This window comes from Lipophrys pholis (assembly GCF_963383615.2).
Source record: "Lipophrys pholis genome assembly, chromosome: 1".
NCBI classification, from domain to species: Eukaryota; Metazoa; Chordata; class Actinopteri; order Blenniiformes; family Blenniidae; genus Lipophrys; species Lipophrys pholis.
In genome coordinates this window covers 5,375,031-5,435,978 of record NC_137635.1, presented here as the reverse complement: position 1 = coordinate 5,435,978, position 60,948 = coordinate 5,375,031, and the positions used below count along the sequence as shown (strand labels likewise).

Here is a 60,948-nt window from a genome sequence, read left to right as displayed (position 1 = left end):
TTGATATACATTCCGGTGGTTTTTTTGATAGTCAAGGGGTCATGAAGTACATAATAATTATGTAAGTGTTTTCATCTTTTTCTTAATTTACATGAGCCATAATTGGCGGCAATTATTGTGGACTGACTTTTCCTTTTGGCATTCGTACTCGTTTTTCCAGCCGTCACACTGCCGTCTTTTTCCTTTTTACCGAGATATAATAGTGTGCCAGCCTGATCAATAGAAGCTTTTAGCCATTAAAGACACTTTAGCATTTGTTTTTAATACTGTTCTTGTTGTTGTTGTTGTTACAGACAGTTTGATAATCAATGAAAGAAAAAACGTTATGCACTTGGTCATCAAAATACAAGCACACAATATTCTGTAACCACATGAGTAAAGAACCGTATCTCATAACATTTCATAAGTCACAGCTAAAGCTGGATGAAGCCGAGCCGGCGTCCGTCTCCACAGCCCAACTCTCATAATGTTACAGACGATATGTTACACAATAACAGCAGCGTACTTTTAATCCAGTGTGCACTCGTGTTTTCTATGTACAAAACGTCTCTTTAGGAGTCCATGTGACGAAGCCGCAAACCACCATGACAGTCAAATCTACAAAACTCTTCTAGAATCAGTACCGAACATGGGGGGGGGGGTTGCTTTCTTCTGCCAGATGAGTTTTATGAATCCACACATTGTTTCTATGACTTTTCCCTTTGTTGGAATCACAGCAACTTTATGGAACTCAAAGTATTTATGCAGGGAATAAACAGTCTGACGCTCCATTCAGTCCATTTGCTCACACAGGCAGTTTTTTTTTTTTTTTTTTTTGCAAACATCCCCCCCACTTCCAAAAAAACTAAAAACAAACCTCAAATATAGTCACATCAAATCACAGAGTTCATCTCCACGCAACCCCCAAAAAACTAAAGTATTTCTAGGTGTGATTTATTTTTTTTTTTTTCACCAAATATCCCCCCGGGAGGCATGGAAGGCAAATGAGCTGATATCTCAGCCGCGGATTCATCAAGTCTGCTTCCAACATGGCAACAGTCAACATGTAATCCCCAGATACAATCCACTGTTACATTACTGTTGCTCTTTTCTTTTTCTTTTTTTCTTTTTTTTCCATTTAGAGAGAAATGTGGGTGCTGCACTTTGGCAAATGTCTAAATCAAAAAGTGGAGGTTCGCTGGAGATAAGAGCGTTGATCCGCAGCCGTCGGATTCCTACAAAAGCTGGAAGCCTCCGAGCTGCGATACCGTTGACGCCGAAGCAAAAGCTACGGCGAGGAGCAGCGTGGAGAGGCGCAGCGAGGCCGGTTCGGCCGGCGAGCTTCGGGCGATGGCGTTGGAGTCGCCGGACTCGTCCAGCGGATGGTTCTGGAGGGAAGGACCATAGTCGGTGTCACAATCGGGGAAAAGTTTGGAGAAAAACAACCAGTTAAGTCTATTTCAGGTGGAAGTGGACCGAAGCCTCTTTTTTTAATACGGCAACGATTTCAAGTGGAAACACAAAACTTTCGTTTGCGTCTTTGGGAATCTGTTCATGCGGCAATGCAATTTTTGGGAAAACTGCTCTCAAGATGGAACTTTTCGAAAATGCTTGGGTCTCCGCAGCTACTGCACATGCGAGAAGGTCGTGGGTTCAAATCCAGCCCGGGGCCTTTCTGTGTGGAGTTTGCATGCTCTCTCCACGTGTGCGCGGCTCTCCTCCCGGTGTTCCCCACAGTCCAAAGAACCCTGCACCAGCTCCCCCAGAGCGCTATGCTATGTGGCCGCCCACCGGTGGTGAAGAAAGTTCCCCAAAGGGGATTAATGAAGTACGATTCTTCTTCTTGTCCGCATGCGCAGGTAGATGACGACAATGGCGGCCTGCAGAGTGTCATGACTCCCAGTCCATATTCCATGTACTGTCATTGTTAATGCTTACAGTGTATTATTCTCTGCATGTGGCTTCACGCCATTTTCAGAACGTGAAAGTGAAACTTTCCTGAAACTAAAATGTGAAAAAAAAGACACTGTAGCGCAGCATTATGTAATAATGTAATAAATGTTCAACTTATGTAATAACGCCGCATTTTGTAATCTGCTGCATTTTGACATTTTTACATTCTTGGACACATTGTCTAAGAAACTTGACCACATTTTGTAATAACTTGTTCCATATGGCAACAGTTATTACAAAATGTGGCGTTCTTACATAATGAGGTGAACATTTATTCCATAATGCAGTGCTATAGATGCGTTTTCACTTCAATCTGGACCTAAAAGCATAAAACCCTCCTGTAAAGACGATGACATGGGGTGACGTGAGAAATACCGGTCGTCCGGGTCCGAGGAGGAATAACCTCCAGATGCCACGTTCACTTTGATGGGGGGGGGTGTTATATAATGTTTAGTACACAGGAGCATTGTTCCCGACACCCTCACTGTGTGAAGAGGCAAACTCTTATCGTTTAGTAAAGGCAAACGTCTGAAGGATCTGTTGTGTCAAAGGTGCAGTGATATTTGGAATAAAACGATGCTTACCACACAGAGAGACGAATCCACTGTTTGATTCGACAACAGTTTTTGAGCCTGAGAGCAAAAAAAAATGAAGACATGAGGCTGGTTTAAAAAAAACAAAAACAGTAATAAATACTCAAATGCTTATACTTTTTATTTAGAAACCCAACTCTTTGTGTGATCAGTCTCATTGAGAGTTTTTGTGTTAAAAGTTTGTCTCCATAACATCTCTTGTTTGTGCTATCTCAAGGTTAAAACTGTTAAATGCATTAAAACGTTTCTCCGACTGCTTCAAAATACTCGCGCGCACACACACACACACACACACACACACACACACACACACACACACACACACACACACACACACACACACACACACACACACACACACACACACACACACACACACACACACACACACACACACACACACACACACACACACAGGTAAAATCACAGATACAGAGCGGGAGTACAGGAAATGATAAAGTGACTCTCCAGTGGTTTGGGAACAGAATAAACACTCCATGTGTTGGTTCTTAAGTAGAGAGAATTCTATGAACCGGGAATCTGGAGAAGAATGATTAATTGCTTTATCGGAGGTCTTTTCTCCTCGAGGATGTTTTACTGGCGATAAATCATATTATCGCTATTAAAAGCCAATATGATAGATTGTCCCTCTTAAGGTATGTGATATCATCTCATTTAAAAAAAAAAAAAAATTAAATATGGCCAAGTTGTATTTATCAGAAGAGTCTAGCAGATATCTGAAGTGTTTGGTGAAGCCAAAGAAAAAGAACGCAAAAAAAAAAAAAAAAAAAAAAAGAAATCCAAAGTAGCAGGAGTGGCTATAAGCACAATTAAGCAAAACATGCAATTTATGATGTTAAATGTCAGAATCAGCACATTGAATTGATTTCCTGCAACTGCATTTGGTATTTGAAATATCCATTTGCATGTCATTATCCCCGATTGCTGCCAGCGATTCTGGAGGAACGTTTTTTCTTCTTTTTTTTAAGTCAGACAGACTTTTTTTTTTTTTTTTTTGCAAATGAGGTATTTTAGATTTGTGTGCACGTGACTGAATACCTACTGACTCTAATGAGCTCGAGCTGTGTGAAATATTGCAACCGCTCCACAAAAACAATGTCATCATGAGATCAATTTGGCAGCTGTTTTGGGATTTTTTATTTTTTTTATTTTGTCGTGTCACACGAGCTTTTGTTTGCAGATGTTGTTTTTTTATATATTTTTTGACATTGGTGAAAAAAACCTGAAAATGTAATGAAATCTTTCATATTCTAAATTATAATTTTCGTACGTACGTCAATTATCCATGAAACCTTTCAAGCGGCATTTTATAGGTAAACATGTTCTGTGACCCCACTTAAGTTTGATTTGGTGAAAAGTGACAAAAATGGCTTTTTTTTGGGTCGTAAAGGTTGCAGACCTGTGATCCAGTCTGTCCCCAAGAAGAAGAAAGTGGTTATTTACCGACTAATAAAACAATATGCCATAATGCAGAATGCAGTTAAAACGAGTTGGACTGAAGAAAACAAACGTTGTGCTTAAGAGTTTGAATAAAGAAAATGCTATATTTTCATCACAGCTCGTAAAACGATCCATCTCACTCTGCTCCTCATCATGTAGTTTGTTGGAGGGGGAAAAAAAAAAAAAAGTGGTTAATCTTCTCTGTGGAGCTTTGTTACCGGCCCACACACACACACACACACACACAGTGACACACACACTACCCCTGTGGGCCATTTCTGATGTTACAGTGGCAACCAATTAGCTTTGACATGACAGCTTAGGAAACTCTGACTCCACTGCGACGTCTCATCTTTCTGCCCAGAAGGGGGGATTCTGCGCATGCCATCATGAAGCCGTCCCCGATTCATCAAGGTGACAGAGCCCAGACGTCTGACTCTCAGACAGAAGCTCGGAATAGATCCCCACCTGATGTTTATGTCTCAATTTAGATGCCGCCGTTTATTTCCGCAAGTTTTGAAAGATTTTCGAAGCCTTCAAGCGCATAAGAAAAAAAAAATAAAAATAAAGAGCCTGAACATTTATCAGCAGATTTGTTATCGTGGAAGGACTTTGGAGTTTGTCCTTTATTTTTCCCTGAAAAAGGAAAAAGGCACAGCCACAGGTTGCAAATACGGTTCTGCATTTATGAAGTAGTAATTGTGAAAATGGAAGATAATAATTACCTTGCTGTGTTTGCAAAGAAATCCTCTGGAAGGCCAATAAACCTTCTCGGTTAATGAGATGAGTGGCGGAATAAACTGGGCTGACAGTCATCCCTCTGAGTCTGGTAGAATTTAATTGTGTCGCTCTATTATGTGCAGATTTATAACACGGAAAGCTTTATACTGGCTGTAAGGTTTAGTTTTTGGTGGCATGAGGTGGAGCAAACCAGTATAATCAGGAGAACACTGAGATAAAAACGATGACACGGTGGTTATTATGAAGCATGTGGCCACCAGGGGGCCCCTCTGTGTGGAGTCTGCATGTTCCCTCTGTGCATGTGTTGGTTTTCTTTCCTCTTGTATTTCAAAGGCATGCCACCCTAATAGGAGACCCTGAAATGGTAATAGTTGTGTACTTGTGTGTTTTTCCGTTTTGCTTTGATTTTTAAAAAATTTTTTATTTCATGTTGCAAACATTATTTTTTGAAAATGTTCTAATGTCCCGACTAAAAACAGCTGGAAATAATAAAAATTTATAAAATATTTTAAACTACAGGAAAAAAGCCAAAATGATAAAAATCGGGAAAAAAACGCTAATATAGCTAAAAGAGTTTGAACACTGAATATTGTAATAATTGTAAATATTACTGCTTCTATGTGTATTCTCACCCATCTGGGTGTCCTGTACCTCCATGGTTTTATATATACATGTATGTATGCATGTTCTCTTGTGTGCCACTGTTCTATCATTAACTAATTGTGCAATATGGAACTGCAGTGACTATTCTATTCTATCTGAACCTGCTCTAACCACAGCGGCTATAAAGAGCTAAAATGGCTAAAATGGCTAAAAAGTCCATGAGAAAAAAAGAAATGTTTTGAAAATTTTATACAGAAGCACAAAAAAATAAAACTATTTCTAAATTGTAACTATTAAATGTAATTTCCTTCATTTCAGATAATTGGCACATTTTGTTGCTTTAGACAAATTTTATTTGGTAGAAAAATCTCAAAGATGGCTCCTTTGGTCATAAAGGTGGCAGACCTCTGGCCTGGATCAATAAAGGGTAAGAATGGATGAAATTGGATTCATTCTTGTTTTTTTTTGTTTAATTACTTATTGAGTCAATCTTCACCTTCAAGTTTATTTTGTTCCCTCAAAAAAACCCAAACCAATGCTGCTCATTCATTCCATTTACTGACGTCTATTCACCCGCCAACTCGTGATTATGCAAAGTTTTTCAAATATTATCATATTATTCAGTCATTTCCATCCCCACATTGTGGGTTTTCCCACCCCCCCCCCACCCAGTAGTTACATGGACGTTGTTGTAGGTGTGAAAACTGCTTCAGTCCATATTGAATCTCACCTGTAAGGTCCCACAGATTTGATAGAGCGAGTTTCCATCGGCGCCCAGTTTGCTCATGTCCGTCAGGGTGTCCAGAGCGTTGCCGCTTCGCTCTTTGCCCTTGCGGGTGACGCTCGACTCCGCCGTCGGCTGAATGGGAGGCTGCGGCTGCCAAACTCCCACATCGGTGCCGTTTCCAAATGCCTGGATGGCGTTGCCTACAAAAGAAGAGCGGAATGATCCTGTGATTTTTTTTTTTCATTTTATTTCATTTTTTTTGGGTGCAGTCAAAGGCAGCACAAAAGTGCTGTGAGAAAATACTCGATGCAGATCTGGCAAAATGTTCACCAGTGATTCAGCTGCAGGATGTTAATTCATGTAATGAGCATCAGTTCACCAGGATGACCTACCGAGCCCCATATTTTCTAAAGTACGGTCTGCACGTCTAATACGCGAGCCGACCGCCTTCTGTCTTTGCCTGGGAAATAAAGTGCAGGTGACCCGGAGCGCTCTGCCAGTGTCCGACTAAAAGCTGCCGATAATTGATACTTCAAATAATTGGGGAGGAAAATAAATGACTCTGGCTTTTCTCTGAGGCCTCTTTTTAAAAGCAGCATCTGCATGAAATATCTATGATTTGCGGAATTGTGCAAAAAAGTTAACTTCGGAAATAATTTCTCACAATGTTTTCATTAGTTTATTTTATACATACGATGTAAAAAGTGTGTTTTTCTTTCTGCTTAGGCTGAACAGTTAACAATGATGAAAACATATTGTCAAAGCAATTGAGGACCTTATCATTGATTGTACTATTATAAAATCCGATAGTGCCTCTGAATTTACATCTTACAGCAGTCCAATTACAGAAAACATGGACATGTCATGCTCATAATAGATGCTGTCTGAAGTCATTATGTCCCAGTGTACAATTTAAAAAAAAAAAAAAAAAAAAAAAAAAAAAAAAGTCAATTTGAAGTCAAGGTAATTCTTCAATCAGACGTTATTTAGAGAAAAAATAATGCAAGGTTGGAAGGGAAATTCATTGTTTGCTCAGTGAAAGAAACACTTTGCTTTGGCGTTTTCCTGTGTGGAGTTTGCATGTTCTTCCTCACACAGTCCAAAAAAACCTTCATGTGAGGCTAAACGGTGTCGGCGAAGCGACCCCGAAGCAGTCAAGATGGTGGATAGACGGAAACTCACGCAGACATCGATTGCTCGTGAAGAACTCCGCGAATTTTTCACAGTCCGTCTTGCTGTTTCCGCTGCTGCCGCAGTCGCACCACGGCGACAGGCTGATACCGAAAGACCGCTCGTAATTCGGCGTCATCACCGTACCTGCGGCGGGTAAAAGAGAAGAGCACCAGGCAGTGTGACCGTCGTTCTTTTAATCTGGTTGAAATCATCTAAGAGATTCAACGCGGTGTTTTAGGAAGCTTTCACCTCACGTCATGGAAATCTGCGCTTTAAATCATTACGATCAATATTCTACAGGAGCAGGATGAATTTTTCTTTTTGGCATAGAAGGCACAAACTCTTTCTTTTTTGCCGTGGCGGCGACACTCGACATTGGCAAACCTGCTGCATCACGATTATAAGCCTCATTGACTAGTTCAGTTTCCCCCTGATCAACATCCACAAGTGCTGAAGTCAACAAAGGTGGAAACGCTCGGCTCAGGAGAAGCCAGGAAACTGCTTTCTGGGCCACTGATGCTGAAAACTCTCAGCAGCCCCGCCGCGATTTGCCCGGCTGGGGCACTTTGCACTGCATGGGCAAAAAAGATCTCAATCCAGTGAGTGAGGACGAGCGCACACGCAGCCATTGTACATTTCTAACATTGTTTAGCAGAAGGCTAAAGATTGGCGATTTATTAAATTTGTGCAGGAAAAATGGCACTGCTTACAGGACAATATAACTCTGAATAAAATACAGTTCCTCCTGTAGCAGCAGTAAATACAATATAATAAATGCAATATGATGTTTGTGGTTTGATATGAAATTAAAGACATACTGCGGTCCTATGTTTCATGCATCATTTCCCAAAGTGTACCTTAAGTTTAATATGACAAAAGTAGTATAAATGTTAATAAATTTAACGTGTTTCTCAACATCTGACCTAAGAAATACATTTAGACATCTCGTGTTATTTCAAAGATGCTTAAACTCTTTACACCTGTTGTTCAGGGGCCACACACACACACGTTGCGTTGGGTCGCACCAGTAAATTAGTGCCCATGATGATCTTTTATTATTCAAACTTTTTTCAGGTTTTTCTTTGTTGATGAGCAGAGTATACGTGATGAATATGTCTATATTAAGAAAAACAAACGATTATTACAGAAAATGACTACAATCTCAACATAAAGCAAATTTTAACATCATCTTCTGATGCAAAATACATCAAAATGTCCAAACAGACTCCTCCATTATGTTGCATTATGGGTGTTTTTACAGACTCACCCTGACAGCATGGCTTTGAGACGAACACTAGTTTGATTTCTTTCATGGCAGATATCTCAGCTGGGCTCTCAGTGTTGTGTCGTGTCGGCTTCTCCTCACAAATGTGTTCAAAAATCTATGATTTCTTTGTCATTTTTAACAATTTGCTTGGTGGTTTTGGTCGGATTAAATCCTCTTGAAGACCCGACTTTGGCCCACGGGCCTTGTGTTTGACGCCCCAGCGGTAACTCACCAACGAGCCCAGAGTAGGAGAGCAAACAGTCGGCGTAGTTCTCCCTCAGACAGCCGGAGATGGAGTGAGCTTCAGGTTGACAGTTGCTGATGAAGTCTGCCAGCCGTGACCTATAAACGAGAAAAAATACACAAGAAGTATGAACCCGCTCATACTTCGTCATATTTAGTTATCCTTCAATAAATTACGCAGAAACTCTCAGCTGTGTGGTTTTGTAAAATACAATATAGATTTTGAATTTGAATTGCGTGTCTGGCTAAACGCCTCGAATGTCCCAGACCTACGTGATAAACCAAACGTAGACCTGCCATACATAGAACACTACACATTTAGTGTACACACTATACTCACAGTGTACCCGACATATGAGAAATGTGAAGTGGATTTCCCTCACAGTACTTTTTCACTGCACATTTATTACAGACTCTTCTGTGCGCATGGAAAAAAACAAACAATAAAGCTTCTTACCTGCAGATGTAGTTGGTCTTGCATGTGTTCTGAAGAGACAGACAGTTAGCTTTGTCCTTGTCCTCGTAGGAGCAGACCGGCACGATGGTTTGCCGCCTGCGTTCGGCACATGCCGGCTGATCCCCCGACCGACAGGAGCAGAACAGCATCCCATAGCTGTACTTAGCTGGAACCTTGGATTTTGGACAGGAAAATAAAAAAAAAAACACTCTGAAGCCGGTGGTGTCGTCAACTGCAAACGCTCACCATCTGTGAGGACGACGTTGACGTTAAGGTTTGTTAAACTCTTTAACTTCATCAACATGTTCATGCACTCTCTGGGAGAAAGCGGATTATATAAGGTGTTTAGATGCACAATGGAGGCTGCCCACTGTGGAAAAATGGCTTTTGATGGCCGCTTACGCAGTCGCCTTTCTTGTGTGAAATTAGGCTGAAAATGCTTTTGATGGCATTCGACACGCAGCATGGATTGATGGTTTTGAATTCGACACCGAAACATTACTTGTTTAATTACCTTGTCAAAGAACTGTCTGAGTGCCTTGTGACATTTGCGCTTGTTGCAGACTTCAGACACGGACACCCTGCTAGTGCAGGGGTTGATGTAAGCCGAGCGATATTTCTTACACGTGTCGTTCAGGTTGCAGGCTTTGGCTGCATTCAGGCAGTTGTTCTCCTTCACGGAAGCAGGTTCGGCTGAGAAAGAGAAAGAGGAGGAAAAAACTGTTTTGTCATTGGGAATATAATTGAAGATAAACTTTCATCAGCTGTTTAGGGAATGTTTTACTCACGGGTCTCATTTCCAAAATACAATTCCACTCTGAACACACGTGTGAAATCTCTATCCCGGCACGTCTCTTAGATACAGAGGAAACTATGCACTTATGTAATTCAGTTACATAAAAGCCTCAGTGTCATTATTGATCGTGCCACCATTATCCAAATGACATGAACTGAGAATCCGTCCGAAAGTCATCGCCGCAACGAAGCAAATCTCTATTCGGTGTTCAAAAATTGGTCCCTGGGTACCTTTTGTGTGCTTAAACACATTTAATCTCAGGATTGCCTCATTTACCAAATAATTGTTTGGCGCTGTGAAATGGCATCGGTATGAGAGCTCAGAGTCCCGTGGAAATCAATCACGCCTGTATTTGCAAACACAATCATTCGTTTAGTCATTCGCTGGGAATGTGTCGTGAAATATGTTCCGATTTGTAGCTGGCTTTTGTTGGAATGGCTTTTTCATGTTTGCTTTCTTGGGATTAATCTTGTAATTGGGGGTTTGGGGGTTTGGTATCAGATTCCTCCAACAGGCTGACCTTTACGATCAGGCCCCGCCCCCTGTCCAGTATCCATAATGAGTCCTCAAGGTGACCGTTTCCCCACAAAATATCTCTAAACAATATCTCAAAGTCAAAAATGTTGACTTTGAATTCCGAAAATGTTTGTTTTTTCTCCCTTATAGTCTCGTAGTGATCAGAAAATCCAGAATTAGAGTGAAATGAGCCTCCGATCTGTCAGGGATGCTTCATCATGCAACTTCTGCACTCTTTGGTTTTGATCTGACGATAATTGATGGACTTGGGGGAGAGATGGTGTGTTTGCATGTGGAAGACGCGTCACTTTCAGTGTGGTTGCCGGAGTGTCGCACACATTCAGTGTAATTCCAGGTAAAAGATTCTCAATAGTTTGCACGTTTTCTTGCATTTGCGTGAAAATAGATTCTAAGTTGTAGTGTCTCAGTGATTCAGGTTATCACTGCTGTCTTCAACTGTACAACTCAAATCCTCCCTGCAGACTGGGAGCATGTTTCCCTTTCGGCTTGAGAAACCAAGTCACCCATGCTGCTTCCTCTCTCGTACGTCATCGCTCCAGTCGCAGCGAGAGCACTCTGTGGGCCACATGATGTGTCTCTCCTCTCGGTTCTTCTCGTTTGTTGGAGTGAAAGCCCTCCCTGCTCCACTGACTCCCGCGCAGTCACACAAACTGAATCCTCGGCCTCGACACGGAAGAGTGAGTTCTGTAATTTTTTTAGCCTTTTGAGGTGGAATCGAAGCTCGGCGGGCTGCACTCCTTTCATGCACCGCAGAACGTGCCGTGATTAAATCTGAATACGTTCCTGAACCTTGGGTTAATCACACATTACAAAACCCATTACTTACATCTGACAAGTGCCCAGAGATGTTGGTTGCGATCCTTCACTGACCGTTTGTCACTTTGGGCCATAGGTGTGACAGTTTTACCTCAATTACTGTTGGTCTGAGGAGAAAAATGCTTACCTAAGTTGTATTATAAACATAGCTTTATAAAAGGGTTAAAATGTGAGTGTGTGTGCGTATAGCTGACAGGCCAAGCAAAGGGTGACTAAGAAGGTCACAGAGTGACTCCAAATGAATAAACACCCCCCCCACAGCAGAAAATAACATTTCCTATCTGGAGCATTGTTGCATGTAAAAATGGTAATTTTAGGATCGCACTGTTTTCCTTGTTTCAGAAGCCAATTTCACTTCGTTAGACTCGAATGTGAGAATCATGAAGACGTTAACAAATGGGCACATAAATATGATCATCACTTCTTACAGCATCATAATATTGTAATTCTGCCACTTATAATATTACAATATTTGTGAAGCTGTTATGTTGAAAACTACATCTTTTTTTTTTTTAAGTGTTTCTGAAGTTGCAGTGTACACGGACGCCGTTTTCAAAACTGTTCTGAAAAGAAAATGCAAAAGCGATGCTTTTTCACTTGAAACATTGCGGCGTAAACGGAGCCTTGGTGTAACGTGACTCAACTCTACAAAGATTTCAATTTCTCAGCAAATATTATTTTAATAGAAAAAACAAGATGATTGATAAATAGACATTTGCTACGTTGGCATACAACCTGTACTAACTCGCACATGAGTGTGTGGCCGTGGTTAAGTCATAAATCGAAGGATTTATTTATGCTGTTTGACATTTACTCTGCTTCAAGTCTTTACAACACATGCAAAAAAAATTTGAAACAAAAACAAAGCATTTTCACTTGAAAAGTCGTGTAAACTGGGCCTCAAACATCTGTAATCACTGCAGAGTGACGATGCACTCCAGTCTGTATCTTCCCCTCTGCTTTCATGCCCTCGTTTTCCCGAAAAAGCCACCGTCACGTCCTGAGTTGTTTCAGAGGCAACATCATATGTGGCACCATATCTTGTTAAAAGGCCAAGTTGTAAGGTGAAACAAATCTTACACGGTCGTCTTAAGTTACCCCCCCCCCCCCCCCCCCCCACCCCCCCATGAGGAAGGCCACCAGGGCAGAAAACACAGGAATCTGACCCTCTGACCTCCCCCCTCCCAAAAAAAAAAGCTGATACAAAAGGCTTTTAGAAAGCTGTCAGCAAAGCAGAGTTAAATCCTAAACCTCACAGAGGAGGTGATGTGGTGTCCTGCAGAAGCTGCATTCACAGATACAGAAATAAAACAACATTTTGGTGTGCACACTATAGAAGTCAAGGACTTGCAGAAGTTATACTGCAAGCTTAGTCTTAAAACTGGGCTTTAATAACATTTATTTTGGCTGTTTATACTGCTGAAGTAAAGCTTTTTGCCCTGAATGTTCTATAATTGTATCAACGACATCGGTTTTGTTTGCGATGCTGTATTGAAAATACACTAAAAAGTGAGAAACATAAATCACAACTCATTTTAGTGTTTAATCCGTGTTGATCATTAATACATTTCAAAATAATAGTTTATAATTATGGTTTCTATTCACATATTGATTAACTGATCAAGGATTTCTACAAAAACCAAGAAAAGCAACGATCGCTGGTCAAATGAATGGTCATGCTGCATGGACATAATTAAAGACCTCGTGGATGTGAGATTGGCAGCATTAAGGTCTCCAGTTAGAAATATCTACTAGAAATTCTACAACTCCCTGAAGTGACGCCGCATTATATAATAATGGTACAATACAGAATAATGTAATACATTTTCACCTCATTATGTAATAACGCCGCATTTTGTAACAGCTAGTTCGATATTACAACAGTGATAACACAATGTGTGTTAAATGATTAAATGCACTTACAATCTGGTTTCATTTCGTCAAGAAAAAAGAAACGGCTGGTGGAAATACTGATTGGTGTGTAACTTTAATTATCTACCAGCCACAATGGCAGGTGACCTAAAAAGTTCAACCTGATTTAGAGCTGCGGAAGGGGAAAATTGGAAGACGCCGTGAAGTCACGCCAAGCACATCTGGCACATAGATGAGCACCAGGGTTGCCAGATGTGAATTACTGTTTTCAGCCCAAACAGGTAAAACCCACACACCTCAATAAAAACCAGCCCAAATCTCAGCCTGTGTAGCAATCATGTTAAATCCGTAACATTATTATATGTGTAATAATAAACAAAGTCAAAAGGTAGAAGAGTTTGGCTCCCCAATTGGGGGAAACCCGCCATATCTGGCAACACTGGTCAGTCCTTGTAGATTTATTTTCAAGTGGTTGTTAAATACGAGCCGACAAAACGTAGACAATATGACGAGGGAAAGAAGGAGAAAGAGAGTACAGCTTTTAATATTTTACCACATGTAGAAAAATATCAGAATTGGTGCCACATATGAACGAGGCCTGGGTCTGCTGTGAAGAAATCGGAATGGCACTTTCACACAGCCACAAAACGGGTCGGATATGAGTCAGATGTGAGTTAAAAAATAAGAATTAGGTTGCATTTCCCTGCAGTGTGAACAAGGCCCAGGTCCGTCCTTTTCACGAGGAGCTGATGCTTCAAACTCCCCTTTTATTGACACAATTTCATTTCAGCGTAGCGGCTCTGAACAACAACTATCTGTCTATCTGCGTGTGACATGAAAAAAGTCCTCCCTCATCCGAGAAACACAAATTATAGTGAGATACATAATATTAGTGTGACCCAAGAGCTGGCGATGTGCCGGAACATCCTCAAGCAAAAAAAATTTAATTCTTAACGTTATGTTTTTAAGGGAGTTGTTTATACTTCATAATGTTTATAAATCATTTAACATGACTATGATTGTGCTTTTTCCTGACAGGCACCTTTCCAATCCCTCATGGTCGCCTTCTATAAAAATATAAAAACATTTGATAGAAAACAATAAATGGCAGAATGTGTATGATTTAGGACATAAATGTTATTGAATGTAATGAAATTACTTTTGGCACTTTTTTAAGAATATTGTCTTCAGCTTCTGCCTCTTATTCATGCAGATGATGCATCACTTTACACGCTGTAATGCTAAGAGCCTTGAAGCTAAATTATGACTTTTCTTGAGTGAATTTTTGTCAAAGTGGAGCCAAAAATGTGTCTCGGGCAATGTTTGATAACCATAATGCAGTCCGATGTCTGTATTTGCCTTTTACTGCAAATGGCCGAGTCCAAACTATCCAAATTGAGAAATCTACCTTTCCAGGAAGATAGTGGGTGTAATCGATGTGCTTCAATATCCATCAATGGGGGACTTATTCTTTCCAAACCGATTCGTCTTTTGCGTGTCCTCTTTTGTCACTTCATACATAAAGAAACAATAGTTGTCTCCTTAATGGCACCCTGTCTCCTGCCGGGCATTCCGCCAGCTTCACTGAATCCACTCCGGTGTCCTCGTATTTATGGCCAGACCCAAGACCCATTTATTAAGTGCACCCATGTAATTAGTAAAATCTCACTTACTCCCCTCCCTCCGTTCCAGTCATTTATCCTGCATTGAGTCAGAAAGCAGAGCGCCGCACGTACGTCCTGCTGAGAATAAGAAGTCCCTTCAGACAAGGTTGTAATATCCGACTACAGTATTTACCGATGGCGGTCTGAAGAAGGCTTTCAAATGGACCATTTTTCAAATGCCATTCACCCACGAGGAGACGACACGTAGGCTCCTTTGGAAGTTAAACCACCCAAGACGTGGTTTGTTCTTTGCCGCTGATCAGCCTCCACGCCGCCCAGAAAACAAACTCCTACTTCGGATTTGACTCATGAGTTGGGGAGATGAAGTTGGCGAAGTCTTGACTTCACTTATGGCGCTCTGTCATTGCAGGAGACGAGAGGGAGGACGGAGTGTGAAGACTGTGAGTCAGGCGCTCTTGCTTTGTGGGTTTTTTCGGAGAGGCCAATAAAACCCAAAAACCCAATATTAAGATCGGTAAAAAAATCTACTTGAGCATCGACTCCTTGACCCAATAAATCTACCTGTATGCTGTCCAGACCTTTTTAAACATGTTTTTCAGTAAGTACATGTCATTGTCATTGCACTGGAATGTGTACACAGTGATTTGCATGCAGATGAGGGTTTTTCTAAGTGATGCAGTAATGCACTCGCTGGTTTTGGGAATAGTGCTTGTGTGTGTGTGCGTCTGAACGAAGGGTGTGGTTCTGCACGCATGGAATAATTACTTGTCTTGTCTGCCAACGTGATCCCGTTTCACCTGCGGCCGAACGCACTTCTTCTTATCTCAAAGCCATGATTAGCCATCGCTCGCATCATTTGCTTGTGCAAATGACTTGTCGTGTCCCAGGCATCAGGTTCACTCATCTCGGTGACGAATATTTGCTTTTAGAGCTATTTTACCGGGCCTTCATCTTCCAGCGACATGCGTGTGTGTCACAGTGACAGACAAGGCAGGAAGTGAGTGAGTCAGCGTGTGAATTACTGTGTGTGTGGGAATATAAATATGTAGTTTGCAGAAAAAAAGTGACATTCTTGATTCACGGCATCAACAGTTGTTTTTTAACAGGCAATAAGGTTGGAATGGCTTTTAGCACGTTCTGCCATGCACCTCATACATTATTTTTTGTATCGTAAATATTGACTGTTTAGTAACTTAGGTTTTGTTGCTTCTTAGCAAAAGCCGGAGATGTCAGCTTAATGTTCTTCAGCCAATAATCATCCAATCCTAAAAATACAAGTTAAGAGCAGAATGAGGTGTTTGGAAGATTTTCCTTGGGGCCACAAATGCTTGTTCCTTCCAAATATGGTACTAATTCAACAGGAAAATAATAATAATAATAATAATAATAATTTGTGTTATCTAATTAGTGTGTAACATCATAAAGATGGTTGATAATTATTCCACATTTGAGAATGTGTTTCATTAGTTGGATCCATGTCTTGTAGGTTCATCAGCGCTGAGATGCGACGATGGTTTTGTTTGTAAAACTTTGTGCCCTAAAACGCCAAACTTCTGCTCTGCGGTCACACGCCATGTAAGTGAATTCAAAACTTATTCTTCTCGGCTTCATTCAGTTAGAAGAAATTGAGTTATTCTGCAGAATAAAAACAAAGCAGCGGCACATGGTTTGCTGATGTGGCGAAAAGCAGCGTTTTGAATAAAAAGGATCAGCAGATTTGAAGTTGCTCTTCCACTATTAGCCACGGCGACGCCCAGCTGGAGAAGTTCATGTGTATACACAACATGCACAGGCACACTGGGCCAACTGAGATAAATACTAGCGGCGATTAATCTGTTGCTTCAGGCAACAGAGCCACTGAATCAATATTGAGATCCAGGCAACAGAGACTCATCATGCCAAATTTCTGGCCTTGTTCACGAACTAGTGGAAAAACGGACATGGTTCCATATTGTTTCAATCAACACAAACTGAGAGCAGCTCGTCCCAAAAAATAATGGAAGATTTAGAATACCAATTAAGAAACGGGTGAGAATTTGACATTTCAAACAGACGTCTGCAAATTTCATGCACGATGTTTCAGGAACAAATCCAGCACATGTTCACATCTTAAATGAAACATCGAGCCTTTGTGCATTTAACCGACTTCGCCAATCCCAGCAGGTGACCGACGAAGGCGGAGAAAATCGTGAACAGGTCACCAGGTCATCAGAGGGCAAACACAGAGAAACACTCACTCACATGGGCAGGAAGCCAGAGAAAACCCACTTATTACACCGAAAGATTCAAACTCATAACGGAGAAGTCGGACTTGAGCCAGACATTTTCCCTGTCAGATGACGGCACTAACCACTGTCCTGAGCCACACCACCGAGGGGACGTTAGGAGGACAAGGGGACGTACTGTTTTCTCTCATACTCACAACTCGGCAATTGTGCAATTGATAAAAGGTAAACAGAAGAAGTAAACGTGATTAGAAATTAAATCTATGCTTATGGCCATGGGTGACGTTCATCTGCATTATTAACTTTTGAAATAAATATCTAATATAAGTTTATGATTCTCTTTTCTGATAATGATGTTTGGATCAGTTCTGATAATTCTTTAATCGGAGAAACGTCTTCATGTCTCTGAATCTTGCAGTCACAAAATTCGATTTACCTTAATTTCCACCATTTGTTTTTCGCACAGTTAAACAATGACCCGAAAAATGTATAGCTTTTTGCAGGTTAATGAGCTTTATACCAGCAACATATGGGTGATGCGTTCAGGTGCATCAAGTAACTCCGACCATTCTTTGTTTTTCTTTGTTTCTCATGTTTCTGTTCGGCTGAATAGTCCAAAAATCACGGTAACCTGGTCTAAATTCATTCCTTTACAGGCTATTACCATACTTAGTGTAAATAGATGTTTTTAAACTTAGTTAATGTGATTCAGATAAACATAAATACAAGACAATCAAAGTATTACGATTTTGCTTTTAAACGCCTCCAACTGCCCCATTTACACAAAAACATTTTCAAGTGAAAGCACAAACTTTTCATTGCGTTTTGGGTGCTTGGAACGACTGAGAATGATTCTTTTTGAGAATGGCTCCCACGGTGGAGCCTTTCGAAAAAGGACGGGTGCGAAAATGACACTTTCTGAAAACGCTGTTACTGGGCATACACACCTCGGCCGTGCTAAATGGCTCTTCTGCACATGTGCAAGTAGATGGGCAATAACAACAATGGCGGCCTCCAGAGTGTCATGACTCCCAGTCCAGATTCTCCAAGGACGAATTTTAAAGTTGACAGTCGCAGAATTAACAATCAAACTTGGTCGTCTGTCCGTGGACTCCCATTGTTAATGTTTACAGTGTATTGTTCTCTTTGTGTGTGTGTGTGTGTGCTTTCATCACAAATACAAACAACAGCGCCCACTAGTGGCCCAACATGAAAACATAATTTTCAGAACATTACAATGGAAACGTGAAAATGTTTCTGAAACAAAAATGTGATATATTATAGGATATGTTTTCACTTGCGACGTTGTCATGGTAAATGGGGCCTGAATCACCTGTTAAATTCTGGAATTCAAACAAAATGTAAAACATGATGTGAGTTTGAGTTTGGAAATGTGCGTGTGAAAGGTGCCAACTCCGATTTTAAGACATTTCTGATGCGTTTCGTCCAACCTGCCGGTGAAGCAGCTTCAATCACTTTACGGGGGAGATTAGTCTTGTTTGGTTCAGACATGCTGATTTACCAGATGATCCCATTATTCATGGTTGTAGAGATTTCAACTCGCTGGTCAAACCCCTCGTGATGAAATATAAGCAGAAAAGTGTGGTGGAAGGAGACCAGATGGGGGGTTTTTCCTCCTCCTCATCCCAATCCCAGAAAATTGCACCCTGGTCTTACATGTTCTTTGGTGCTTAAAAAAAAATAAATTTAAATTTAAAATCCTCTTGGAGAACAATCTGTGCAGCACAGGTGTCAGACTTGTTGAGGAGCTGCAGAAAATCTTGAAGAGGGAAAAAAGGTGACGATACCCCCTCCAAGCATCTTCTTCAGCTGTCGCTAAGAATTGTAAATCTTATAATCAATATGTTGCGGGTACTTCTTGAATGAACGGATGAACGAGTATAACTCTGATGTAAACTTTAGATGTTTGCCGCTCCAAGGCACTCGGATTTATTTTTATAGGCATAAATGCAGTGTGTTAAGGACAGTCCCGTAATCTCGTCGTTCCCTCAGTTGGCATCAGGTTACATCCTTGAAAGGCACTTTCACTGATTGATCACATTCATCGATTTATAAATGGCATAGCATTTCATTTCAGCTGTTCCTGGTGCTCAAGTCGTTATAGTGGCTTGGATGTCGTCGCCTCACGGGTTCAACGGTATTAACACATTGTCACCGAGGATTTCTGCAGAGGCTGTGATGAGAAGTAAGTCTTAAGAAAGATTTATTTTAGAACAGAGAGCAAGCAGGAAGCGTAATATTTCACCAGCACGTTATCTGTTGTTTTTGGTAATGAGGGTATTTTACAAACTAATCACAACTACTCCCAGATAGTTGTCACAACATGTGGTAAACGTGATCTCCAGAGAATGGATTCCTAATTTTTTTTATCAAGCATAAAATCCCAATTCGGAAAAGAATTGCCATATGTGGTAAAGACTTGAAGCAGAGCAAATGTGAATCAACAAATATAAATAACTCCTTAGATTTGTGATTAAACCACTGCCACACTCATGACGACTGGCCTCAACTAATATGTATATCTATATTTGGTCAAACATGTGAAATATGGGAGTTGTGAGTCACGTTACACAACATTTATTCTCAATAGTGGAAATGTATTGTTCTTGCATTTAAGAACAGTTTCGTGTTTACACAGCAGTGTTTTGAAACCGTTGTCCAGTTCCACGGCAACGGTGTAGTTTTCTTCGAAGGCCACTAGTGGGTGCAGTTGCTTAGTTGTGTAATGGAACCACACACACAAACAAATGTACAGAGAAAAATAAGCGAGAAACATTAAGAAAGGCGAGGACACCGATATTCCTATGGATTTACGACCAAATTGGATTGCTATTCTGGGAGACTCGTTTACACGGTGACGGAGCACGATCGTTTTCCTTAAGTTCCACCGGACACATAATGCACGTTTTGCATTTTCACTTGAAATTGTTGTTGTGTGAAATGGGCCCTAAATGGCACCAAAACAGGGTAGAAGTCACAGTTGGGTTTTTTTTTTGTTGTTTGGCTGGTCATGCGATTTTGTATCAGAAAACACTGATGCATACCTTCCAAGACCACTAGGTGTCACTGACTGACAGCAGAGTGTGATGCGTTTACCTGACAACACAAGCACGATGTAACACAGCAGGGGTCATATTATGCAAACTTCACTTTCTAAAAGTTTTCCAACAGTAATAATCGTCCCCATACCTGGAATGACGCCCCAGAAGTGAAGACAGTCTGTCCTCTCTGTCCCCGGCTTGTTTCAGGTTTTAAAAAGTGTGTTGCTCCAACCAGCCAATCAGAAATCAAACCCTATATAGTGTCATCGGGGGTTTAGCCAATCCCAATCAAGGTAGGCCCTCCCTTTGACTCCTCCCACAATTAGGCTCTGGCACATGGAGCCATGAGAGGAAGTACTTCCTCCTTTTCCCAAGACGGGCATGTGTGGGCGGAGCCAGTCCAACTCACACAGACACAGCAGATTCTGAATGCAGCTCCTTTGATCCAATATTCAAATGGGTGGAAAATCAAGGAAAAACTGGATTTGGGGCAAAAAACTTTGAATACAATGTTTTTGGACCGAGACCATGTGAAAGTGTTGAAAAGCTGGATAATATGACCCACGTAAACTACCAATGAAACTTCTGAGGGATATGAAAAATATAAAATAGATGGTTACCATTACGAAGGAAACAAAGAAGGTTAAATGTGGTTTAAAACCAGGATGACCAGATAGTTCTGGAACATCGGCGGCAGGCTGAATCTTATCGACAGTTTTGTGCAGTTTTGTCTGGACATGGATAAAGTAAGTGTGATTTATTTTGACTAACTTTCTTTTCCTCTTCATGACACATTTTTTTGCGATTTGTCCTTGGGTGTGATCCATAATCTGGAAAATATTGTATTTTTCTGTTCATTTGGTTTTGACTAAAATAGGCATCACATACAATGAAAAGAGACGTGTCTGACAAATTTGGCCTAAAAAAGCACTAAGTTCAGGTTTCCAAATGACCAAAAGTTAGCACATGTTTGCTATAGTGTTGGCTACAGCAGCATACTTGAATGTATTTGTTTTAAGTTGAATTTAAGTCTGCGTTTTTCCTCTGAATCATTTCTTCATTTGGATCGTTTAATTGTCTTTATAGAAGTAAAAGGTGAGCGTAACGTCATAGGACGTGCGATATAACATAATTAACAAACTGTTGAACTAATCTACAGTCACACCTTGGACTGCAAGATAACAATCCTAACTGAAAAAAAAAATTGTTTTTCTATTGTCATTTTGTGAAAGCTACAGGGAAGCCGAGGGGCCAAGGAAAGCGGCATGCGGCGTCTTAGTAGCTATTTGCCGACCCCTGCCATTCAAACAATCTTTATAATGACATGAAATCTGCCATCGATTGTTCCTACATCCTGCAAATATTCTGCCTTTTTAGAGCTTTTCTGACCATTTCTGCAATTTAGTTTTTCTGTTTCCATGACAGGCGTCTCTTTTCATACATGCTGAACAGCGAACATTATAATCACGTACTACAGTATGGGTCATTCTATCTCGGATGATACGTGCTATATTTCACGCTGTGGATTGCCCGAGGCCGGGCTTAGTTGCAGACAGGAATGAGGTCACTTATGGCAAATGGATTCTTGATATCTAACCCATTAAGTGATTCTGTCCTTTCCTGCAGGCCCCTGTGGCTGTTTACCGCTCTGCGTTAAGCCGACTACTCGACTTCAGTTCCACCTTTGCATCTCAATTTATCTTTCTCACGTAATTTAGGTAATAGAGGCGATTCTTTTTTTTATAACAACAACCTCTAACAATGACAAATCCTCCTGCCTGGCCGGGGTATATGCATTCAGGGACTTTGATAAAAGAGCATGACAATGATGAATCTGTTCATTCAAGTAATCATGGTTTACATATTCCTAATTTGCTCAAAGAGATTCCTCCGAGTTTTAAGCTCTCTTTGAAACTAAATTAAGCATATGACTTTGCAGTTGGAAAATGGCCCAAAACTCTCAGGCTGCTTTTTCCTGTTGGCTTTTTAATAATCACTATTTAGTTTTTACTGGTGGCTCCATTATTTGGAAGCCTTGTGAATGCTCAATCACTTCTACATTTTAATTTCCTGAAACTCTTTCCAGAGTCTCTCGTGGCTGGACCAAACTCTCTAATCTATCGGCATTACTTCAGCGCGGGAGAGAAATGTGAATTTTAATAATGTTGTTTTTACTCTGCATTTGAAATACAGTTAGCCATTATGTCATCGCATGTGGAGCAGAGCCACGGTGATACGCTAAGTGGATTCAATCATAGAGAGAGCCAGGGAAAGAACGAGGGAGAGGAGAGGAGGAAAGGAGGGAGGAGAAGGAGAATCAAACGACCATTTATTTTTCCCACTGAAATGGTAGCTGGCCAGTGCACCAGACATCCTCCTCCAGCCAGAAAACCCACTGCTGAGGAGTGCCAGAGAGTGTCACCTACACACAGCTCTTGTCCCGTCGGTGCCATTGAAACGCAGACAGATGGTTAATTGCTCCTCTGTGAACGTGTCTGTGTGATCTCAGCAGATCTAAATATGGGGCCCGTCCTGGTGTGTGTGCGCTCCTTCGACATCCCAGGACATGTGAGGCAATTCAAATTCACGTCAGCAAACCTATTTTCTGGTTTTGCTCTTTCCTCTTTTCTAATCTAGAGGTTTTCCTCAAACTCAAACAAAACAGGTTCTCCTCCAACACGGTGATCCAATAAAAAAAATAAAAAAAAGTGACACATTAATGCTTCTTCCAGCATCAGTGCTGCGACTGTGTAAAAAACATGCCGACCTCTCATCATTGCTTTGAGGGTTGAAAGTGAAATATACTGAATTACTCTGCTTTGTGTACGGTGGGTCACTGTGGCAGATAAAAGCTTTTGTGATGGATAATGGGCGTTGAAAGCTGCAGCCCGAAACCAGACAGCAATAGAAAAGAGTGGTTGTCAAACAGTGACAGATTTGTTGCCATGATGTGGTGACTTAAGGTGGGTTTAAAGTACCACTGAGAAATAATGGCTATAGGTACAGTGACTTAACATTTCACAAAGTCTAAAGTTAAACCTTGGAATTAAAAAAAAATAATAATTAAAACCTCTTACCAGCTATGATGGGAGCCAGGTGGAAGATATCTGACAGCCGGTTGTTGGCTGGTTCATATGGAGAGTATTCCAATAAATCATTACCTGCATGGAAAAAAAACACTGTCAGTTTAAGAATCTGTAAGTTACTTAACCATATCACACCTTAGTTGCCCTCATACACTTTCACTGACATGAACTGGACACTTTGATGTAACTACTCTGTAGATTTGACTTCACTGACACATTCAACTCTTCACATGAATAATTAACAGTTTTCATGGACTGGGATGCAGTTTGCTTGAAAACATCCATCAACTTTGTAAAACATGATGTACAATATAATTCAAAGTGATAGTAAGAGTGGGATAATTGCATGTTCAGACATATCCAATGACAGCCGCCTCACTTATGGCCAGATTTAAATTCCACTTTATCCCACTTTAGACTGACATTGCATTACATTTCGAATGTTAATGTCGATCTAGTTTTTCCACGGCATTTATTTGACTCACTAAACATACACATTTATGATACAATGCGTTATTGCATGATAAATTAGCGAGCAGGACAGGAAGTTGATAAATGGCAGCACTTTGTGCCTGAGTGAGAGTGGGGGCAACAAGGGGGCGCATTTCTACAGATGGAAAACTCAAATCTGATTTTTGACACTTCAGTATTAAGTGACACTGGCGAATTGGAGCGTTTCAGGGTATTTTTCACATAAGTTTGAGTTGTTGTTCCCTCTAAACTACAGAATACCTTGCAAGCTCTCAAATATGCTCCAAAAGATCCGGAGGCAGTTCTTCTCCTTCTTCATGCCTCTTCTACACCTGCAGTTGTACAGGGGGCTCTGCTTCATGGCATCTATGGCGTTGCGGCACTCGCCCTGCGCCTCCGGACCGGTGACTGCGGTGAAGTTGCTCTCCCTCCCCGCCACGCACTGCCTCATCGTCCGGTACTTGGTGCTGCATGAGTACTCCTTTAAACACTGCTCGCTGGCCTTCACGCAGTCCAGCCGTGCGGACCGGGAGGCTGAGCTGCCGCCGCTGCTGCTGTCACCCTTCAAGGTGAACACGGAATCTGAGAAGTGAGCGAGAAGGATTTTCTGACTGTGCGTAAAGTCCCCGGTGGACATGCTTTACGCACAACTTTCTCCAGCTTCCTGGAGGGTTTTTGAGCTCGATTTTGACGTAAAATACAAACTATATGCATTAGATACGGTTCATGAGCCTTGCATGGTCTGCAAACACAACACATGAAGCAAAAAATATAGATATTTTGCCGTTTGACAAGTGAAGAGTGTCTGTATGGAACAAGCGATTTAAGCATGTCGATTATAGATTATAGCATGATTGATATAAAAATACGTAAAGTCACTTACCTAGAAAGGTCAATACAATGACAAAAGTTGTTAAAATCATTGTGCCTTCGAGTGGGAGCTTTAACAAAGAGTGTCGGGATTACACGCAAAGGTCAAGGGAACTTGTCAGACAAATCCACTTCCCCTCGGGTCGCACATGATGAGGGCTCAAACGACGATGCATGGTGTAGATCCAACAGTGACAATCCCAGCTCTCCACTTGAGTCCCGCAGCCAAAATCACGCCGTGCGTGACTTTCAGAAAACGCGAGCGAGACCTAAAGCAGAAGCGCGCCGATCGATCATTTTCACTCCGCTCCGCTCTCACCAACTCCCGTTTTTGACCCTCAAACACTGAAAGCAAGCGTTTGATCCGACACAGTCTCAGAGGGATTAATAAAAGAAAAACTTTGGCTGGGCAACAGTCAGTGGGAATCAAAGCAGAAGCCAATGAGTTCAACTTATGAAGGACGCAGTGAACTTCAGCGGCGCGTCACGGAGAATGGATGAACAGAAAGCGGCTTTAAAGGATACATCCCCTCAGGAAAGTAGGAAGAAAAAAAAAAGGAAATACATTCCGTGGCAAGTGTGCAGGGCGAATGTTTGATCCGGACTGTCCTGCTCTCGGTGTGACGAACAAACTGAAGGCGCGCAGGACGCTGCGTGCCGGTCTGTGACGTCATGCGGCTATGCGCACAATATAAAGTCATTAACGCGCGAGATGGCACCACCCGCCAGTAGACAGTCAAAACAAACGAATGGCTGGGGGCGAGCATTACACGTGCGGCAAGAACATCTCGACTTATTAACTCGGCGGAAAATCAACATTTAGAAGAGATCATTACGTATTTACGCAGCCATAACCTGCAGGCCTGCGGAGCACCAGATTTGTAGGAAGTCTCCAGCGATGTGTCCTGAAGTTGAAACATCGTTTTGCTCAACTATTCAGGACGCATATAAACTATTAATAGCTGGCGCACTTTAATTCAAGTAAAATAGTCTCAGGCTGTTGCATTTCTTTTTGTGATGAATCAACAGTGCCGAACGAGTTCATTCAAACCATACAAATGGAGTGAGGAATTTGAAAGAAAAAAAAGAACCCACAGTATTGCTTCTTTATCTGAAATTGCTGCTGACAGAACTTTTTCTATTAAAGTTTTTTTTACTGAATCAGAAAAAATGCAATCACATTTCCAGAATAGGAGAAAAATGAGGCAGTTGTACTCAACCTTACAACTTTGAACTCCTTCTATCCACTTCAATTTCATTGTATTTTCTATTTCATTTTTTATTTTTTATTTTTGTCCTCAATGAGAGGACCTGTTGGCTAAAGTAAAGGGAATTCCAAAAATCATAATGACAAGATTAAGTCCTGAAAAAATGATTCACTTTTACTTTTCGGAGGAGTTTGCATTGCTTGAAGAAAGTTAAGATTTACAACAAGTCAGTGTTTTGCTCATTATCATAACGCGGAAATCAGAGAAATGTAGGGACAGTTGGATGAAAGAGCCTGCAGTCGGCTACAATCTAAAACTCAATTGTTGAAGCGGGTAACAAGGCTGGATGGTCGGATTCATTGTAAGCAATACAAACTACCTTTTTACACTTCAGTATGAATCGGTTGTACCTCAGCACCTGGTGAGCCCCTTCATACGATGCCATATAAATATTTCAGTGTTCCAAATGTGCCTTGAGCGTAGGAACCTCTGCAGGGCTTCATGGAGTAATCCAGACCCGAAGTTTGCAGCCTCACCTCTGAAAGACCATCTCTGCTAACATCAAAGGAAATAAAACATTAATCTTAGGAATTAAAAAGAAATTGATACTTGAGGCGCCCTTGACAGAGCAAACCGTTTATTCTCCAAACTAGACTGATCAAAAGACGAGTCTCATCGAGCCCTAATAAATAGTTGATTCAACAAGTCGTGGTTGTTGTCAGATCTTTTAAGCACCAAACCACTTCTCATTTATTTATTATCGTCTTTATTCTCTTCAAACGGCCTCGGGCCAGTTCGCATCCCCACAACACACTGACTTCATGAGATACTTCATGTGCACAAACCAGCCAAAGAGTCGAAGAAGCAAAGCAGTTAAAACCACAACAGCAACAGGAAGATTTAACTTTTTTCTTTTAACATAAAAGAATAAATAACCTATGAAATATGTACATTAGTCATTATAGAAGATAAACGACAGTGTTTCTACATGGCGATGCTTATCTTGGGGTTCTTTCATAAATTAGATAAAATATGCATATATATGTGACAAATGATTTGCTCGGGTAACTGATATATTGGTCAGATGTTGCCTGCTTGGTAACAATCATGTGTTTGATTTGTTATATATTTGTTTCTGATTAGATGAAAAAAAATATTTCAATGATGCACACTGGGATCTTTATTTGCAATTTAAAAGATGTGGGGGGGGGGGGGGGGGGGGAGTCGATTATTAATTAGCAGGAATGAGAGATTTTTCTTTGTATTGTGGCAAAATTGTGATTTTCCTCAGATAATGCCATAGTTATTCTTCTATTACTTGCCTACATCTAGTAAGTCGTTGAATCCACAGCGGATCACGTGACGTGTTTGATTTGCGGTTTCTACACTGGATTCCCTTCCTGATGCAACCTGAGCAGTTTACTCAGTGGCGACCTGTCGGCTGATTGTTCATAAATGTTTGGCCGAGCAAAAGTAACCACCCCGCCAATACTATTGATATTGACATATTTGATCCATCGCTTCCATATGTCTGAGTAGCCTAAATAGGGACAGTCTAAATGACAAACAGTCCTAATAAATAGAATCGACCATCTCCTGACCAGCTGTAAGCCATGTCACTGTTCCTGGCTTAAATAAAAAGCCCACATTAAATGCATTGATTTGTGTATCGAACGGCTGTAAAGTGATGCAGAGAGGATAAGAGCCTGACGCACACTCCTCATACCATAAAACCTCAAACATCACACCATTTCAACGTAGAGTCTCCATTCAGTCTTGTTGTTGGCCACATGGTAATTTCTCATCCCCTGCAAAGTGTTTGCACATTACTGGATGGATGCTTGTAAATGCGGCAGACTATTAGACCAATAAGTCAATATCTCAGTGCAGAGCTCGAGCTGCTTGAGTGCTTCGCCTCGTAGACGGTGCTAATCATTGAGTATTGTGCGCCTTAAAGTGGATATCAGATGTCTATGAGATCTTTGTTCACATTTTAAAAGACAGAGGATCTATTAGAGTGGAGGGCAAAGCAAAATACAATTATACGATGCAAATCTATTCATTGCCGCTGCTTCATTCAAGTATATTTATTACATATTCGAACAACCGCACAGTGAAGAAGATGTAGTGACGTCACAAAGAGCTCAATCCCTATTCATTAAATCGCCACTGGAGATGAACAAGCCGTCTGTTGCAAAGTTTCACATGACGCCAGCCAATGTCAGATTTCCTGCATACGATACGTCGTACTTAAACAAATGGAAAATCTATAGAGGATCAGCAACAGGAAGGGGCTGCAGGCCACGAGGTGTTTTCCCATCCACTGGAGAACTCTTCATTACTCTGCCAGCATCCTGCATTATCCATCTCCCACACTTTGTGGGGATCGTTCGTTTGATGCGTCCCCCAAGAACACTGGAGCGTTTTGCTGCTTCTTGCAAGGGGTGAGATTTATTAGGGCCTAATCGATGGCATTGTTTCATGTATATCACCGGCTCAACACTAACCAATTACCGGGCCCCGGGGCCAGTCTATACACTTCTGACAGGGTGCAATAACTCACTCCGTGTTAAAAGGATTAATTCCTTGTTAAGGGCTCAGCCACTGATTTTGGACATTTAAATTTCAGTTGAAAATGTTAAAGTTTCACTCATGACAAGGGAAACTGACGGCCCTTGAGCCACATGTGGAATCCACAAGTCAATTTTCAAAAGTTCGTGAACTACTGATTACTTTCAATTAGTTGTTTACCGTAGAAATACCAAATGCACGCATTTTGATCATAACTACAGAAATACATTTGATTAAATAAAATAATTCTTAAAAATCCTTGTGATTGAAGTGCTGAGTCACGATTTCAGCTTGAAATCTCTGTCATATATGAATATTTTTGTGCGTTGTTATTGTGTTGTCCTGATATTATTGTATGCTAGGATTATGTGTAAATGAAACTGAAATGAAATAAATGAAATCAGTCTAAATTCCAAAAGCACAAAACTGTTGTATTTCTTGTAATTTGAATTTCTAGAAGTACTCTACACAGTCTTCAAGCTCGTTGACTAATAAGAACTATCGTATTTGGGACTTTGATTAAATCATATCTCATCTTGTCATCAGTCCTCATCTGGAGTTACAAAATGTTAACAGCTGAGATTTTTGACTCCCACATTATTGTGATGATTTCAAAATGCAGTTTTTCCTTCCTTCCTTCCTTCCTTCCTTCCTTCCTTCCTTCCTTCCTTCCTTCCTTGCACCATATGTTTTAGTTATCTATGAGACAGACGTTCTCATTTCGAGGCTCCGGCGTTCCTCAGTGTAATAAATAGACTACAGTACCATCTAGTGGATTTCACAACTACACACAAGCTCCTGTAAGCTGCTGAATCACTGGCACTGTGGGGGGAAATGACAGAACTACATATTTCTTTTTTCTTTGAGTGTGTGTCTAAAATGGATGGAAGTATATTTTCAAAAATATTGCAAGATAAACCATTCATTAAAAAAATTAAACAAATCGCAGAAACAATTCTAATTCATAATAAAAATTGGTGTTGACCCTAAGTGAAGGGAACCAGAGTTTGAGTCATCTGCATAAAAACTACCCAAATCCATTTATAATATATAACAATATAATTTATAACAATTACTTACTGTGCTGACCCCTGTAAAACTGAACAGACTTTTTATTACACACGTTTAGAATATTAATCAATACAGATGTCAGAAGGTGAACCTTCTTTTTTCTTTTTTTTTTGCATTATTACACTTTATTTTGAATAATTGAAAACGGAAGCCCCATGCTGTTTGACCACAGGTTGCTCTGGTTCAAAAAAACAAAACAAAACTATAACCTGATGATCTGATGAGATTTCAGGACCACCTTGTGCAATAATTTTACATATCAGGGATTCATGTGGAGAAGAATGCATGTCATTAAGCAGCTCAAACCTTCTCCTGCACACATCACAGCCAACGACGGTGCCAGTTTTGCTGTGATTAGCATCGTGGAAAGGTTATTTTGATTAAGCTTGAGTAATGTGAAAAGAAGGAGGTTCAGCATCAGCAAGCGCATCTCTGCGGACAGGACAAGTTGTAACATGTTTTCCCGGAGCTCTAAAACCCATCTTTCTCTCTCTCTCTCTCTCTCTGTCTCTTTCTCTTTTCCTCTGTGACCCAGAAAAGGATGTTTGTGCTGCCATGTTTTCATGCTGTGGTCTTAATGGTGGGGATGGAGGAAGATGCACTTGTCTCACTTATCTGGGAATGAAAAGAGAATATGACATTTGAAATAGTACAAGCAGGCGCCTTGTCAGCGGTGTAAGCGAAAATGTATAACTATAGGCCAGCCTGTTCAGGATAATGGCCGTCTATTCTGAGGGTAGTCGTAACCTACATCTCTGTAGGGCCCTACTGAGGGCTTCTGTCACCTATTAGTCATCTCCTTATGTGAAGATATATACATTTTTGATGAAATGGTAGATATACTGTACTAACTGGAGCGACAGACCTCTTTACCTGAATTGTCTCAGTGAATTTAGCAGAAGAGGAACCATGAAAAACATTTTGTTTTCTTTGATTCATGAGATTTGTCTAACAAACCAGATTCAGTAAATTTCACATTAATTCTGCCTATGGAAACGAAACATGTTTGTTTGTGCCTGATGTTGAGATGTGCAAATATTTATCATTTCACTGCAAGATAATTTAAATGTGTCGACGGCAGAACTGTGTGTATTAATTGTATTAATCCAAATAGCATTAGGCAACCTGTCAAACCGTGCAAGATTGATTACATGATATTTAGCTGCATGTGGTGAAGCTGTTTTTTTTTTTTTCTTTCCAAAACATTTTGAAAAGTGTTGGAAAATGAACACACACACACACACACACACACACACACACACACACACACACACACACACACACACACACACACACACACACACACACACACACACACACACACAGATGGCATTTAGGAAAGCCAACATTATGGGTGGATAGATTTATCGCGCGTCTCTGCTCATCTGCTCATTCAATGCTTTCTCATGACAAAGGGATCCTTTGCCTCTGCGAGCAGCAGACATACATTGTTGATGTGGAGATGGTTTTCGTGCGATCTACTGTGCATGGTGAAACCAGCAGGGGGCAGTGTTGCTACACCAGTCGGAGGAATGCCCAGACTTGGGGGAGAGAGCTTTTTGTATTTCATAACACCACAGTGGAGATAATCTTAAATAGTGCTGAGTATTGCACCGCCATTGTCTCATCGCCTCAAATGCTCTGGGAAAATGTAGCCATCGTGCCACCATCTCCCAAGCTTCCTTTCGAAGATGCGTTTTTCTCTGCGCGCCGATGCAACGGACATATCTGACAAGTGGAGGTGTCACGGCCACTCATGTGGAACATTTGATTGGTTCCCCAACCCTCTAATCTCTGTGTGTGTGTGTGTGTGTGTGTGTGTGTGTGTGTGTGTGTGTGTGTGTGTGTGTGTGTGTGTGTGTGTGTGTGTGTGTGTGTGTGTGTGTGTGTGTGTGTGTGTGTGTGTGTGTGTGTGTGTGTGTGTGTGTGTGTGTGTGTGTGTGTGTGTGTGTGTGTGTGTGTGTGTGTGTGTGTGTGTGTGTGTCCCTTTTAACTCTGCACATCTATGCGTAGCTTGTATGTGGGCAGAGTCCCAGTCCGATTCTTCTGGTTCTTCATGATGGTCCAGTTCCAGAGCACTCCTGCACCGCCGTGCCGACGTTATTGTTTCTTGCACTCCACCATTATCCTGCACTGTTATCCGCTCTCGGTACACGATGCACGGCTTTGGATGGGGACCTCTGACGTTGCTTTTACCTTGCGTTCGGGCTGTTTTGGCCTCCAGTCGGTCTACACTGAGCCAGACAAATTTGGGCTTGTTATAAAATTGCCCCATTCTTGTAGAGCAATTATAACAAGCTGCTAGCAGTTGCTCCCGATTTTGGAAACTTCCGAAGTGGTTGCATAAGGATGGTATTTTCTGGAGATTGCATACAGTTGTACAGAAATGGTGCAATATTTAAGCCTGTTGACATCATTTAAACAATAATCCAAGTATAACCATGCTATAGGGCTACCTGAAGCACAGAGCCGGCACGGAGAGTACATGTGAAAGTGCTCTAATTGTATTCATGGGGATTCACTGAGCATACAGCCTCGAGTAGGAACAACGTGCAGGGCAACTTTTAAATATTAAAACTTGCTGTCAGCACTTTATAAGTTCATCCTGACAATAACCAGAGCCCAGACACACATCATCCTGTCATTTTGACATTCATAATTGTCTAATTCATCACAGGCTTTCCATCTGCTGCAGGTGTCCTGGTGACAACACTAATGCGCTGCATCAAATATAAATGTACAAGGAATACAGTGACACCAAGTCCGCAGATCCTTCACCATTACTGGTTTAGTTTCAGGAGGAAAGCATTGCAGAAAGCCTGGTGATTACTTTAACTATTAAACATTGAAGAAAATGCATCTTTGTGACCGTTTGCAGCACTGTCCATCAATCACAATGAATATACTAATACACTCTGAAGGATTTATAAAGTCCACACATACAGTATTATGCCGGCAATATAAGACACTTTACATTGTGACGGTGCGGTATATCGTATCAGATCTTCACAGGCAGCTTGAATATTGTTCTTGGCTCTCACTGTTTTTCTTTTGTCATCATTGTGTCCTCAGTGTCCGCGCTTGGTATTCCCTCCCACACTTCCAATTAGCCTTGACGTGATAACACGCTATAATGTGACACACAAGGGCAAACCACTGCTCGGTTGAGAAACAGATCTCCACTGAATCACCACTTATTCCTTCTGCATTTTGGTGGAGAGACTGTGTCATCCTAGTGTGTCATCGTTGAATAACATTTGCACCATACAATCGATTCCTTTGAGAAAATGTAAAATATCTGGATTAGTATCAGAGCAAATGCTTTAGAGGTTTAAAGATTGACCTCATGCATACTAGTCAATGTCATGGAAAGGCTGATAAGTCAGAGAACTTACTCTACACAAGTTAAACCTCCAGCTCAGGGGTGTGAAACGTAAGGCCCGCAGGCCAGAACCGGCCCGCCAGAGTCCAATCAGGCCCGCGAGATGGAATTAACAAGCATTTAGTTGACTACCAGGGGCACAGAGGCATATAAAATATGTTCTTTTCACTTCTGTCTGTATTATGTGTTGTCAGCTCGGATGGTGAGGATCACACAGATGTAGAAATGTGTGTGCACTGCATATAATAATTAGTTATTCAGACCATAATATGTATTCTGAAGTAGCCTACAATATTTTTGAGTTCAAGCTACATGTGCCCAAATGTTTTCTGATGCGATAAAATCCAGTGTGATCTTTAAGCTGTAAAGCAAACATGACTAATACTGCTGGAATTGTAGTTATTTTATTCGAATTTCAGGTTTGGCATGTTTTGTAAAAAGATAGTTATTTAAAGGAGTACATCTTTATAATAGTTTTTTCTTGCACTAAAACCGAGATTTAGAGTTTATAATATTATGATGCTATAATTTACTTGTATGTACATAAATTAAGGCAGAACCAGGAGAGGAAAAAAAAAATAAATCCAACCCACATCTCCATCCCACCCAACGTCCTTCACCCTCCGCTGGAGTATCACCTAATGTTACATATACTGTAATTTATATACAGTACTACATAGATAAATTCCCTCGAGATTGTTTCTCAAAGCAAGTCTGATTCTCTCAAAATCAAGATATCGTTAAGTCCGTGAGCCAGCATTTGCCAATTATGAGAAATATATAGAAAAAAACCTATGAAACTGCCACGTCTCAGGAGAATATGGATCGTGAGTCATGACACTCTGGAGGGAAACGCAGCGCAATGCAGTGCAGTGCAGTGCAGTGTTATTCCGCCGTGGAGACTGAGCCACAATGAAAGTTGTGTTTTCCCTGTTTCCATGGAGACCTTATTTGGAGTGTTTTGGGAAAGTTCCACTTTAGGAGCGATTCTTCAGAAAGTTCCGTTTTCACTGCCTTCAAGCACTGTTGTTATGTAAACAGACCCTCAAAACACAACAGAGGTTTTGCGTTTTCTTTCTTTTTTCTTTTTTCTTTTTAATAATCACAAACAGTGATTAACAAAAATACAGTATAGGCATCTCCAGTATGCCTGTTCTTACTTTCTCAGTCCTTTAGACTAGTCCGTTTAGTTCTTGGTGTCATGTTCCTTGTCGGCGTTCCATTTCCTCCAGTTTTTCTCAAATGTATGTCTCTAGAGTTTTAAGTAATGAGTCATCTTTTCCATTAAGTAAATATCTTTGATGATATCGAACCGTTGCTTGGTGTTTCAACTTTGTTCAAGTTTCTGGTTATGGCCTTTTTACAAGCAATAAGTAAAAATTGGAACCAAATATCTGTCTTCTTTCTTCATGGCTTCATCAAGTTATCCCAGAAACATGACAGTACAGTTGTTTGGTATATTGTAGGTCAATATATTATTAATAGTCGTATTTCCAATACTCCAAAATGGTTGTTTTGCATTTTCACTTGAAAACGTTGTGTAAACGAGGCCATAGTCTGCATTTATTGTAACTTCTACACTTGTTTTCCACTAAAGCTAGTTATTACAGTTTTAATTAACCTTCATTAGACTTACTTAAAATAAAAAAGCATTTTTTTAATGAAATGGATAACGGTGTCATCCCCTCACTTGTTTTTTTTTTTTTTTTTTTTAAAAATTGAACGTCAACAGTGGTGCTGTGTGTACCTCCCTGACCTCCAGATTCTATCTGCTGTTACATCGTCCCTGAAACTCTCGGTTGCTGCTGCCCAGGCAAAGACCATGTTGCATTTTGAAACCCACAGAAGTTACATTGCAAAATCACCCAAAATAGTACAGACAAGAAAAGACAAAACTATAAATAATGTATGAGTAACGCTCCAAAATTTCGGCCATCAATAGCGCCCATTCAGTCCTCTAACATCTACCTTATACAAACCCTTCGCTTGCTTTAAGTTGTGACCACAACTGAACAAACACATCGATTCACACGATAGCGGTACCTTGGCTTTGCTGCCTGCCTCAACATCCAATTTCAACAGCACGCTCAATCCCGCACAGCTCCACTGTACCTGCGCTGCCTCTGACTGGGTAGGAGTTGTTTTATCAGAAGAACATCTTGGCTTCCCTCTTGGATCTGTGGAAAATATGAAGCAGTTGGATTATGTTTACACACACAAACAAAATAGTTTGCACCTCAAAGTTACTAATAACAATATAGGACCTCGAATGAAAAGAGTTGCAGCTTTTGTAATTAGACGTCGCCTTCACTGGAACTGATTTAAATTGACAGTAAAAAGTTTTGAGGGTCTTAATTTGAGGGAGGTTGAAGTCTGGGTTTTTAAAGATCAGTTACATCTTCTCATTGTTATATCACACCTTTTACTTAAGATGGAGTTGGTTTCTATCGATGCATTTCAGTGCAGACCAAAAAAACAAAACAGCCCAGTAGCATGAGAGACCTTTTCATGTGATTTGTGGTTTTTATATCTTGTTTGTTAAGAGTGCTCACACGAGGCGTCGCTCAGTGACCCCACAGCAATGAGCATTAATCAGGACAACTGTATATTGCACAATTTATTTATTTATTTTTTTGGGTTCTGCACTATTTAATAGGCTTTAATGGGGTATTTAATTTAGAAACACATTATAGGCGGTGAACTCTGAACCTGCATGGTTTATAACGCTGCGCTTTTGCCAGCTGAGCTGATCAGGCTCCCCACCATGCTTATGTCGGGCTTTCAGCAGTGCAGCTTCAGCAAATATCGAGAGCAACGCATTGGGGGAGGCTAACGGAGGCCTCTTTAATAGATTTTCTCAATTTCACTGGTTTTTATATGTTAAATATGCTCTATCCAGAGATGACGGGGTTAGACCTAATCCCGGTATCAGACTGCAGCACATTACACACACACCAATTAAGCTGAGTGCAAGCTCGCAGCAGCTCCTATGTGACTTGAAGCTATGACTTACAACGTTTCAGAAGTAGCTCATGTATTTCGCTGCCAGCCTATCTGATGAATTGCAATGTCGAGGGCGCATTTTCATCATCACATCACTTTCATCACCAAATAAAATGTCATCACGTCTGCCAGGAAATGTCACCAATCAGAGGGAAATTTGTATCAGCACCATGCTGCAGAGTGAAACCTGGATCAGCCGCAGCAGAGGGGGAATGTAATGAAACAGCTGAGCAGGTTGTGTGTCGCTTGTTTGACTGAGGCGTGCCAGCGGGAGTCAGAGGGAAGGAGTGTTGACTCTTTTCTACACTCACCTTGCGGTATAATGTGCACATTCTGTTATTTCTCAAAGAAAAGCTTTTGATACTGCAACATTAAAAGAAAATAAGAAAAAAATTTAATAAATATATATATTTATATATATATAACATACATGAGCGAGTTCCTGCTTATATCCTGCCTCACTGTGAAGTGTCTTTTTAATGGAAGTTGCAGTATTCACTTATTATGTTTGTGTTCAGCGACATGCTGTCAACATTACAAATATATTGACATTTTCAAACTCTGCTGTGCTCAACATGGTTAACATTCCTAATCCACAACGAGAAAATTAATCTGCACAGAACGTCTTTCCTATGTTATCCAGAGATGAATGAATGAATGATGAAAGGCCATATAGTGGTTGGCACTCGGCTCGGTAAACGGGCGAAAACAACACTTTTCTAAAAATGCTCGGGGACCGTCTTCATTTAAATGTTGGAAACGCTGCAACTGCACATGCTCACCATGACCATAGTAAACAGTTCTTCTGCGCAGGCATGAGTGGACGGACAATAACAACAATGGTCATGACTCCCAGTCCCTATTCACCTGGTACTTGGTAGTTTTATAGTTGACGGTTACCGTAATAACAATCCAACTTAGTGGTCGGCCCACAAGAATGTCCATGTACTCCCATTGTTACTATTTAAAGTGTATTGTTCTCTGAGCACATGTGTGTGGTTTCATTACAAAAACAAACAACAGCACCCACCAGAGGCTCAACATGAAAACTACATTGTTTTCAGAGTTTTTGTCGTTCTCATGTGAACGGATATAGTTTTCAAAACCTTGCCATGTAAACATGAAAATGCAAAAAATGGAGGCTCACGGTCATTGAGTGTGTGTAGTTAGACAAAGGATGAATGAAGAGATGAATGGACTTTGAGTGGAACCAGAGTTTATGCGTTTTTATAATTCTGTTACGAGTTGGCAAAAGAAATTGTGGATTGCTTTCACCAGCTGAATTAGATTTCCATTGAATTCTTCCCTTTGCTTTGAATGAGCCAAACATTACACGTTACAGACTGTGTGGCTGTCACGGTCATCAGTTGACTCTTTCATGAATAAAGTAAGAAATCTTACACTGGAATTGACCTTGCATTACTGACTTGAATCTGCATCTGTAGTCATGAACAATACCCTTTTTTTTTCTGCATTCTCTTCAGCAGAAAAAAACGCTCCGAAACTACTGGTTTGTTGAATAAATGTGAACTCAACTGTGCTGTTTTTGTGTTACTGCTTCAGCTCTTCTTCTGTATTCATCCCCCCAAAACACCTCAACTCTTTCATTTCCTTGTCCAGGGTCTCACCACTCGTTTATTGTATTTCTCTCAGTCACAAAGTGAGTCATAAAACTTATTTCCACAAACCTCTTGTCAAAATTAACAAACCAACAACCAGTTGTAAGACTTCGGGCTGAAAGAAATGACCTTGACTGGGTCCAGCACTCGTGACCGTTTCACACAATAACTGTGTGAAAATACAAGATTCTCACTACTGCCTGTTACGTTATCAGAAATCCTTTCCGCAGATTTTGTTTGCATATAAAAGTCCTTCATGATTCAAGGGAATCAATTTCCCTGTAGTTTTCTGATGTGAACATCGTGCTCGAGTTGTATTCTTTGGATGCGGATCTGAGCACTTTTGGCGTCGACTTCAAGGCGTCACTTGGAAGTTAATCGTTTTGCCATGAAGTGGAATGGCACTCATGATGGAGTAGAGAATTAATCAAGTCTACGGTGCACATCACATCTCCCGCAGCTGCAAGCCCCCGGTCTCCACTGAATTCAACCACAGACGTCCAAGACTTTAAAGGCTGCGGTAGATCAAACCACGGCCCCTCGCACTGGGATTGCTTGAGGGTCACTTAGTACCAAATAAAGAGATAAAAATACACTTATAGTGAGGGCTGCACGCTGATGTAGTAATTGACCCTCTTGCCTCAGAGGGAGAATGCCCCTGGTTCACTTTGGGGTCTTTTTTTCTGTGTTGAGTTTGCATGTTCTTCTTTGATTTTTATTTAGGTATTTTTTTTCCCCATAATCAAAAAACATTAATTTGAGGGTAACTGGTGACTATTTGTCTAAATAGTAGAGCAGATTATTGCTCTTTTGATAAAACCTGTGAGGCACCGAAATATTCAAGATGGCCACCATTATACAGAGATGTATAACGTTTTGCAATAAAATCACAAACCTGTCCTATCTGATTGATCTTGGTGTCAAATGATATTTTGACAATGTCAAATCTGAATTTGGAACTATGTACCAACTCACTGGTTTCGCTATACCATAGTATATCAGTCCCAGAATCTAAATATTCTGATAAATTAGAGGTTCCTGGTACGTCTGACTTTTAAGCATAGGTTTAGATGTGTTGTAGTTTACTCATCCAGGCTGTAAGAATATAAGTGCCAAACAAGTATAGGCCCACTGCCGACATGTTCATCCAATAATATATCGAACAGAAGGTGCCTATGGTATTGGGACTTTTTACCCTAATTATGATTCTGGGAATGCTGTTATGGTACAAGGAAGCCAGTGAGTTCCAAATTCGGCTTCCACATAGTCAAAAATGTCTGATTTCACACCAAGATTATTAAAATAGGATGTCATATTCATTGATGGCCATCTTGAATTTTTAGGTGGCAAACAGGTTTTATCAAAAGAGCAATCCCCAAAAAGTTTGTGTGTCAAATTTGGTGCTTGTTTACAAACAAAACATTTAACGGTTGTCTGCTCCATGAAAAGTATTAATATCTGTATTTGTCTCTGTTCTATCTACATGTCCAGTTTACTCTGCTCTCACCCTGTCATATTGTTTAAAATTGGTATTGTTAAAAAAAAAAAAAAAAAAAAAAAAAAAAAATATATATATATATATATATATATATATATATATATATATATATATATATATATATATATATATATATATATATGTGAGCATATATATGTGAGCACTTGCCCTTCATCATTATTTCACTTAATGGTGAACTGAGGCGATCTTTGTATGTTTTTTAAATTTATTTTTTATTACATTTTAAATGGACGTCACTTATATAATGCATTATCACCCCCCCAAAATAGTTTTAAAGCACTTTACGATGTTTACACTTTCATCTAATCATGTACAGGCACAAACCAGTGGTGATGACTGCCATGCAGAGCATGCAGCAGCTATTGAGAGGACAACTCAGTGCAAAGTCGTGACAGAAAACTGTAATTAATCCCAATTAATTCATTTGGAAATTTTAATTGATTGGCAGCCCTAATTATTACTTACCTGGTGGCTACAGGGCAGAAATCTGAAGCACAGAAAATCAATGAAGAATGACCAAAAACCAAAAAGGCAAGGAACTGCTCCCCTTTCTAAATGGTGCTGGAGGGAACTGCAGGTGGAACAAAAAAGAAAAGGAGAATGGCATAAGTCTAAGTCACACCCATTTAAATTAGGGGCAAGAGAAAGAGCACTGGCTTATGGAAGAACAAATCACAGACAGCAACATAATCCCATACTGAGATCAAACTTTAATACTGGAAAATGACCCGCTGAGAGTTGCACAGCTGCTTATTTTAAGAAACATCACTAAAAGTAGCTGCCATGTTGTAAGTACTTTAGAGCAGGACTGGTTGGTATGCATGCTTATTTTAAATTATGCATTTCCCCCCCTTAGAAGCCTGATAATGACACAGTATTTGGATGAGTTGGGAACATACATTTTGTTTTTAAATTGATTTAGTCAATTCAAAACCATACTAGAGTTTGCTTTATTCACATTGTCGATTACACATATTCAGGTTGGCGCTGTGTTTGTGCAGCAGCCATTATTACACCTATTGCAGCATTTATACCATCCACATTCCAGCGTTTGAGCTGGAGCACATCTCTCTGTAGCTTTCCCCACGTCAACCAAGCAGATCCTTTGATGGCCCATGATAAGCTCTATTGCCATAGCAAAAGCTAAAGGGAAAATTATACAACCTGCCATGAATACTATTTGCATATTATCCACTCGTACAGCTGTAAATCTGCTCTCGGTATCTTCAAAATACGACGGCTTGTGTAGTGTGTTTGGAGCAATGAATTTTTGATTTACACGCTCGCGCCTTCCCACACTGGAACATGTGGTCTTTCTCTTCAGATCGGTGTACATTATACATCACAGCTGTCATATATACGGTGTGAGTTGACCTGGGCTTACAAAATGCTATCTAATATTAAACTGTTGTGTCAACGTCTCTTACAATGTCCGTGTATTGGACGAGTGTGCACGCATATAAAACAATTTAAATGAATAATGGAAGGAAGAAAACGCATAAAAAAAAATGTTTTTGTTCTATTCGTTTATTTTGCTCAACAAAATATTTAAGGTTAATTCAAAATTAAGCTGACGGACCTTTTGTAGATGGCTTTTCTTTTTTAAGATAGTCAATTCTATTACTATGATTAATAGAGCACCTAGAATACAGTGTAAATCACACTTCCATCGTGCAGTTGATATGTTTCTCTTCTTTCAATCTTTTCAGTCAATTTGATGAAATAATAATTGATTGAATAAATTCCAGTGACTAAGTTAGAGGTTGTTTTTTACTGGAGTGGAGGTTTTTCCAGTTACGGAGCCCATGGAATCTGATTAGTGGGAGTCATCAGATTCTTCTAATAATACCTAATGTGTTCACAATTGAAATACTAATTCTAAAAAAACAACCTTTTTTTTTACATTTTTGAGTCTGCTGTAGGATTTATTTAATTTTTTATTTTTGTGTATGGTTTGCCGTACATTTAACAAGAATTTACTCTGACTTTTTGTCAACTTTCCACTGCTGCTTCTTGAGATTTTTTATTTACCCCCAGAAAGGAACAGAATGCAAGAGAACAAATTAAATCAGACTAAAGTGTTGGCATGCACAAAGACGGCTGAGTATGTTTTGCAAAGTTTTGGTGTGTTAATCCTTTGTCGTCATAAAATAACTACCATTATCTGATTAAGCATATCGCAATCTTGATCTTCTGAACAATCTGATGACTATAGAAGTCTGATCAGATTTTTTGTGTGTATGTACACAAGCTGCCTGGCTTAGGCCCATTTTACACGACAACGTTTCAAGTGACATCATTTTCACTTCTCGACAGTGCAACATTGTGAAAACGATGACGTTTAAATGGAAAGGGCAGAAAACAGTGTCGTTAGCATGCAATGCCATGAGCTGGTACTGTTTTGTTTTTTGTAATGAAACCACACACGTGTGTGCAATGAACAATACGCTATAAACATTAACAATGGCGAGTACACGGACATTCGGACGGACAGACGATGAAGTTGGATCGCTATTACAGGTGACTCTCAACTAAAAAACTATTAAGTACCACGAGAATATGTACCGGGAGTCATGACACTCTGGAGGCCGCCATCTTTGTTACTGTCCTTCAAATATGCACATCACATGTGCAGAAGAACTATTTGCTACGGTTGTGTAGCACATGCCCATTAGCATTGTTTATGAACGTTTCCCCCCGTTTCCATGGAGACGGAGTCTCCGAGCACCGTTGTCATGTAATCGGAGACCCAAAATGCAACAAAAGGTTTGAAGTGGTGTAAACGACTTACTTCAGTGTCGTTCAACGTAAAAAACCAAAACAGATTCTCGATCTCAGTGTGTAAATCATGACGGTATTAAATAATGATTTAAAACACAAAAAGTATGAATACGAGCTCGGATCGCATAATATAGAATAAGACGATAATGCACAGCAACATCTTCAGCGTGGTGCAGTGCAGAAGTAGTGGAGCAAACATGAGCAGCAGTGTTTCATGTGCACGTTGTGAAGGTGCAAAGCGTTCAGTATTCAGTCTAACTGCATTCAGGTGAAAGACGTTTGCTATTCCAGATGTTTTTGCACAGATGCAGCGCGTCATCCGTGGATCCGCGTTGCTGTCCTCAGCCTGGACAGGTGTCCTTCATTAAGGCTACCGTGTCTGGCATGTTGATTGATATCAACATTTCTTTTGTTGTTGTTGTTTTCATTTGCTCTTTTTCATGGAAAAAGTCTTTACAAATTGAAAACGCATCACGAGCTCAGTTCTATCACCGACTGAGCTTATTTGGAGTTTGATTCTCATGCAGGTATTCTGATTTTAACTATAGGTTGATAGTAAAGTGTTTGCAAGCAGACATGGGGATGGTGTCACTGATATAACACAACACTCATCAATCAGCCTATGAATGAAGCTGTTTTTGCTTGAGTTATTCAACATCTTTTGTCATCTCTGTTTACACAGTAAATCTGCTTTGGGGAATCTAACAGATTCATCAATCAACATTCAAATACATTCAAATGTGCCCCTTTGCTTAAAGCCTGGATTTCTTGGATTCCCAATAGATAAGCGTTTGAACAAAGGATGCTTTCTCTTTATTCTATGCTCTATATCGGTTTATCTCCTGTGTAAACAGATTGGTGTATGTATTGCTATGGTGGATTGCATAAGCAGCTTGTCTGCATGCACATTTGAGCCTCTGCAATTATTTAGCAGATAAAATATTTCTAATATGTTGGATACACAGCACATAACTTTTTGCATCTAGGTGTCAACGGGCAATTTTAAAAAACAGAAACATTCTGAAAAACATCTATGTATTTCTTTATCTATTTGCTTTAATTACATGCAAATCTTGGTGACCTATGCGGTTCTACATGAGCCAGTTTTAATAGATCACACTTTGGTGTTCCATCAGAGCTTCTGGCTGTGGGAGGAAAAAAACCCAAACTAAAAATATCAAGCATGATGAAAAATGAGTACAAATCTGTTGTTTTCAATCCGATGATTAATTCACAGCACTGTTAAAACGCATCTGGGCTAAGAATTAGTTTGGCCGATGATACAAATGACGACGGAGAGTGGACAATAAAGCAGCAAGACATGAACAGTAGCTCCTGACTAACGAGTGCTAAGATCCACTGATGTGCTCTGTCATGTGAGGGGGACTGTACGTGAATCATAGCAAAGCTGTTTCCTCCTGATGCACATTGCCGGATAGATGTGACCGCTTCAGATTTATAGACAACAGTTAGTTCTTCCTCGGGCGACTCGCCATCTCATGATAGATCGCTCGTCAAGATGACTGACAAGTGCCGCTGAAGAGCTTTTCCTACTGAGGTCTGAGAAGCTGCGACCAGGAAGTTGTGGCCCATTTGGAAACTTGAAGCATCTTCTGTGGGGGCAGATTAAAGTGCAGTGAATTTTTGGCCGGGAGACAGCGATAATATCTCACGCTCTTGTTTGTGGGCAGTAGACAGTTGTTGACACAGCAGAAATGCAGGAGGGATCCCCTGCTTGTTCACCTCTCCGCTTTCTCACCAGGGGATTTCTGCAGGACGGAATTAGAGGATTTAATAAGCCAAACCTTGAGATGGTAATCGTTAATTTCATTCTGGCAGGACTAATAATGCTACTCCTGCGTGAAAGACACAACGTGGGAAATTTGGTCCCAATTGAAGATTTCTCGTATCCTGGCCAGGTTCTGTTCATATTGCACATGATGTCTATGCCTTCAAAAGTATTCCAATCATCCATAATTAAAACTTATTTAATGTTGACTAAGGTTATGGAGTTTTTTCTCTTCTGAAAATGAAGAGTGACACATCACTGTGGAAAGGAACTTAGAAACGTTCCCTCAAATAAGCCTGATTAGTGTGAACACTACTGGAGCTATTATTACAGTTTCACTGTGAGACATCGGTAAAGCTGGCAGCAATGACTAAGCGCTGATTCACTCATTAAGTTCAGCCAACGATGCCTCGGTTATTTAAACGAAAATGTAGATCTTATCATTCTTGATGTATGAACTAATGAAGCTCAAGGCCCCCGGTTATGCGACAACCTTTCAAGTGAAAACACAAGAGTTTTGTTTACGTAACATTCGTGCGTTTATGCGGAAAACGATATAGTTAGCATGCCAGGCCACAAGTTGGCGCTGTTGTTTTGTTCGTTTTTTTTTTGTCATGAAACCACAGACACAGAGAGAACAATACTCTAGAAACGATAACAAAACGCCTAAAACACACATCATTTTAGCTTAGAATCTTGTTGAAGTACAGTGTGATGAATTATTAGAATAATAAATACCTAATACCTAATCCTAAATTCCTACATAACACTAATAAACTATTTATAGAATCTTGAACCTTAAAATTCGTAGATATTGTATACTTAAAAGCTAGAAACACTATTTTGAAAAATCTTCCGACTGGTATTCAAATTATGTTTATTTAAAGTAGGTAGTGTGAGAACCAATGTTAAATATAGATGTGTTTCCTTTTGGGGAGTCATATTATGCAATGGACTTAGCGATGACCTCAAATTGCGCAAATCCCTGTTGTGCTTAAAAAAACATTGAAAGGTAAAATAATTAACGGTTACAATGACTTCTGTTCCGTTTTGTTTTGTATTTCTCTTTTGTATTACTTCTGTTATGTTCTATTTGTCTGTTTTGTATTACTTTGGTTATGTTATGTTTATTTTTTTCTGTTTTATTTTTTTCTCTTGTGTCACTGGTGTCCTGGTTTTTAAGGGATAAACAAAAATCAGCCTTGGCCTCAGCCTTTGCCCATTTCGGCTACAGAAATTGGAAAAAAAAGAAAAACAAACAAATCAAAAACAAGTGTACATGAATGTTTATGCATTATAAACTGAATGCACAAAATGTAATTTTTGCACTGTAACTGAAAAAAAACATTCATTCATTCATGGGTTTACAACAGCCGATGTATGAATATAACGCAATTTTAAAAAAAATGTCCGAAAGATATATTTTTGAAAAATACAGAGATGAGGAATGAGCATGAAAATCTCGCAGATGTTAATGGCGCTTGTTCATTTTGTTCTTTTTTTTGTGTGTTTTTGATTAATTCTGTTTTCATATATAGCTCGATTGGAGTGGTTTTTTTTTCTTCGTTGTATTACCTGTTTAGTTATTTTATTGGATTTTGCATTTGTCAATAAGTGAAGAATGGGGGTAGGACTTGACAAGCCGAGGCTTCTTCCTGTGCCTTTTTGAACGAGTCAAATGTGTATTATATTGAACTTTTCTTTTTATTTCTTTTTATCTAATTTTTTTCCCCCATTTGTTTCATCTAATTTTAAACGTTCCTTCGTTCGAAATAAATAAATCAAATTACTGTTGTGTGTCAGAAATTCCTACCGCCTACAGCTACTCAGCAACCAGTGGAAAAGTAGCAGAATACGATGCAACGGTCAACATGAACAGAGCGTCGCGGTGGTAAAAAGTAAAAGGTTTCCAGTAAACCTTGTGGAGCTGTGTCGGCAGAAGCCTTGTTTACACATCCTAACATCCGGCTCCTGCAACATTTTGACATTGTCCTTGTGTGTTGAAGGGTCATAAGTCTACGGACGTCGTGAAACATGTTGTCGTACCCAAATTTGAGATCCACATTGCACTGGGTCAAGTGAAGAACTTTTCCGACCTCTAAGAATCATGCCGCGCATGAAGGCCTTAACACAGCTGCTGAGAAAGTCCATGCTGAGGTTCCCAGTGAGGTGGAGAGAACAGCACTGTGTGCGGACCCGGATTGTAACTGCACTGCGTTTATCATAATAACCAGTTACTGAAGCATTACTGTCAGAAGTAGAGGTGTCACGGTAACAGTGTTTTCTTCTTCATAGGACCTGCCGGTTGATGGGCTAACACCTCTGTAATGGACTGGTGACCTGCCCAGGGAGACGAGCACCCGCATATAGATTCACACCTAAGTCCAGACCAGAGTCACTAATTAACCTAACAGGCACATCTTTGGATGGTGGAAGAAAGCCACAGTACAATACTGCCATTTTACCACCGATTGTAATCTAAAAGCTATTTTCAAAGATGGTATATATGCCTCTGAAAATGTTGCACATTACATTATTTTGTGTGTTTTACTAATACTTTTTTTTTAAAAGATTCAGATCCATCTTTCAATGTCACTTAGCTGAAAATTCAAATTAATGTCTGTCCCATCGCAAATGTCACCCCGCACACATTACGTGATCCCAGAGGAACACACAACTGATTAATTCTATTAGAACAATCTGTATTGTTTTGGCATCAGAGAAAGAAGCAGGGACAGCATTTCGGCGCTTTTCAGGCTGACTAATGGAATACAGCGCCGTGACATTTCCAAGTGAAAGTCAGGTGAGGCTCTCTGTAAAGTGTACACAGGGAGAGCTACACACAGTATATGATCTCGGCGAGAGTACATAGATGAGTAGCTTGTGATGGTTTGAACCGCTGGAGATGTTCAGCCAGGAGGAAGTCTGTGATGTGCTTTTGATAAAAGATAAGAACACGCAGCACGGCAGTGTAGTGGGTACATAAATCAAAAGACAGATAAATGATACAAGATACTGCCAGTTCAGCAGATGACACTTGCTACTTGTTTAGACGGCGCCACACCAGGCAGAGTATTGCTGAATTGCGTCCGTACACGCGCTGGCCTCTGATCACATTTGAGGGGCTACAAAAAAAAAAAACTGGCTCTCATACCCAGAGGACATTAAGCTGCTTCAAAGCACAAGCATTATATTTAAATTATGCTAATTAAATTAAACAAAGACCTTTGCCAAACAATGCTCAATGGTTTCCACACACCTGTTCTCTTTTGGATGGAATATTTGGTTAATTTTTAGGCTATTTGGCTGAACAAGCAGGTCTGTCAATGACATGTTTCTGTGTAGACTGTCGCAAGGGGGGAAAAAATTATTTTCTTAATCTCCAAGACTACTAAAGATGAAGACAGAAGTCCAAGTAGACACGTGCATCATTACTGGAGATAAATTGCAAATGACAGTGAACAAAAACATGCTTTTTTAAATTAATAGTGCCATTCATCATTGCTAAACTTGAGGTTATTTATAAAAGTGCAGACAGGCAGCGGAGGCCAGTAATGAATGTAAAAACATCCATATGCATCATGTTAGCCTGGATTGGTGCCAGTGTTTTTGTTGGGTCTCTACATCGGGAAGACGTGCCGAAATGAAAACGTAAGAGATTTAGTTTCCCAGCGTGCAGAAGTCAGGTTGTAACAGTGAAGGTAAGGGCCCCATTTTTCATTTCACTCATAGACTCGGCCCCAGAACGTCCCGGCGAGCAGTTCTCCACCGTCAGCCACAGATTCCAGCACGTGTGGTCCGATTTTCTGCAAGCATATACTCTAATTTGAATCCGTGTGGTTGTGCTGTATCTGCACATGCTTCGCCAATCATCGTCTCTCCATCGTCTCTGGCAGGATCCGTCCCCCGGGGATGCCGCTCGACGCAGAGAAGCAGATTCTTCTTGCCTTCCTTGCAGAATCTCCTCGGCGCTGTATTCATATAGGGATGCTTTAAGTGAGGGAGCAGATAAAATGTGGTTGAGTATGTCATCATCTATCACATCTTTTAGGAGTGGGATTCCTCTCAGCAGCAGCAGCAGTGCAGCAGTCGTGTCAGCCCAAGTTTAAAGCGCTGGCTGGAAAGCTCAGCAGCAGCAATGACATTTAAGATTTTACTCTTTTGACTAATCAAACTCATTCCTGCAAATTTTTGAGTGGAGTGCGTCTTCCTGCAGATCCGGGGGTTACAGTGCAGCGAGTGTATCTGGAACATGAGTGTGAGGCTCCGTAACACAAAGCCAGACCATCAAAGAGTCGACACAGAAAGGCAGTTTGGGGTCTCCAGTGATTTGCTTGTCAGAAAGTGGAAAGAAATTCATACGGACTTGCCATCTTCACACCATGTTGCCCCTTGAGATTAGACTTGTGATTTAATTATGAAAAAAAAAAATAAACTGAAAATGAAAGACAGTAAGCAACTGCTCAGAAAGTTAGGACAAACTATATTTAACAAATTGTTTTCCATTCGGTGGTTTTGAATAACCTTGGTCTTTTGTTTTTGTGGCTCCCGTTTCAATTTGCTCTCATATTCTATCTTCATTATTCAGACATTTTACTTCCAGTGAAAATGTCTTCATTGCCAGATGGTGGATTGTTGTTTTTCCACAGTATAGCGAAGGGACAAAATGTTTTGAGAAATACTTCAGGAATGTCATACATTTACTTGCAAATGTATCTGATAATCAGCTGATCAAACAGAGCAGAACATTATTCTCATTCTACCATCTAATCTCCTGTATGTCTTTATCCATCTCAGGGAAATGCAGATCAGACTCTGGACAGGTCGATAGTCCATCAGAGAGTAGAAACACCTATATGCAATGTTAAGTCCCCTTACCTCGGAAGGTTGTCAAAAGAAAATGAAAGAACCCTTCGTTGCATTTTGGGTCTTTGGTTTGCAAAACGCCGGTGCTCGGAGCCATTGAAAACACAACTTCTTGAAAACAGCTTCCGATGTCTAACTTTCTACAAAGTTTTACTACAAAAGCAACCAACAACACCCACTAGTGGCTCAACATGGAAACGACATTTTCTGTTTCTGCCGTGGCCGTTTAGACATACCTGCTGAAAACGTTGCCTTTTCGAATGAAAACACAAATAAGAGGCATTTTCACATGAAAAGTTGTGTTATAAACAATTGAAATGAACGTTCAGGATGACAAGGAGAGCATTCAAACTACATATGAATATTCCCAGCCCTGACTCAAACCCAAAACATTCGGACATATCACATTGCTTTGCACAGAAAAGCCTATGTTACCGTTGTAATTTGTCCAAATAAAAATTTACATCACATTTACTTATTAAATGTGTGTTTTGATAATATTCATCTCAGTTTAAACTCCACTTATTCCATTTCTGCGAGGATTTATTTTGACAGTTCATGCTGCGAATGCAGCTTTTCCTGTTCCCACTTGACAGATTTGGTTAAACTACTCATCCAGATGTGTTTACAGGAGGAGGTAGAAAGCAACAGGTGTTTTCACTCTCCAACATGGATGCTATTCCTACATAACGTATCCAGAACGAACATGCAAACTCCGCTCAGCGAGGCGCCCACAACTGGATTTGAACTGTTGTTGCTGTGAGGTGAGAGTTCTCACCGCCACACCAACATGCAGCCATCAAATCAATGAACCACCTGTGGGGAAAAAAAAGCTGCGTTTGTTGTCTTCAGTGCACATTTCCCAAGGTGGGGGAGACTACTGCCATGGTGAGTGCTGGCAGGTTTCATAACCCACTCAGCATCTGTTCAGGGCGCCATTAAAAATGATCTCACTGTGGAGACGAGCCCATTTTGGCACGTCAATGTTTTTTACTTTACCAGGAAAGTGCACCTCTTTGATCATAAAGATTAACTTGGAGACAAAGTGAAATCTGCCTTCAGATGTGCTACTTTCAGGTGTGCTGCCTCGGTTATATTAACACGCTGGAAAAGCCTCTCCTGCATGATGTCAACTGAAATCCTCCCCCCCCCCCCCCCCCCCCCCCACCACGCACGCACGCACGCACGCACGCACGCACGCACGCACGCACGCACGCACGCACGCACGCACGCACGCACGCACACACACACACACACACAGGCAATCTAATGGAAATCTAAAACGGAGCAAATTAAAAGGAAAATCTCTGCATTTCAAGTTAAAAGTTTAGCGTTTTCAAAGCCTGGAGATAAGACACTCCATTGATCTCCAGCCTCTGTAACTCCAGCCTGTTTGTCAGGATGTTCAGAGTTTTTGACAACTGCTACAATCCTGCAGCTATGCCTGCCGCACATCAAACACTTCTCTCCACAATGAGCCGACTGCTTAAGATTCAAATAATGTTTATCCTGGGATCTGATACACACATTCTAATCATATCTTGTTGGAAAAGATGAGCCCTCAGAACAATCAGAAGTTGAAATCTCCCACTGCTGGGGCCTCCCATACCTATTTCAGGCATTATGATGCATCACTCCAATGACTGATAGTGTTTTGGAGCGAAAGACAACAATGTATTGTGAGCTCAATACATCACCTGGCTGAATCTTCCATGTGAAACAATATATATGTGGTATTTTAAAGTAAATGAACAAAGGTGTTTACAGGATGACAATTGAATAAAAGTAATGAAAAAATTAGCATGCCTCTGTAACGGGGGTGATGAATGTGATTAGGACAACGAAGACGACTGGATTGAGTGTTCAGTCTTTACTGGCAAATCGCGCCAAAACTGAAAACGTCTCTAAAACTTGAAATAACAGTCAAAACAAGACAAAACAGCTGGGTGACATGACACCATACGCTGATAAACAATATGCCCCAAAAACTTTGACATAAATGACTACATTTATAGTGCAGCAGTGAATTATCTCACAACTTGCCCTCAGCCATACAAACTGACACCGAGGAGTATAAGGGAGGGGCTATGGATGCCCGGCAAGGACAACCAAGGCAGAGTGCAGAAAGGCGATTCCAAAGTAAAGCAAAATCAAACATATGGGAAATAAAAATAATCTATTGCGATGAAATCCACAAATACTCATAACTATAACAAACATGAATTGAAAATATTTATGACTAAAACACATTTTTAACTCTGTTACATCTCATTTCTAAAAAGTCAGTGTAGACACTTGTGACACACGCTGAGCGTCCTTTTGTTCAAGCATGTCAAGTGTCGTCTGTGACGTCTGCGGCTTCATCTCCTCCGCTGTGTCACAACGGCGAGCCTGCGTCTGATAAAAGGACGTAGTCCCACAGTGTCAGCCTCGGTGCGTGTGGGAGGCGACAGATGTGTTGATTGTGTAGATCAGGTGACCCTCCATGCACCGAACCGTGTCTGGCAACGTTGTAACGACGACGTTGTAACGACGACGTTGTAACGACGACGTTGTAACGACGACGTTGTAACGACGACGTTGTAACGACGACGTTGTAACGACGACGTTGTAACGACGACATTTTTTTGGGCATCATCGCAGCTTAGATTGTTTGTGCCATTTGCTTTCTCTTTGAATGTCACTGATTGTGTGCAGTCAATCAATACAAAATCAGTGACACCTCCAAACCTGAATGCTGTTTGGAGGTGGTTTTAGAATTAACCTACTGATGGCAGATTGGAGAAAAAAGAAAACATGTCTGCTTCTTATGTCTTCAAAAAGAAATTTTGTGAAATATGAAAGAAAAGAATGTGTCTTTGTTTCATTGATTCACATTTGCTATGAAATACCCTGCAATATCAGGTTCTCTGACCACTGCAAGCCTTTGATTAAAAAAAAAAAATTTGGGTTCTCATTAGTAACAGCAGTTTGGTTTTACCTGGATGAAAATGAAAACCAGTGGTATTGCACATCAGTAAAAGCCAACAAGTCCACATTTATTCTATATTGTTGTTTTTAATTAAAGCTCCTACTACAGGGGTTGTTATTCTGGGGTTTGAGACCGCCACGAGGGAGTGCCTTTATCAGCTTGGAAAAGTTTGGTTTGCAAACGTTGAAGAAAATCATAATAATAAAACCGGAATGTAAACTATTTACTATCCAATGCTTGCAGTGAAGCCACACACTGATGGCAGATGTGGTCAGCAGGCTTTCTAAGAGGCCTTTTGAAGTGAAGCTCAATCGCTGCAAGATCACTGATTTCCTTCTTACATCTGTTTTTCTGACTTTATTTTGTCTTTTATGAAGCAAAACTGTTTTCACATTGTCGCACTGAAATCTCAACTTTAATTGGCGAACAGCTTGACTGGATTCTTTATGCTGCTTGAGTCTGCACTCCCGTTCTTTAACTAGTTGAGTTCGTTTCTAGTGATGTTTTCCAGTATTAAGATCGAGCCCGTTCATGTGGAATCTCCCACAGTGCATTGCAGTTCCGGGTAATAATTGTTACGTGAAGCTGCAAGCGCACACATGAATGTCCTCACATGAATCAGCCACGCATGTTCTCATTTTGATGGTTTGATCTGAGCCGTCATGTGGACTCGCCACGCTCAAAAACGTGTAATCTAGTGTGTGCATGCAGACTCCTGTGACGATTTCACAGATGAGTTGTGATGATGCTGAAACGGACTGAGGACGACTTAAAAAAAAAAGGACTTAAAAGACAAAAGGAGAAGAAACAACTGAAATAAATTTAAATTTTTTTTTAATCTTGGGGAAAAAGGTGATTGCTGAATAGTGTACAGTGAGTTCACAGGGAAAGTTCCTTAAAGGTTGTACAAAGTGCCCGTCTCAAGCACACGTATTAGGTATTTTCAACCTTGTCACTGTGCAAGCACTCAGCTCACACTTTTTTCTATTTTATTATTTTTTTTTTGCGACATTCATGCTGCCACAGTGCTCGGCTGAATGCGACGCTGTCAACTCTCTACAACTGCAGCTGTTCATGCACGATTTGAAAAAGCCGAGCCTCCATCCCTGCGATCCCCCTCTCGGCTCCGAGTCTTTCAGTTCCTCTTGGGAAAAGATTATCGCTGTCACTCTTCGCTTCCCCGCTGTGCAGAGTTAGGTAACTGTTAGTGGGGAGTAACAAGGTGAGCAGCGAGATAGCGAGATAACAGTTGAATCCAAATGTTGACACAATATTGACAGAACAAACCGGGGCAATGGATGCTGGTTGACGAAATCTAAACCTCAAGCGAAAGAAGAAACTTAAAAGTAAACCAGGTCAGGTACTGTTATTACTATTATCCAATCCATCCAACATAATTTGATTGACAAAACACACGGCGAGTAATACTTTATTTGTTGCGTCTCTTAAATGAAGTATTTTTGCTCTCAACAATAATACTAAAGGTGAAACTGTGGAAGTATTTTGCTTCAAATGTGCGTGAAAAATCTGCTGGCTGTAATAACCAGGGTGCAATTTGCTGGGAGAATGGATGTGTTAACCCCCCTCCTGTCTGGTCTATGTATCACCACTTCAGTGAAATTATTTTTTAACTGCAGGGAGAGATAAAATTTATCTCCCCATGGTGGCTATTAAAATTACTCCATCAGCAGACTGGCCCACCCCAAAAAAAGAAAGAAAAAGTCAAATAAATGTCTTTTTAGAAATCTGACTAAAGTGTGGCTGCCAACTCGAGAGTGAAATTGACCCGATTAACTTTAAACTTGCGACTTTTTACTAAAAGAGCATTTGTTTTGACAATTTCACACAAATTCAAATTAATCTGAAGCAATAAAACACAATTTATTTTCTAAATCAAAATAATTCCACTCATTAGGTTATACATATAGTTTAGATTTATTTTTTAATTTTTATTAAATGTTTTTACCAAAATTGGAAATCATTTGATTTATGGAGCTATAAGAACCATTTAACCATTTTGACATTCTCGCATATCCCATTTCACCCATATGTCATATGTTTCATTCTTTTTGGTATAATAGTTAAGCCAATTAATAGTTTCACCTATTTAAGTTTTGTTGTTATAATCCCTTCCAGGTATTTCAGGTTACCGGAAATGAGACTTTTCTACCAGTGAGGTCATGAATTAAAACTAGATATTTTTCAATGTTTTCTCAAATGACATAAAGCATGCACAAGTTTGAATATATGTATACACTTTCATGAACAAATGGAAGATGGAAAGACAAATTACAATTATAAATCTCAACTATGTTCCCCCACACTCTTGGAGGTTCAATGAGAAATAGTTATGGGATTTTATCAAGTTCATGAAGTTGCCGGCAAATGAACAAAATGAGAAAATGATGCATGTTAATTAGTTAAAATTTTAAAACACTTTAAAAAAATCCACAACCTTCCATCTGGAAGTAATTCTATAAAGTGAAAGAATTATGGGAGAACATTGAGTTTGGTGTATTTAAACACTGTCAAACAGGAACTTGAGCAAACATGTAACACCAAAGTCTTTTTCTTCAAACTCTTCTTAATTTTACCGTAATATTTTTGTGATTTTGGTGTAACTTACTGTCGCACTGACAAATCAATCTAATGAATGGCTCGAACAGACTTCACACCCATCAGAATCTAGAACTTGTAGGGTGCTATTCAACGCCTTTCACCCACGTGACTAAGTGACGTCATAAATAGTTGTGCCGCCATTTTGGACGTCCGCGGTGAACACAATTAATCACAAATAAACACCGTCTCAAAACGGCAGTTAGCACGAGTGATAAATTAATTTCCAAGTGTGTTGAATATGTCAGCAAGCCACAAAGTGACGCTGTGAATCATCTGGAAGGAGAAAGTAAGCAGAGATGTGTGGATAAACTGACACAGTTGATGATAGATGAACATATGCGTTGCCTCCTGGTTTGTTTACTGATGTTGTGAAGTGTGATCTGGCTGCTGTCCCCCAGTTTGAGTATCACCATCTCTACAACTATCCGAGGACATTTGTTGGTATGTGGTGGTATGCACAGTGTCATAAGAATTTGTGTGTGTGTGTGTGTGTGTGTGTGTGTGTGTGTGTGTGTGTGTGTGTGTGTGTGTGTGTGTGTGTGTGTGTGTGTGTGTGTGTGTGTGTGTGTGTGTGTGGCCCCTTTAACAGATGGTGGGTGCACAGGTTGTTTTACCAGCGTGTGTGAGTGAGCGAGCGTTTGTGTTGGAGGTGAGAGAAGATGACGATCGGAGCAGGTCTATCTTTGGTACAAAGAGCTGTACATGTCGAGAGTTAATGGAAAATAAATGCTTCAGGTGCTGAGCACGAAACCCAGTCCGATGTCCTGCTTCCCAACTGCTGTGACGCGAGGGAAGCCGAGGAAGGCTTCGGCCCCTGAGCAGAAGTTAGCCTCTCCTTTGTTTCCCAACCACGGTCCAACTTCTGTAATTGAACCATGAAAACTGTCCACACAGAAACAAAATACCAACCTGATATGAAATCGGCACTGCAGAGTCTGGAGTGCTTAGTTGTCTCCATGCAGCCGTTCCTCCTCACAGCTGCATTCCGTCTCTCCCTTCTCTCGGGGTCAGCAGGGACAGGATAAAATGAGAGCTATGACAGGTTTCCTGCCTGTTAGTGTAGCCTACATCTACACGAAAGATGCCCATCTTCGCTGATACCTGATCAAATTATGCTTAAAGTGTGACTGCGTTTAGCGTGTTGTTGTATGGCGGGCCCAGTAGTACCGCTAGACCTCTCATGTAGCCTAACCTGCTCTGACCGAAGAAACAGGTATAGCTAGAGTAAACTTAGGCCACGTTTCTGCATATGGCTGGGTATTTCCCAAAATTTATATTTCCCCCTTTAGGTTTTCAAAAATATATATATATATATTTTTAATTACTTCCTGTTCTTTCAGTGATAATGCCACGGGGGACTGATTGTGGAGCTCAATACAAGAAAATATTGACTTGGAATCAAGCCAGCCAAAGTAAAGGGACATATTGTTTTTCGAACATTAACTGTAGACACAGGTCACACAAGTATGATGCTGGCGACGCTTTTGTCGCATACTGTGACTTTAATATGTCGCCTCCCCCTGTCTGCATGCAAATGGAAAGATAAAGTTTTTCCGAATCTCCACTTTGGACGGAGTTTTCAGATAGAATTGTTTCCTGTGACTTTTTAGCTTCATCTACGTGGAAACGAAAGGCTCAAACGCATTGAAATATCACCGTTTTCAATTTTTTTAATCGTCATGTAAACGGGGCCTTAAACAAAAAGCCCCTGGAAACAACATCCCATGATTCCTTGCACTGTCTCACTTGTTTTGTGTCTCCTTCTCTGGCTCAGTCAAGTCTGCGTGTCTGAACTGTTTTGTCCCTTTCTGTGTTATTTTGGAACTCGCCTGTCTTGTCACAGTTGCTGCGCACTTGTTTTTCTTGTTGGCCCTCCCTCCATGTGTGATTCTTCCTAATGTGATTAACCTGTAACTTCCCCTCCCATTGTATCTAAACCCTCGTCCCTCATGTGTCTGTTGCCAGATCGTCTCAGTGTCTTTTATGTCGACATCGCCTCGTCTTTTTGGACTCTTGCTCTCCGTTCTGGATTCCCCCCATTGGAATACCCTCTGATCACCTTCACCTGGTTTGTAAACCGTTCAGTAAAACTCTTTGAACTTTAACACCTGTGGATGAGTCTGCTTTTAGGTTTCAGCCGTGATCCTTGACAACCTGACAGCATCACCGACATCCCACAGCCACAGCAGCTCCAATACTTATTGTCAGTCGGCTCATCTGTTCAGCTCTGTCAGTTCCACTGGTGAATAAAACCCTCTGTTTTTCTTCCAAGGTGACAAACTATTCAAGTATCTCATTTAAGTGTCTCATTTGTCACCTCAAGATGTGACACAAGAGTCAGCTTGAAGGATTGTTTGCTTTGCAGCAAAATTAAAATAATTTAGAAAGGTTTATTCAGACAGAATTGTACGAAGGGTTGAGGGAGCCTCTACAGAGAAGCTGAAGAGCCACGAGTATAGATACAACTGCTTAAATAAAAAGGACTTTAGGCAAGATGTAAATAAACAAAACAAAACAAAAAAACATGTTGCACTGCTGTTTTTCTACATTAAGTCTTAGACCCTGTTTGTACAACAGTGTTTCAGGTGAAAACACGTCGCTTTTGCATTTTTGTTTTGGAAAAGTTTCGTGTTCATACGGCAAGTTTTGAAAACATTGTCCATTTACATGGAAACGTCAGAAACAGTGAAAATTATGTCGCGAGCATGCTGGTGCACAAGTCGGTGCTGTTGGTTGTTTTTGTAATGAAAGCATAAAGTTATATTCTCCTGGGACTCTGTAGTTTTATAGTTGACAGTCACCGTAAAAACAAACCAATATCGTCGTCTGCATCTTGGAAAAGAGACATAGTTTTCAAAACTTTACCATGTAAATGTGAAACTTTTCTGAAATGAACATGCAAAAATTATATGTTTTCACTTGAAACGTTGTAAATGGAGGCATTGTTTGTTTATTTATTTATTTATTCATCCTTTGTTTTTTACGCTGTCATTTCATCAAGGCCTTGCTTGTAAATGATCAGACCTCAAGCAACTGCCTGGTAAAATAAAGTTCATTTTGAGGTGTTAAAAATATATGACTGCTAACGCTAACTGCTAAATGATGCACATAAAGTGTTCAATCAGAACCAGATTTTAAAGCTGAATATCAAGATCTAATAGATATTGCTGTTGGCGGATTGGTTCCTCTTCAGCTCCCTCACGCTTAAAAAAAAAAAGAATGTGTATTTTGGTTTGTGACCCGCAGAGTAGACATACTGTCCTCTTTAAAAACATGAAACTTTCACATCCTGGATGAACTCGTAACAGTACTGCTGGGTTTTTATCACACCAACAAAACCAAATTTAATTGACTCAAATGCAGATCAGTGACCAATGTTTTAGTTTGTGTTGAATAATTATTCAGATATCTCTGTGTGAATTATGCATGCCAACTGAGTTAAAACAATGTATTAAACTCTTAAATGTTTTTTAAAATTGGAATGCAGCGTTGGGCTATCCTAACTGTGTCCACTGTAAATCACACAAGACCAAAAAAAAAAAGGGATGATGCCAATAGCTTCAAGCCCTAAGAGGCCTCACATAAATCACACAAGATCCAAAAGGAGATGCTACCTTCGTTGCCTAGAAACGAAGGCACTAGTAGGGTCTAAAAAAAATGACATGCTCATATTTACTCAAACGATGAATTGACGAGTAAAAAAAGGGGTCGCACCTTATGCGGGATGGTGGACTTTAGTCACTGCATATAAGGAGGGAGTCTGAACGACTCAGTGTGTTTTCCGATCGGACCTAGCAATCGTGTCTGTCCGTTGTGTCCACTGGGATCTAATCGGTGCACCGGGTTTTGGAAATAAAACTCTGTTTTTGCATCCAGCTCCACTCTCTCAGTCTTTTTTTGTACCATTAGGATAACAAGTAGTGTTAAATGTTCGTACGGTCTTTGTCGACGCATCTGGCCCAGGACAACTTCCTACAACAAAGACCACGACATTTGACAATAATTAGGGATTTATGAGCTGATGATCAAACCAAACATTTAAAAATGGGGACTTAAATCAGGAAAAAAACGATCCGTGGTTCATGGCCTCATATGTGCAAAGGCAGCAGGGTACGATTCTGTGCATTATAGTATAAACAGTACATATTGTACTTCAGGGGAACTTGTAGGAAGTGGGCTTCAGCGTCGAGGGTGCAGAGAAGTATACTGCCAGGAGAAACAAAAGAAGAGCTATTACATTCAACACTATCAATCTTTTCAACACAAAAACATTTAATAACATTTCTCAGTGGGAGCTCAGTGTGTGGTTCAGTATGCGCTACTCGGTAACAGGCAGGTAATTCAGATCACTGGCAATATATTACGCCCCCCCCCCAAAAAAAGATGAAAAATAATATCACGATGTGTGGTATCCGTCTGTTCGCAGCGGGAAGGACATCCTGTACGAGATGAACCTCTTGCTCCGGACATTTAATGCTTCAAAGCGTATAGCGCAAGGTGCTCAAATGTTCCCTGCTTTGAGAGATAAGTTCTGCAGTCTATAAATTGATAAATGCCTTTATCACTCCGGCTCTCTACTGTTTAACTGTTGTGGTGATTTCAGCTCAGGATCATGGTTTCTCATCTGGCTGCAGCGAGCGAAACAAACCAAAGTCGCAGAGACGGAGGATAAATGGCAGCCGCTGCTTTCTGACAGTCAATCCCCAACTGGATGGGAGCGATAACAGCTCGCACATCATCATTTGAAATTCAGAAAATACACCAAGTTTAAAGCCACGTGAGAAAAATGTCATTAATTTCCACTTGGAATTAGCAGGATTAACTTTCTGTCACTTCAATTTACCTGTGTGGAGAATAAAAGGAAGAGCTTGTGTATTTTGGATCATGCCCGACGCCTTTTCGCTCCAAATCACAGACAGAAGTGAAAGTCAGAGTGATAATCTGTAATTGTATCCATTTATCCAAGAGTTCAGCTTGTGAGGTCACTTCATCATTCGTTTCTACTTGAGGTCTCTGACAACCTCCGTCCTACAAATTATACCCTCTGGTGCTTTAAAGAGCACAGCAACACCAACTGCCAGTATTTCTACACTTGGATTGACACTTTAAATGAAATAACTATCAAACAAATAGAAAAGAGGCCATCTTCGTCTTCGCAGTACAACAAAGAGCCATAGGGGGCCTTCTTGGGAGTCGACTGGTGGCTTTTGGTGGTGAGACACTCCGCTGAGAAATGTCAGGTCTACGGTTGTGTGGAGAGTTTCATGCCAGACACGCAGCCTTCATGTCTTTGAGTTGCCGTCAGCAGATGAGACGCCTCTGGTTTGTGTGTTTTCAGTGTGTTCAGCTCCCGGTGGTGGTGGTGGTGGTGGGGAGTATCGTAATGCGGGCACTGTCACTGTTGGGACAACAATTCCTGACAGATTTACAGGAGATTGAGTTAACCCTGTGTTTCTCAAATCATTATCTGTGGATCTGCAATGCAATTGCATCTAAAAATAAAGATGACCAGCAAATGTGCAAAAGTTACAGCATGGCCACCGGCTGCAACCAGGAACAACACCTGGAGATAGCCGCACCGGCTTCCTTACTCGTTGACATATCTCAACATTCACTTGTTAAAACTTAAAAAAAAAAAACATGATTCTTGTCAAAACAAAAAGTGATATCGGTATAGTTTTATCTTAGTATATGCGCATTATCGTTCCCCCTCACTTTGTTGCAAAGGTAACAGCGGGATATTTACACCACACACTGTCATGAACAAATTCAATCCGCAGCCAACTGATTGAGCAATTTGCTCAGCAATTGAGCACAATAGGCCATCAGTGTGCAGGAATACTAATGTTTCAGTGTCTCACAAACAGAGGAGTAACAAGGCGTTGTTATATATATATATATATATATATATATATATCAGTAATGATAGGGATGGTGGCCAAATAGTGTGGAAAGACAACCGAGGGCTTTGCTTTTAAAGTAATGAACTTTGTCATAGCTACAAAATGAATGACATTAAAGATAAAAAGTTGTTTGATATAACAGATGAGGTAGACAAAAGTAAACACAGAATAAGGCCTAGGGCAAATAAAACGTATAAAGGATGTTAAACAAAGTGGTAATAACATATTATATCCTTTACAAACAGGGATGTGGAAGTTACTGATCACAACTCTAGAAAGTGACTTACTTTACAAATGACTAATCTAGGAGAATATGGAGAATGAACTACTTGTAAAGTAACTGTCTTACCTAATTATGATGTCTTCATAATGTTCCAATCACTAATTATAATGAACAGTTGAAGTTACATTCATTAGAGGGACGTATAAAGCACAGGCTTTATTTTCTGCTTCAGTTAATTAGTCATTTAAATGTGCTTTTTCAACTGCGAGAGCCTGAAAGCGCAAACTTACACGTCAACAACAGTAACTGAGTTGTTATTTCATAATGGAAACCAGTTGCCACCACGTTACTGCCAAAAGCAAGTGCGTTGAACAAGACATTGGTTTATAGCACGTCATATCCAACTGAAGTGACGGACAGCCGCTGCGATTAGCCTGAAGCTGAAGGTGTGGCGGGGAAATAGGATCGTGATGTCTTGTGAAAATGTGTGAAAAGGCAGGTTTGCAGTGACATGGAGGGTTAGTAGGCTCGGCTCGGCACGGCACGGCACGGCACGGCACAGATCACGCAATAAGTCGGAAACAGGACTAGAGAACAACATGGGGTAAAGCTCTTCTGTCTTACTACTTCATTGCACTTTCAGGCAGAGATCATTGTTCCTTTCATGGTGGAGCAGATGTAGAGTCTGCTTTCTTAATCTTTCAGCTTTTTAATAGTCCGGGTGCTTTTAAATGACCACAAAATGTGATTACAAGTATATTCTAACTGCCAGTGAAATACACACAGAATTTTGTTCTTTCATGCTAAAATGTACTTTAATACAAGAACTAAATGTTTCTCAGTGGAGCAATTTATAGTTAAAACAC

At 40.5% G+C, this 60,948-nt stretch overlaps 1 protein-coding gene across 1 annotated transcript; it reads right to left on the bottom strand.

Moving 5' to 3' along the window:
• Window positions 1-241: 241 nt before the first annotated feature.
• On the bottom strand, window positions 242-25,191 carry gfra1b (gdnf family receptor alpha 1b). Its single transcript, XM_080481188.1, has 10 exons — window positions 24,571-25,191; window positions 23,949-24,269; window positions 23,208-23,291; window positions 9,712-9,890; window positions 9,198-9,370; window positions 8,730-8,839; window positions 7,240-7,374; window positions 6,061-6,257; window positions 2,517-2,564; window positions 242-1,367 (listed from the first exon to the last, which is right to left on the bottom strand). Exons 1-10 carry the CDS (start codon window positions 24,608-24,610, stop codon window positions 1,215-1,217), a joined length of 1,440 nt encoding a protein of 479 aa, XP_080337314.1. The 5' UTR covers window positions 24,611-25,191; the 3' UTR covers window positions 242-1,214.
• Window positions 25,192-60,948: the final 35,757 nt, after the last annotated feature.

Coding starts and splice junctions, on each gene's coding strand:
- gfra1b (XM_080481188.1), bottom strand. CDS start 24,610: ATGATTTTAACAACTTTTGTCATTGTATTGACCTTTCTAG. Junction 8,840..9,197: donor AAGACCAACTACATCTGCAG/GTAAGAAGCTTT, acceptor TCTCGTTTATAG/GTCACGGCTGGCAGACTTCA. Junction 2,565..6,060: donor AAATCTGTGGGACCTTACAG/GTGAGATTCAAT, acceptor TTTTGCTCTCAG/GCTCAAAAACTGTTGTCGAA.